The sequence below is a fragment of the Conger conger genome, chromosome 8 (genome assembly GCF_963514075.1).
Source record: "Conger conger chromosome 8, fConCon1.1, whole genome shotgun sequence".
Classification (NCBI taxonomy): domain Eukaryota; kingdom Metazoa; phylum Chordata; class Actinopteri; order Anguilliformes; family Congridae; genus Conger; species Conger conger.
In genome coordinates this window covers 38740153-38812241 of record NC_083767.1, presented here as the reverse complement: position 1 = coordinate 38812241, position 72089 = coordinate 38740153, and the positions used below count along the sequence as shown (strand labels likewise).

The following is a 72089-nucleotide window of genomic DNA, read 5'->3' as shown; positions in this document are numbered from 1 at the left end:
TTTTAGTCTGAATGCGTCCCACTGAAGCAGTTTTCCAGCCGTAAAACTACGGTTCATTGATCAAGTGTGTCAGTTATTTCTCCCTGTTCATTATGCATGACATAAAAATAGCATCTTTACAGTAGCGGGGGAAATAAAATATTAATTTCTGTCCCAAAATACTGTAAAAACATAAAAAGAACATGCATAACTGAGCAGGGTATTTGCATATGTGATGAAGAAAAGGCATTCAGTGATTTTATTTACAAAATATAATACTTCTAATTAAAAGTGTTATTCATCAGCTGTGAAGAGTGGGCAGGTATATTTGATTTCAAAATGGAGGGCAATAGTGGACAGAAATTATGAAAATAATACTAGGATATTTGTAGGTTTATATGGCAGCAATTGGTCTATGGCAGGGATCATGAACTCTAATCTTCAAATACAGTCCTGGTTTTCTCCCAGGTAATTACTGCAGTGCTACTGACTGTCTAAACAGCTGACTCCCAGGTAAAGGGAGGGCGGAAAACCAGTTGTTCTCAGCCATCGAGGACCATGAGTTGCTGATCCCTGGTCTATTGAATGAACAAGACCTCACTTGGACATTTTTAGTAATGTATAAATCCCGTCTGGATGGCTATTTTCACTCTCAAAAGAGAGGACATCTGGTCAGCCTAATTAAGGCAGTGAAATGAGTGAAATTAGAAATTAGCCTTGCCAATGCACCTGAAAGTGTAACTGTAGTGGCAAAGTCCTTTACCTGCCGCTACTGGCTGCTAACAGGCGTACTTTGTTGAAGACGTGCACTCAAACATAATACTCAAATCACTTGAGGGGCGGCATGGCTCAGACAGTAAGAGCAGTCGTCCGGCAGTCGGAGGGTTGCCGGTTTGATCCCCCGCCCGGGCTGTGTCGAAGTGTCCCTGAGCAAGACACCTTACCCCCAAATGCTCCCGACGAGCTAGTCAGGGCCTTGCATGGCAGCCAATCGCCGTCGGTGTGTGAGTGTGTGTATGAATGGGTGAATGGAGAAGCATCAATTGTACAGCGCTTTGGATAAAGGCGCTATATAAATGCCTGCCATTTACCATTTACTTGATGTTAATTGGCGTTTATTCTCACCATGTCCATATTCGTCCATTTCATCCGTTACTCCAATAGTAACAGGCAACCAATAAAACATAATAAACAGCCACAGATTTATTCTGGCGTAATTGAGCACAAATGAGTACAGTCAAAAACTGTTTGCTTCCCTCTATTAGCAACAGCTGGGCATTGCCTGACAATTACCTATATAAACTTGCATGACCCCACATGACCTGTAGTCAGCCTGGTCATTGACATGCACCCCCTGGTGGCATGGATGACTAAAATGCATATGGCTCTTACAGTAACTAAACACAAAAACGGAAATAATAATAATAATAATAATAATAATAATAATAATAATAATAATAATAATAATACCACTACTACTAATATTACTGCTACCACTACTACTACAACTACTACTGCTACTACTACTACTGCTACTGCTACTGCTACTGCTACTACTGCTACTGCTACTGCTACTGTTACTGCTACTGCTACTGCTAGAGCAAGTGCACTATGGCTTTGTGAGGACCCAGGGGACAGTTTGGCTTCTAAAGGCCACAAGCTACAAATAGCCATGTACCATGAATAAATGCCCCATATTCTCACACCAGAGCTGTTAAATTTAGAAACACCAATGCTGTAATGTATTGTATGGAAACAAGCTCCTTCAGTCTGCTGCTTCTTCATAAAAAAAGTAACTTATTAACACCTTTTAAACCCTTTTTCCATTTTAAACATTTCACAAACAACATTTGAAGAGAAATCAAGTCCATTGTGACATTTTAGGCTGTCCTAAATACGTATTTAAAAAATAGAACGTCAATAACAGTGACTCATGAAAAAGCATGTGAAATGTAGTCTTATCAAACTAATAGTTAAAATGTACAGTTTCATGGAGTGTCTTCCAAAGGGAGCAATACGGACATAATACAATATGCTAGACCAGCACTAAATGACTCATTCTTGGTAATTACTGGAAATGTTGTCAAAGACAGACATCTCAAAGCAGAATCCGGGCTCATTCTTCCCACCTCACCCACCTCATCTCTGTCTGGAATCTAATGTGGGAGGAAGAAAACCGCAAGAAAAACAGCAAAAAATATTTCATCAATGACATCAATTGATTTTTTTAATAACCAGCTGCTCAAACTTCATCACACACCATCCTCCGTTTCTCCGACAGGCTTGCATCAGGAGGTGCCGTTTTCCCCAAAAACTCCTGTGCTCATTCTGAGAAAAAGTACATCCCAAAACAGGAATATGTTTGAACTGAATGTGGCAGTACTTTAAAAACTTTCAAAATAAGATTTTGGATTAATGTATCCACCCAAACATTGTTTTACCTTCCTTTTCACAGTTGCAGTCAGGTGTTAGTACATGCTAACCTGTTTTCAACATGGTGCATTTTGAGACACAAGTGCACACACATGCACACCCACGCGCGTATGCACACAAACACGCACGCGCGCACACACACACACGCGCGCACACACAAACACACATACCTACAAAATAAAATGTGCTCTACAATGTTTAAACCTCTTTAATAACATATTTATTAACGCTTTAAAATGTGCTCGACAACGTTTAAACCTCTTTCAGGGAGACATTTATTACCATGTTTAAAACTTGTGTCCTGCTCCCTGAAACAAGCATCATATTCTGCTTCACTGTATGTACACTGTACGACAAGCCCAAGGCAAACAGAGCCTCATTTGCTGAGAAGTATAAAATAAAAGCCAATGTAGCCACAATTAAATGATGGAAATTGAGGCTGTGTTCAGCGACAGCAGGGTGAACTATGCAGTAACATTAGTGTCAGTGGGTCGAATATGTAATTGTTTTGGATTGAAATACTTTTCTGTCCTCGATTGATCTTGCCGGGTGCATTTGAGCCAACCAAGAGGACCAGAAGGCTGGATCTGCACTTTGAGAGTATCCCATAGGTTCCAATACCCCAGATATGCTCAGTAAGGCGTATTTGAATCTGAAACAATTACGTATTTGAGCAAACTCAGAATATATTATTCTTAATATTCTTAATTAGCTGCAAACTCTTCTATCACACTTCAGGCACTGATAAACACCTTAGAATGTTAGTCACACAGATCAACAATAAGGCAGCACTACAGTCATATTTGCTAACAAACTTAAAAGCAGAAGTAAAATTTAAAAAACATGCGTGGTTGTGCTACTCAGTAACAGATGTGCACTGCCTACACTATGCAATGATGGGCTGGCTGATTAAAAATACATATGAAAAATCAAACAAGATAAGCCAAAGAGTAATACAGCTACTGCCCTTTTGAGGCTATTTACATATTTCTGCCTTTGGTATCATTATGAGGAGGTAATTGTACCAGGGACAGTTATTTACCATACAATTGATCAATTGGATTCTACAACATGACCAGGGGAGCTGAAAATAAGATTATTGCTTGTTGAAGGAATAGTGAGGGATCATCCTGCTTTACCAAACAGCACTGACAGCGTCCACACATCCACGCGTGTCAGCGCAGCGTTGAGTTTGAGTTTCATCATGGCCGCGGTCCCTGGGCCCTTCCTCCCACTCCGTCGTTCATTCTCATTCTGACAGGGCTGTCTCCGCTCATGTCTTCACTTGCTATCAATGCTACCGATGAAGCTGCTAGCAATGCTATCGATGAAGCTGCTAGCAATGCTATTGATGAAGCTGCTATCAATGCTATCTATGAAACTGCTAGCAATGCTATTGATGAAGCTGCTATCAATGCTATCTATGAAGCTGCTATCAATGCCATCGATGAAGCCGCTATCAATGCCATCGATGAAGCTGCTATCAATGCTATCAATGAAGCTGCTATCAATGCTATCGATGAAGCTGCTATCAATGCTAACGATGAAGCCGCTATCAATGCTATTGATGAAGCTGCCATCAATGCTATCGATGAATAACAACATAGGCAGAAGTGCCGCCGAAGACTACTGTGCCTGCAAGCCTTTTTCATAAGACCAATATTTACTGAAACCTAATAAACAATATGAAGAATGAAATGGTTTATCTATATAATACCCTTCACATGGTTCCTTGAGAGAATATTTGGGGTCTTACACCATCTGTCTTTGCAGGAACAACAACAGTTGCGATGATGTGACTCACTACTTTACGATCCTCTGTAACAAAGTGTGAAACTACAATGCTCTTTGGTAGAAAATGCTCCACACACACACAGACAGTGCTACAGTCTTTTTGTTATAGCGCTAGAAAAATCTGAAGAAACACATCAACACAGTCCTATGCTATTGGCTTTCATTAATGTGACTCTTCAGTCCAAAGACCTTTGTCAAGCCAATTAAATATTGACTTAAGAGCAGAGCTAGTAAATGATGCATGTGGGAATGAGGTGCTTCTTGAGTATGTGCTTTTGTAGCCATGAGTCCATGTATGCCTACAGACTGATAAAGTTTCTGTGGTAGCATTGAGAACAGCTTGATTGGGGGCTGGACAGCTTCCAGTAAGGATTATTTAAATTCTCTCACATTGCTGCCTGCAGTATGGTAGATGAAAGTAACACCTTCAACACACAACATTCTCTCATGCCACCCGTGCCATCTCCGCTGACAGCAACAACAACCCTGAAGTAACACAGTAATAAGCCACCAATAATCTTGGTTTTGATGGAAGAGAGACGTACAGTCCTCTGTCAAAAAACCTTTATTATAGAAAGACTTCCACATCAGCCTCAGATATGACATGTTCTTTCAAGTCCCTCTGTTTCAGCCTTTTGATTGGTTCTGCCACACACTGCCTATGGGAAACATCATCAATATGGGGCAACATGGCTCAGGCAGTAAGAGCAGTTGTCTGGCAGTCGGAGGGTTGCTGGTTCGATCCCCCGCCTGGGCTGTGTCGAAGTGTCCCTGAGCAAGACATCTAACCCCTAAATGCTCCCGATGGTCGGTGCCTTGCATGGCAGCCAATCGCTGTTGGTGTGTGAGTGTGTGTATGAATGGGTGAATGAGAAGCATCAATTGTACAGCGCTTTGGATAAAGGTGCTATATAAATGCCAACCATTTACCAATCAAACTTGGGTCAAATACATTAAAATACTTTCCTGTGCTCAATTAATCTTGTCTGGTGCAACTGAGCCAACCAAAGGGGCCTGGAAGGCAGCGTTTGGACTTTTTGAGAATGTTTCATTGGTTCCAATAAACCAGACAAACTCCATAAAGCGTAGAAAATATTTGAATCCAAAACAATCACGTATTTTATTCAGATCTGCATCCAATTTAGGCCTTGGAAACAAGATGTGCAGACTTGTTAGCCAATCGCTGGCTTAAATGAAGCAGGAAAACATTTTTTTAAACCTGCAAACACAGCGACCCTCCCCCCCCAGGATGCGAGTTTGAGATCCCTGTTCTAAGGGGCGAGAGAAGGATCCGGTATCGATTGCAGCAGAAAAGTCAAGCGGGGTGAGGATGGAGGAGAGTAACTAATTGAGTGAAGATACTCTGAAACTGAGGACAACAAAGGAGAGGCCAGGCCTGAAATTGCATTGGCTGGGGTCGAGGAGGTCCTTTTGGAGATGGTGATTGCAGACTGTGTGCTGGGGTTTCACGAGCAGTGAAACTGGTCGGTAACGGCGTACGCCTGCTGGGTTCACAGAGGGGAGGAGAGTGAAACAGAGCAGTTTGGGCCGAGCGCTGGATAACAGAGGAGATGAAAGGAATGATGTCCTTGGAAAGGGATTGAAGGGGTGTGTGGAACGGAGCCTAGGGAACGGGTGGTACGGTAGTGGGATGTCGGGAGTTGGAGAGTTTATAGTTAGAGGCGGGTGCGGGGTGGGGGAGGTTTGGCGGTTAGGGGAGGGGGTGGGGAGAATGAGCAGGAGATGACATTGACCTTTTCACAAATACAAAAGAGACAAAATCACGGTTTGAGAGGAGAGGGGGGGGGGGATGAGGTGGGAAGAGGTGAACATTGAGAAGAGCTTGTGTCGGTAAGGAGTAGCAGACTCAATTCTGGAGCGACTTAGCCGAGGCAATCATTAGTGCAGAAGAATAGGAGAAAGGGGGAAGATCGGTAGAGACTCGATACTTTAATTTAATGTATGAACTGGAACAAATTGTGGTTTTGTGCTGAAACTAGACTAATTACATTAGCTTGGGCCATATTACAAACAGTGCCATTTGGTTTTGTTTATTGTGCATACTTGACTGATACTGTTTCAGCCACTCTAGGACAAATAACTTCATTTAAAATGTCATAAACAGAACACAAATCTGATTTCACCACTGCTGTTTTTTGCCAAACTTTTTGGCGTGAAGTTACCTGTCAAACGAACATATAATATAAATGGTTGGTTTCATGCGCATATTTTTTTAAATTGAGCAAATGTAGATTCAAATACATTAATTGGAATCTGGCAAGTGATTCTACAAGAGATGAGTTTTAATTTGATGTACACACACTGGAGCATAAATATTGACTAAAAGGCAACCACTGAGCCAAAAGCAAGATTGGTCTAACGACCAGCAAATGAATCCCTTCAACATTTCTTTGAATGACTTCCCTGGAATTACTTAAAGATTAATAATGTGTGTCTTTGTTAACCCAAAGTGTTATGCCCAGAATATTCTGTTTCTTGCACAGCTAATATGTTTGCCATGTCTTCCATCTGGCAACTGTGACAGCTGTCATAGTTATTGGCAAGTTTACACATTTCCTGACTAAATAGACTGCAGCTAATTACCACCAGGTTTCAGATAATCATGAAAAAAAAACATTCTATTTGCAAGTGGTAATTTACTGTCATCTCCGGGAATTGCACACATGGTGCATTGTGCTATATTTGTATAAAATGAATACTTTTGCTGCAGAACCTTTTGTCAATAGCAGAGTTGAGATGTGGATGACCTCAGCAGCACAATGTGGGAGCGCAGTGCTATGAAGTTCCTCCCAGTGCGGGGGTTTTGGGAGGTGTAAGTCAACGCTTACTGGTACCTGCTAAGGTTTAACAGGCAGTCCTTTTGTGGATTCCCCCAAATCCTCATTCTTGCATCTGCATAGCTAATACTTTCTTTATCATCTTTAACAAGCCTGGCCCTGCCCTCTCTTCCAAATGTTCATTTTTGTATGTGTCTTGTACTTGAGATGCGTTTTACCTATTTTTCACTTCTGGGCTGTAAGCTTTTGTTTTTGTGATTTATTTTCATATGTTTGCATTCTGTACTGCAGGTTTTGTTTGTGTGGTTTCCTTTTTGTTGTTTTTGGGTTTTGAAATTCAGAGCCACCGTAGATTTACTGTCAGCTAGTTTTCCTTTGTGCAGAACCCACCCAGGCTGTTGGACTGGCATATATGATCCCAGCAAATCATGAAGTGTAGTCTACACATCGTAGCAATGCAAGCCATTTCTGTATGTACACCCCGGAAAACATATTTCACATTTTTTTAAATGACTAAGCAGCATTTCATGCTCACCTATAGCCAGGCATGTGATTTAGCTAGAACAAATACATTTTCCAGGGTGAGCGAGATACAATAGTACCTCCCAATACAGAATATAATGTGTGGTTAAGCAGAAGGTGAACCTGAACACCTGTTTAGACGTCTTGTTTAAGTTCTACTCCGTAAAAAATACTTCCACAGGTGTGTAAATGTCTGAACTGGCCCCGTTGTTTGTTGTTGTTGTTTATTTGTCAGAGTGAACAGCATCAATATTCTATAAATGTACACAAAGGGATGTCCCTTTTCCCCTTCACAAACCGCTAAAATAAACACACTCCTGCCATCCTGCAACTGATGAGCACTTCAAGTGAACTGAAGTTGTCGCCATCAAAACATCCTTCGTGGAGCCTCTGGGTCACCCTTGGGAGCTTATACTCAGCACAGCTGGTTTCACCCAGGCCTTCCATAACAAACACAGAGAGGGAAAACTTTTAAAATAGGAAAACAAACAAACCTTTGTCCTCCTGAGACAGGCTAGATGGTGGAAGATGTCAGCACTTGACTTCTCCTCCTCTTCAAGGTTCTCATTTGCTCCTGGGCCCTATCCTATGGGAAATATCAGGAAAGAAAGGAACTCTGGCTTCTTTCCACACCCTGTGGCACCGGCCCATCTGGATAGAGGAAAGAGGATGAAGAACTGCAATGGAGAGGTGCCGCTTTCTCTGACACAGACAATAGATCCCTGCAGACTGCCTTAAGTCAATTGCCACGTACGCCCCTGTTCCGGTTTTTCCAGCACAGAGTTATTCTAGAGTTATTGGCCACTGATGCTCAGAAAAAATATAAACACAGAAACAATACAAACATCGCCGAGGTGCAGATATTAGCGAGCTCAAGCTAGCTGAAGACACTTTGCTAAAAATAATTACAGATGACGACGTTCTACGATCGGCCTGACGTGTCAACAGAGCAGCGATGGGGTCAAAGGTCGATGGAGTTAAAGTCTCAGCGATGGGCACGATGACGGCGATGACATTAAATCGTCTGTCGCTCTGGTATAAATGAAACGTCCTTGTGACTGACCATCAGAGGTGATAATCGCCGGTGGCAACGATCGTACATCACCTCCTGGCCTTTACTTTCATAGAAGGACATTCCATGTCAGCCAGGGGAAGTGGGAGCAATACATTATCCCTGTAACCGCATCTGTTAAACGTGTTCAAAATGCCACCTGCATCTGCAGCACAAACGTGGATAGGTAGAGCTGTGATGGGGATGATTATGTTTATGATTATGTCCTTAAGACCCAGCAGGGATGAACAGGGCTAACTAATGCCTCATAACTATCGCCAATGCAAACAGATGAGCATTTGTCACTAATGCATCGATCTGTAATCTGGGACAGAGCAGAAATGGACTGAATCTTTAACTGGTTATAAATAAGACTGATATTCTGAAGCTAAGAATTACGTCTGTCTCAAATTCATTGAATGAACTTCTAGGTTACATTGTATCTCCATTATCCAGTACAAGAGAGAGAGAAAAAATGCATTTAAAGAGAATACTGGCACTATTACATCTTTCACTCAATAGATATCCACAGATACAAGCTTTTTATTCCCATGGTCCTGGTCCATGCCTGGTGGCCAAATAGAGGTGTAACACAATTCTATAACATGTAGGCCAATTCATTAATTCCTCACTTACTGTATTTGGCATATTTATCAAGTCTGTTAATACCATCAATGCCAAATATGTCAAATGCAGTTACACTTTTTTAATATTAAAGTTAAAGGGACATTCAGCTATTCAGTTACCCTTATGTTTGCTTTGCAACCTGTGTTTTTTTTTTGTTCTTTCAAAAGGAAAAATAAATGGAGAAAAAGAATGGAGAGATGGAGGAGTATACAGGAAAAGAGAAAAGGGAAGATGCAGGAGAGAGACCGAGTGAAATCCGGAGATGGCGTTTAACTCTCCGAGTATGATTTTCTTTAAGAGAGGGATGTTTAGCATTCTCCCCGGTGAGCGTACATTTCCCAGCACAGTCCTCAGCTGACACCAGCCCGCCACCGTGTTCCCTCTGGCCTCCATCCCAAATCAATCCTGGATATGTAAATGCCTCATTAACATCGCTCGCCTGCCTGCCAACAAGTTTCAGGCAGCTTGGGCGGAAGTATCTACTGCCTCTGCAAAGGTCAACAGCGAAACAATGCCAGGGTGATCTTGAGAATGAACTCTGAATTATAAGCTGATTTTGGACAAATTTACTCTTGAGATCTGTGTCCTTTTTGTGCCAGACTCCAGTTCTCTCACAGTTCTGTAGTTCTGAGTTCTGTAAATGGATGCACAATATCGTGTACATTCCGAATCTTTCATTAAGACTGTACACAGTGTATCCAAAGCAAATGAAAACTAATGTATTGGATGTTTTTCTTATCGACGTCAACCAAAGATATTCTGATGATTTTCCCTTTTTAACTTTGTTGATTCACATGAATAATTGAACATTAAATGGAAATGAATTGCACTGTACTTTACTGTACTGTACCTTGGGACAATGCAAAAATCTGACACAAACACACTGTGTGAGAAAGGAAAAAAGAGGGAAAGAAAACAAGCAATGGCATTTTTGTAAGCACAATAAAGAGACTTGTTTTACTGCATCTGTGAACACACTTGCATGTATTAATGTTAGGCATTTAAAGTGGGGGGGCACTATCTCTCCCCACCTGTCTCTAAGCTTCCCTTGGGCTGCAGGAAGATGAGCACTGGGCCAGCCGAGAGATGGTTTTGGCACACACACATCGCAAGTTATCACCTGCACTCATTCGCTTTGACATGCAAAAACAACACCCCTACCTATACATATTCCATAGAAATCATTGAAATGCATACCGTATCTGTTTTGGGGACTGCGGTATTGTCATATTCTGACAATAGAGATCAGTAACTGAATCTTTGAAACACTGAGCAAACAGAAGCTGAGAGAATTTAGACCACCCTGCTGCCGCGACCTGTTGCTGGGTGCAGGATGAAGACAGACTGCAACATCTTTGCTTGCCAATGCCAAGCCAGATGTAAACCTGTCCTGTCAACAAATGGAGCTACTTAGCCCTGGAACGGCACAAATGTATCACCCTGTCTTAACATTATTGTATTAATTCTGCCAACAGAAGCTGCCAAATAGGAATATGGTGACCTTCCAAAAGCCACCCAGTGGGTTTCGTATTAACTTTCTGTGGAAGGATATTGAGGGCACAGTAATACACACTTTAGAGCATTGTCTATGTAAACGGTAAATGGCTGGCATTTATATAGCGCCTTTATCCAAAGAGCTGGTCTATTGATGCTTCTCATTCACTCATTCATACACAAACTCACATACCAATGGCGATTGGCTGTCATGAAAGGCACCAACCAGCTTGTCAGGAGCAATTGGGGGTTAAGTGTCTTGCCCGGGGACACATCGACACACCCAGGGCAGGATCGAATCGGCAGCCCTCCGACTGCCAGACGAGTGCTCTTACCACCTGAGCCTGAGCCAGCCAATTGTCTACAGTTTCCATCGGAGCCTGAGCTCTGACTGCTGTGTCAAAATGGCGGACAGGAGTAGCACTGTTGAGCACTGCTTTTTGAAAGCTCTTTCACCCCAGCTACACAGTTACATCTGCCACTGTGCGTGCGTGTGTGTGTGTGCTGTACAAGATCCAGCTATAATGGCACCCAAAAGCACTGTACAAAATTCCCTAGAGTCCATTATGAGTATGTGTACAGAACGATTATCATTTAAAGTGTTGACATAATACAAGCTTGTAACTAGATTGAAGTTTTTTAGAAACTTGCAGACGTATACCCAGTGAACCTAGTATTGTACATGCAACAACATGCTTTAACTTGGCTTCTTTTTTTCATAGAACCAATGTACAGTGCATTTATGGACCCTTGTCCAACACTGCCCTCCAATATCTCCTCCGACATATTTATCTTTTTTTTCTGTTCATAAGATTACAGTAACAGTCATTCATCTTTGCAATTGGATTTTCGTTTTTCATTATAAAAACAATAATCTAAAGCCGGGACCTATTGCAAGGGGTAGGTCACCACAATGCCCTTATTATAAACCAGTCATGGCTCATTAACCCGGTTTCTCTTCTCCGTTACAAAATGGAGGCCAAATGCTCAGATGAAACATGTGACCTGGATCCATACTTATCTTTCGCCAATATCAACGGTAAGAGTGGGTGGGGTCAGACTTTTTATAAATGAAAAACAAGCTAACTAACCTCCAATAGAACATTACCCGTGTGATAAAGTAGGTGTCAGATAATGCTTTAGGAGGATGGTCAGGCAAGCCGCAAAGCCACAGCAAAGGTTCTTCTGAGTAGCAGTTTGCTGGATAAATGCACTGAGTAAAACCCAGCAATTAGTTAGTGGACATGTTGTGCATGACACTGGAAGAGTAATACTGTTTGATATTACATTTAATTTAAAATGATTATTATTTCAGACTCCACAAAATCACCCTTTCAAGGCAGAGATATGTTTGCACATTAACATGCTTTATCTGAAGCGCTATCTGTTCCGATTCGAGGTTGACTCATGAAGGTTACAATTAAAACTTATGCCCAACAGTGGAGGTGAATCAAGATAAAAAGAGCCTACATATCTTGACGCACCGGGAATTCACAGAACAAGGAAATCCATTCTGATGACAGCAGAATGTCTTCGGACAGCAATGCGAAACCCTGGGGCTGGCAGCAATTTTAAGCTCCCTGCTTGAAACAAGGTGGCTGCAAGTACGTACATGAATCTATGTTAGAAATGCCCATTAAAACACCAATTAAGTTTAGTACAATGGTCTTCATTTCTCATTTATATTTAGTTTTTTCCATTTGAACATATTCAATGTTTTATATAAGAACGAGGAAGGTACAATGTTAGCCAGTGCTGGTGTCGTGTGAGGGAAGGGGTCTAGGATGGTTTGAACGTCATTTCACTGAGAATGAGTGCTGGAATAATCACCCAACAGTTATTGACATTTTCCTTTTTTTGAAGTCATTTTTGAAAGCTAACATTGAACGTCATCCAATTCAGTTTACTTCCAATAAAGTCAAGCTCAAAGATACAATTAAAAGAGAATGAGCAGACAGGAAAGCTCTCTCTAAACCTGTATTGATAAGAAACCATTTGAAACCAAACTCCAAACACTCAGAGAAATTGTCTTCAAAACTCATTAAATAAAATCTTGCTCACATTATACACTAAATTATCTTCACAAAAAAAGACACAATTTTCAGACGAGACAAGAAATATAACAGTACCTTTTTATCATTACACAGCTTAACTCTGTTAAACCCTGTGCAGCACATACACAGCTGTGAGAGCTGTTTACATTTGCATTCCACGTCTGCGCCTCTCCAGACCTGTGGAACAGTAGTCCATTAAGCTTCGAGAGCTCTCCTCATACCATTAACACTCTCAAACCTCAGCCCTGAACCAGGCTGGTTCAGAGAGGGCCATAATGAGCTGAATCAGGTGGTTAAGTGCGCTGTGGAGTGAGCGCGGGCAGACACCGGGGCCCCCCCAGGGTCGCTCAGCGTGATTTATTAGACCTGAGCCCCGCTAATGCGCCCATATTACCAGCGCTTTCGGGGGATAATATGCAGCTCGTTGAAGTCTATTTCGGACTGCAGCGGATCCCCAATCGGGTAAGTTATAACTCTGGGACTCGAGAAATGGTTTGAAATATTGACTGCCGTCGTCAAATTTCCCCCGGAAATTGAAAGTGATTAACAGTGTAGGAGGGAGAACAGACACACACCAGTTTGACAGTGGCGCCTACTTTGGCTGTGTTCGCTCCTCTCCCTGGTCTTGGGAACAGTGTGAGTAAAACTGTGGCATTGAGGGCCCTCTTTATTGCACCACGGAGGGGCCACAGTAATGCCGGGGCTGGTCACTCTCATTAGTCTTACTGTGCTGAGCACAGAATCAATGAGGGACAGGATCCCTGCCCCACACACAGCCCAGGCTAATTGCTGCTAATCACTTATCCAACTGCATAAAGGCGAAGTGCGCTTCTCAGCACAAAAAGGTTCCAATTAAATTTATTTATTTATTTATTTAATTTTGTGGTGCCAAGAAGGGGTGGTCAGAGTTGCACTTCACTCAGAAAAGAGGGGGAAAACCTGTTTTCTTTTAAACCTGGCCATCATATTAAAGAATTGGTATACTTTGATCGTTTGACCTAAAACAGAAATTTCCCCGGGAAAAGTTTACAATGACCTAGTCCGCGACCGAGCATCTGGAAACCTTTTGTGGCATAGGTTTTTTGGCATGCATTCTGATTGGTGGCAGCAGATTTTGTCCACCTGATTGGCTGGGGTGGTTTATCATATAAAGCACCAGCTACAGAGATGACATGGCCATTTCTCTGACAGACTTACATGACACAAGTTTTGTTCAGACTGGGACCAAATCGTAAGTGGTCTTCATGTCGCTACTTGTACTTGTAGGAGAACCAATTGGAATGGTTTACGACTTGAATTCATCAGGGGTGAGTGATCTTGCGAGTGGGTTCTGTGTTTCGATTCCCGTTGACCAATCAGGAGCAGGTTCCGTGACATTTTTCAGATCTGGTCAGGAGCCTGTATAGTCTACTATTATCCACTCAGTTGTCACAGTCTGACCTTATAAGTGTGAGAGGGCATCCAAGCACCCAACGTCGAGAAAATTGTAAAATGGATGCCCACCCTTAATCATCCCTATCAGCGCATGTTCCTTTGGTGGATTACAAAGAACTAATCGCAGTATGGATTTCCACATTAGATGAAACCCTTCACAGTGGCTACAACAGATCACAATTAATTTAAAATACAAACTCCTTGTGTCGCTGATAGGCAGTCCACCGTAGCCACTGTGTCCTGTACTACCTGCTATCAAACCCTTTTATCTTCAGTGGCACTAAGAAGGTAGAGTGAGCTTTAAAACTCAGAGCTGTGCCTCATTGGTGTCCTTTACCTGACAAATCGGATGACGTCACTGAGATTTACACAAAGGTCAGTTATGTAAACTCCTCAGTGGGAGACGAGCGATGAGCAAGGCAACACAGGGAAGAGCAAGGCAACACAAGGAAGCACAAGGCAACACAGGGAAGAGCAAGGCAACACAGGGAAGCGCAAGGTAACACAGGGAAGCGCAAGGCAACACAGGGAAGTGCAAGGCAAGACAGGGAAGCGCAAGGCAACACAGGGAAGTGCAAGGTAACACAGGGAAGTGCAAGGCAACACAGAGAAGTGCAAGGCAAGACAGGGAAGCACAAGGCAACACAGGGAAGCGCAAGGCAACACAGGGAAGCGCAAGGCAACACGGAGAAGCGCAAGGCAACACAGGGAAGCGCAAGGCAACACGGAGAAGCGCAAGGCAACACAGGGAAGCGCAAGGCAACACGGAGAAGCGCAAGGCAACACAGGGAAGCGCAAGGCAACACAGAGAAGTGCAAGGCAATACAAGGAAGTGCAAGGCAATACAGGGAAGTGCAAGGCAACACAGACAAGCGCAAGGTAACAAAGGGAAGCACGAGGTAACACAGGGAAGAGCAAGGCAACACAGGGAAGTGAGACATTACCAGATCTCCTATTATACCCCAGATAAATCCCAGGACCCACCCGTTAAGATTTATCCCACCCAAGCCTTCATCCTGCTTTCATTACAGGAGCCACAGATAAGAGGTTTAATAACTGCTGTAACTTTAATAACTGCTGTATGTTTTCTGACTCGACAGGACTGTAAGGCATTTGGGGGGCACATAAGAAATTATTTTGGTATGTTGGTGTCATAAAACAAAGCAGGAACCATTTTACAAAATGTCATTGCACTCAGCGTGCAACATCCCGTATCCAAAATGGTGCCATTGTCCAATGATAGTTCAATGGTAATAAAGACAAGAGGGCTGCCTCCATACAATTTGTGCAATCACAAATATGTATAAAGACACAGAAATGCATGTATATACACAGGTGGCTGTGGGAGGAAGACTAAAGGGTGTTTAGGTAACAAATAAAAAAAAGAGAGAAAGTTGTGCAATATTGTGTAGAAAAAATAAAAATCAATTGCAGAATTTGAAAAGTATACATTTAACTTCGGTAACATTCATATTCACCAATGAATGCTTATGAAAACTAAATCTGTTTATATTAGAGGCTAGTAGACAAGAAAACTAGTCCATTTGAAATGGCAGTACCCGTCACACTTTGTCACAGAATACAGACATACTGTATGAAACATGGCATTTTTATCACAAGGCCATTTCTCCTCTGTTATCATAGCTGTGGCCTGTGTTTATGTGGGATTGTTATGAATATTGTGCCAAAAAACATGGAGTTTACACAGTTTTCCTCTCCATCCCGGGGGGGGAGATGTTATTGATGTAATACGAGGCGAGATCAGCTGCCGGAGAGATTTGTTTAATCTCGCGGGCAAGCCGAGAGCTGAGAAGCACAGATTTTTCTGGAAATTCTTCCAGATATTTCAAACTCGCTTGCGCCATCTGCATACACAAGGTCCCAGCCTTACGTCAGACACCAGGGGTCACGGACATATCCGTGAGGGATTTCTCTGTGACCGCCCAGACATTGCTTTCCATGAGTGTGTAGATGTAATGTGTTCTATCTAATGTGCACTATGATTTTACACAATGTATAGTGAATAGAAGCATCATCAGGCCTCTATGCATGCAATGGAATTGTATATGGAATATAACCACACACACACACACACACACACACACACACACACACACATACACACACACACACACTGGAGCTGTATATCAATGGCATGTCAATGTAGTCAGTTAACCTCAAAATCCTCCTGAGCTGGTTGGTGCCTTGCGTGGCAGCCAATTGCCGTTGGTGCATGAGTGTGTGTATGAATGGGTCAATGAGAAGCATCAATTGTACAGCACTTTAGATAAAGGTGCTATATAAATGGCAACCATTTACCATTTACAAAAATATCCCAACAGTATTGATGTTTACATACAATCATATAGCATGTAGCTGAGCTACATAAGACATGCTGCAATAAAATGTGTACTCGTTATGCAAATACTTTCACCCTAAACCATGTTAAGACACAAATACCGGTTTTATTATTCTGTTCGAAACCTTGGGTGAAGCATCCAGCCATACTTCAGTCATCAGTCACACACTGTAATTAAAAAGTGTAGTGGTCATAGATGGAAAAAAATATGAAATAGTTCTCAGATATAAGAGGGGTCTGTAATTGGCTTTAGATTTCTGGCACTGCCCATGCCAGCTGGCATGGTAACAGCCATATTAATTAAAAGAAGGCTGTATGGTGCCCTCTAATGGAGAAAGAGGGTATTACACAACCTGCCTCTTGTCTAAAGTAGCCCCTCATTACTGATGACTAAGCTACTCAACCCGAGTTTTTCTCGTCACTGCCGAGAGTACAAACGATCTAAAGAACTAAAAACTGTAAAACTTTCTGAATTGGAGCCCTCCAGTCCCAGGATGCTGTCACCTTGTCTAAAGGGTCAACTTTTATATCTAACAATGAGCAACTTCGGTTAATTTTTAAATCATCAAACCTGATGAAGTCTGTAGATACTGGTGGGGACCACCGATCCTCAGTGTAGCACCTCCTGCTGTCTGTAGCAGACCTGGGTCAAAATCGTAATGGTTTTGGATTCAAATACTTTTCTGTGCTTGATTGATCTTGCCTGGTGCAGTTGAGCATGTGAAGAGGACCAGAGGCTTGCACTTTCTGTATTTCATAGGTTCCAAAACAATGATGTATTGACCCAGGTCTGGTCTGTAGCACCTACATGCTGGGAAGATTCTCACAGAAAGAAGAGAAGAGAGAAGGGGAGGAGGGGCCGAGACAGCTTGTTGACAATAGAAATGTCTTGGTGTCTTCCTTAATTTTCTTTTGCTGCAAAGTATTATGTAACATGTTATATTTTTCAACATCACCCATATAACTAAGTTGTCCGGGTAAGGAGTCCTTAGCTTTATTGTCCTGGCTGTTGAGCACCTTAGTCCTCTTAAAGCAAAGCACCTTGGGGTTCTCCCTTTTTCTAACCTGCCCAGTAAATACCTAATGTTCGGGAAATGGCGTAAGGTTCCGTGACTCAACCGGCCTGGCCTTTCCTGCTCTTTTCCGAGAGAGGTACGTAGAGACGCGCCTGATTACGCAGGGGACCGCCGGAGATTGATTACGGCCTGTTGATTTTATACAGAGCAAGGAAATTGGAGCAATTACTCTCTCCCCGGCATCAATTATCCATCAGCTCCGCGATCTCCTCCAAACGTCCGACAGAGGACAGCGGCGCTTTGTAATTCCAGTCAGACGCAACCGCTCCGTTTGTCTCACCGTGCACCGATTTGTTGAGAATAAATAACCTCGCGGCATGGCCCTTGTTATGGAAAAGTAAAGCATCCCAGTTTGAAATCCAAAGCATAAGGCCCACAAACGTAACTGTAATTTATTTCATTTATAATTAGGATCATCGTTTTGTCTCGGGCTGCTTTTATCACGTCACGTGTCAAACGAGTATCCCAAACCTAATTTCAGCATTTATTTAGTTAAATAAATGCATAGTATCAATAATAATGTATTTTACACCATTGATGGGAAATTTGAAAATGGTCAGTTGTTTTAATTCCATCGTTGCATGGTGAAAACATGTCCCCATAATGACATGGGTCTACCTGCATCAATAGGGGGTGGTTACAACAGATATATATCATTTTAACTTGTTAGGATGATTTGGAAATATTTCTTAAGCTTTATACCAGAATTCAGCCACTGGCGTTGTACTGAAGCATAGGACTGGTGAAGCAGCTCAAAGTTGATCATTCTCTTTCCATAAAGTGAAAACATCGGGACCTAATTAATGTGTTTGCAATCGCATTATTTCACAGCTCTCCAGTTCAGCTAAAGTCACATCTGCTTTAGAGACTGCAACACAGGAGTGATGTCTTGGGAAAGGCACACAATGAGTTCCACAATCATGGTGTTTGAGGAACTGCAGTCAAGTACTTTGCTTATGTTATACTTTATGGAGTGGGGTAATTCCTCTACCATCCTAGTTACTTAGGAGCAGTGGGCAGCCACAGTGCAGCACCCAGGGACCATCTCCAGTTCTGAGGCCAGTGCCTTGGTAGCACACCTCACCTGACATCCATGTCTGAGGGTGGGAGGAAACCAGAGTACCCGGAGTAAATCCATGCAAACACATGGAGAACACGCAAATTCCACACAGACACGGGGAGAACACGCAAACTCCACACAGGCACAGGGAGAACACGCAAACTCCACACAGACACGGGGAGGACAGGCAAACTCCACACAGACACGGGGAGAACACGCAAACTCCACACAGACACGGGGAGAACACGCAAACTCAGTGAGGATCTGGCCGGCCTGGACTCAGAACCTCCGTCTTGTAAAAAGTGCTAACCACTACACCACCGTGCTGCAATTAATATATAATTGCTGGATACTTCTTTTTTTTTAAGTACCCCAAACAATAAATTAACCTAGGCATTGTACCAATGCATCTAATGCATATCCTAAACAAATGCACACAGGATAAAAACTGCAACGGTATCAACTAGGTACACCGCACACACACACAGATTTATTTATTTTGTGCAACTTGCAATTCAACAATAAATCAAGCAAAGCAGCCAGAGACTGGCAATTAAAACAAACAAACATCAATCAAGACCTCAGCTCAACGTGGAGGGGAGCCATCAGACAGCAGGGAGAAGACAGCCTTCAGCCAGATTCAAGATTTAAGATGCAAAAGTGCAAATTAATGAGCTACTTCAGTGGGAAAGTACTAAATACAATGGCCTTCAAAAGTACGGTAATGCCACTGAAGCAAGTTATTTTTGCTATATACTTTGGACATTTGGATGTGGGACCACAATATGAATGTGAGAAAGACATGCATGGAGATTTTATGTTGTGATTTTTACATGCATGCATGCTTTACTATTTTAGAAAGAGTCCTAACGTTTCTGGATGAGCAAGAGTAAGTTAACAGATGAACTTAAAAGTAAGTCGGAGCAATAAAGTAAAATATTTGGTTGCATAGCCCATAATTGTAATGTATCTTTCATGTATAGGACCCATCGGCATCAGCAATCAGTTTCCTCTTCAGTGAGGGAAATACATGCTGGGATTGAAATCAGGCTCACAAAATCTACAAAAGTATGGGTTATTTATTTATTAAAATAAATAAAACATTTGTATTCCATTCAACTCACACTGAGCCAATCGGTACTGATTGCCTGGTTGGATGAGGGTTGGTGGGTTTGTGTGAGCCAGCTTTGAGTTCTGCAGCTCCAGATCTTGGAAAAGCCATGCCCTGTCCTTGCGAGGAACACTTCATTGTAAGACTTTGTCCAGTAGGAATCAGCCTTCGCAATGAGGCAAGCCTTTATTCATATCGCAAAAGGAAAGATTCTGCTTGAACCTGAGGTCAAGGTGTTGGTTTCCGTGGAAAAACCTGAAACAAAAACGTGATCTCCATTATGTTCTTGTGAATTAACATTTTGTCTTTTCTGAAATTATCCTACAAACGATTAAGTGAGTTTAGTCGTCACTTCAGCATCAGACCAATAAGAGATGGTTTGTTCTGCAGCAGGGGAGGTCTGATTAAGAGTCCTTTGTTAAACATGTTATTTATGTCTTCCCACAGGGGGACAGCAAAGCAAATTTTTCACACCCTGAAGTGAAATTTTTTTTCTGCTCATGAATCATTCATAACCTCTTTCACCGTCGTTGCGTATGAGAATTACCCTGCGGTTCTCACCAACAACGTATGCCTTGTGTAGTTTTTAAAATCATAACCATCGAGAGCATCTCACATTTAATGCTGGTCTCTTTTGAAATTCTCGGGTGGAAACACTCAGGCTACACACGTAGTCTCAGACCATGGTCAGAGGGAGTCACACACTACACGAGCCATGCCTGCCAACCTGTGATTAAATCAGATCAGCTTGATATTCTCAGAGTCAGAGACTATCTTAGACCGGATCGAGAGAGCTGAGATGGAGTTTCTGACCGTTTCACATTAAACAACCATCAGGCAGATGCATGCATCGTGCAAAGATTCAGAATTGCCTTCAGATTGAAAACTGCAAAACCAAAAGTAGCAGTATACACCAGGCATTACTCCCACAAATGCACTTTGTTTTCTAAGATACTGTAATCGGTATGTCAGAAACTCATCCCATGGTTTAAATGAGTATCAGTCAGACATGTCCTGCTTGAAGATAAAACCAATAGGAAGATACTGTCAGCCTCATAAAAGTCATTGACTCACATCTGTGCTACAAACAAACACTTAAGCCCTCAGCAAGTCTAACCAACTACAATTACCACTGCTGAATCTTCCCAAATGATGGCCATTTGTTTCCTTACAAGACTCATAAGAGCACACTAACCTGTCAAGATCTTTACTGAGATCTTTACAAGATCTACCACTGCAGTTACACCAAGAATTCTGAATACTTCCTATAATTACTACAGTATAAAAAATTCAACAGGATGAATTGCAATTAATATTATTCATCGTATACTCGCCATATTTGCATTGAAATCTTCCAGTTTTATTGTGTTTGAACTTATCAAATCAACCATCCTGGTTTACTGCCAAAATGTAATCCTAGGTCAGAATAATCTCAGTCCAGTCATTCATGCAATCCAAATGGAAAATCTGGGGAGATAACTTTTGATTAAAAAAAAAATAAAAAAAATATGCCCAGTTACTGCTGTGATATGGTGTAGGAGCACCATCTAGTGGAAGCCCATTTTGGGCCTTTATTAAACAGCGGCTGACTGTTCAAGTGGTTGATCCATTAATCTGTATCAGTTATGCATGTCTGTTTTGTGTGGTGATCACTTATAATGAAATTTGTATGACAGGATTGTCTATTGAAAATTGTGTCCATCTCTCTGACCATTGTGCAAATATTCTATTATAAACCTGACATTTAAAAAAAGATATTGTGTTTTATGTTATAAACTTATTTATCCTAAAATAGTCTTAAATCTAATGCAGAACAATGGTGATTTCACACTGCAATTATTCCCTTCCTTCACTATGCATTTGGTAGTTTTTATTTGTTTGTTTTTACAAAAGAAAAATGAATGTATTTGCTGAAATAAAAATATCCAGATCAAGGACAGATGAAGAAATAAAACATAAAATAATGAAACCCTGAAATTCACACCAGCTTTTAGCATAATGAAGTGGAATGACGTTAGCCTTCTGGACCAGAATTGTTTCCGTACATCATGATTGAGACAGGGCGCTCTTGTGCAGACCAGGCAACTTCAGTTACTTTAGCTGACACTTACATCCAAAACAACATGCAGTTGATTAGAGCCAGGGTAACTGGTGGCAGCAAAATCCTGCAAACACTGCTGCCCTCCAGGACTGAAGTTAAGCCTGCAAACACTACCGCGGCCCAGGACTAGAGTTAAACCTGCAGACACTGTGGCCCTCCACAACTGGAGTTAAACTGCAGACACTGCAGCCCCTGTCTGGTCCCCTAGCTGTGGAGGAGCCAAAGATCACCACAGGTCCCTGCTGAGAGGAGCAAACAGGAATGGGGAACACGTTGGCTGTTTGTGGTCATTCTGTATGACTGAAAACCCCATTCTATCTGGGTGGCAGCCTCAAAACGCAAGCAGGGGTCACGGCGCGAAAAGTACAGTACTGGCACCAATTACGGAAACTGCTGCGTAAAGTCTGTGCCTTTACTTCTGTAGTCATTTCTCAGAGCCATTTTGCCATGTACTGTAGCCATGAACTTTCTTGAAAACTAAAGATCCAGAGCTCATGCAAAGATGATGCAGAACCCAAATATGTAGGTTCAGTTAATAATACCCACTCCTCACCTTTCACTGGGCAAGTTCTGCCAACCAGGGACTGTGAGGAGGTTTGCAAAAGGATCACGCTCACCTCTGATCCTTTCATGAATGGTCTGACCCAGAGGTCATGAAGACGTATCAACCTTTGACATCTAGGAACAGTAGCAGTAGAAAATGCTCTTGGGAGAAAACCAGTAATATAATAGAGCGTCCCAACGCAGTTCCTGGAGATCTACCACACTTCATTTCAACCCTAATTTGGCACAAGTGATTATACGAAGTGGCAGCTCAATGAGCTCAAATAGAGGTTTGTTACTTTATCTCCTGGAAACGGGTTGGGGCAGCCCTGATAGGTCTTAATTGTAAATAATCAATTCAGTTTGAGACTCGGCTATTGCTTTCGATAGAGAATTCAGGATGTTGCCAGCACTTTCGTTAACCCTTTCAATCCCAAGCCCAATATAAAGTGGCTGCACCAAAATCCCAAAGGGGTTCTGACTTTGGTTGAGAAAATTTAGTAGGGTTTTAATAGGGGCCAAAACAATAGTATAGCAGTCATTTTGATTGGTTGAAAAGGTCGAGAGTGCCATATGGTACTCTTGGAACTGAAAGGGTTAAGGTACATGGATTTATTTCTGGATTCAATTGTTGAAATGCAAGTATGTGCTTTTGCGGAGATCAACAGAAGCCTTTGGTGGCCTCGATTTACAGAACATTCCACTCACATGCAGGTGCACATCCAACCACAGCCAGGTGCTTCCAAGCTTCCGTGTCCTTCCAAGTGTACGATGCAGATCATCTCCAGTGAGAACGCAATCTGGGCTACCAAAAATATTTTGTTGATGTTTATATGCTCTGGCTACCACAAATTAATGGTCCAAGGCAGAGCTAGCTAGCTCTCTTGCTAGCTAAAAGGAAAGCTGCTTGATATCTTAACATTTAGTGGTCATAAATATGCCACAGAACTATTAAGAGCATTTCAAAAAGTCAGATTAAACCATTCTCATCTTGTGGAAGACGAATGGGTAGACGCATAGTGTAAAGATGTAGTAATTTTAGGGTATTTGGTTTTAATGCTGAACATATATTATTTCAGTCCAGCTTATCATCAGAACATAAATGAGCAGTCATCTTCAGAGCAAGAAGCCCACTGAGCATGGGAGACGCATCAGAGCGTGTTCTCGTCTAGAACGACTGATAGCACTGCATATACAAGGAGTACTGAAGCGTAACGCAATACATTGGTTTCTCACCATCTTGTATTGCAGTTTGCCGAAATAATGTTAACTGTTAAGAATAGCATATCAACATGATCAGCTACAACAAAAGCATAACGGAGCAAAATTAGAAATGGCTGTTTTGTTAAGGTTCTGTTCTACTGAAAAAATAAAATTGTCAGTCAAATTGACCTTTTTCTGTTTACTGCTGAAAATCATCCCTCAACTATTCAACGTGCAGGATAATACCACCTGTTGAATGTTTAGGCCTTGTGTATGGTGTAATTATTACCATATTAATTATTTATCATTTCTATCTTTGGAGTCGATTTTCTGAAAACTTGATTTTGGACGATATTACAGGACTCTATGTGCATAGTCATCCTATCATCATGAAACTTTGCCAACCTTACTCCAATCTGTCCAAGTTCCCTTCTCAAAATCTCATTTAGTTTCAATTCTTCCTTGTTCATTTGAAGGGGATTAGTCTACCTGAAGTACCAGATTTCATGGTGAGTTAGAACAATAAAACGGTTTTAAATCTATTGACTTTCTGTGCTGGATTGAGACAGTAAATTCTAAATTTTAAGGAAAAGCAAAAATGCTATTGACACCTATGCATAGTAAATAATTATAATTGTTCAATTACAAAACACGTATGGTACTAGCAGTTTAAAAAAAATTACAATTCCAAAAAGTGTGCTTTCACCGAGAACTGTTATTTTCATTTTACAATCATCAACAAGACTAATGTACACTTCTCTACACCTGCGTATATTCCCCAAAGCTGATAAAATATCCAGTAAGTACTGTACAATGTTTTCTTTTTTTGTTTGTTTTTTTTGCATTTTGTTTTTTGCTGTGGTTTTGATTTATATACCGACTTGGCAAACAGGGTAAAGTACAGTAGGCCAAAAGCATCATTTGTATTAATGGGCCAGTGCAAAAAAAAAAAAAAACAATAAAATAAAAAAAAACCTGCAAAAATATTATATCTGCCAAATTTAAAACAGAAGCTGGAGCTTGAAGAGCTTTCACAATTTCCCCAGGATACAAAGGACTGCTCATTTCCACAGAACATATACATAAGTTATTAAATAATAAAGATTTGTTTTTTTCTTTTTTTTTTTTTCTTTTTTTTAAGTAAAACAAAAATCAGGCCTTTTCTAGAATTCAGTACAACATGTGCATTACCCAAGTCAAGAATAAAATTAAAAAAAAACAAGTGGGGTTTTTTTTATGAGGTGGTAGGCACTCGCTCACTACGTTTAGCCGAGCAATACCGAACCGCTGTTCTTTCCGCCAGTCGCCTCAGTCCTCGCGTTCCGCACTCGTCTCAGAAGTCTCTTCCGTGTTGCAAATGGGTTTAACTCAGGAATGCCGTTGAGTGCATTATTCCATGGAGTGGGATGTGATAATTGGGGGGTGGGGGGGGGGGGGGGGGGTAATGGCAGTCTCAAGATTCCACAGTCCTGACGGGGGTGGGGGGGGGGTCCTAGGCAGAAGAGCAGCACCCCCCCGCAACCGTGGCAGCCTGGGGCTCGTCGTCTACGATCTGCACCCCCCGTCTCGACATCCCCGCTTGGCTCGCCCCGTTTCCCTTCGCCCTCTCGTCCACCTGCGCAGTCTCCATCATTCCTGAGGGTTCACAACGCACACGCACACGCACACGCACACGCACACGCACACGCACACGCACACGCACACGCACACGCACACGCACACGCACACGCACACACACACACACACACACACACGGCAGTTATAAACGGTTTGGCAGTTTGAAAATGCTGTTGAGTCAAGGGCTCCAAAATCATCATCACAGAATCATAGCAGCACTAACAGCAGCTGCTGCCCAGCAGGTAGACCATGGCCATTGCCGGAGCCTTGACGGCGCCCCACAAGCCCATCGGTACTTCAATGAAATGGGCTCAACAATCGGAACTGGCATTTCACCCTTCAATTCAAGTTGGATTGATCTTCCAATGCTTCTCAAGGGAGGCAAACAAAATGATGGCATTCTGGATGCATAGCAGAGTGCCTGGCCTTCATCTTTGGTCTGCTTCAGTAATTCCACCAGCTCACTGTACATACGCAGCCCAAACTCTCAAAACTCATGAGTAAAGATGTCCACCTACTTTTACAAAGGTCCAGAAATAGCTCTTCGATGCCTTTGTTTAATTTGGCTGAAGTGTGGTAGTGTTTGGCCCCAACGGACTCTGCATACCTGTGGGGAAGAAACCCTCAGTCACTGAACTGTGATACATTCCAGACACAACGCAGAATAATTAACCAAAGAGCGACAAAGTCCTCGTTGTGCTGTCGACTCAACACCTCTGCGGGAACACTAGAACCATTTCTAGTAAAAATAGAAAAGCACACTATAGCAAATATACAATATACAAACAATGTAGGTGTGTGCTGATGTTCAAAGTGAGTTTCAAAGTACTTTATACTAATCTGCCGTATCAAAAGAACTAAAGGCTCGTACTTACTGTTCTGCTTCTTGCACCGAAACATTTCTATCCTTCTCCAGGTCTATTTTGTTACCTGTATCAAATAAAAGTTATCAGTAATACGAACACATATGTTCACTCTGTGGTCATGTCTCATTGGCTCATTCGGGTTGTGTCCCATTTCATTTTCATCTGTAGTGCCTAACCGGCATGTCTTTTGGAAACCCATGCAGACACGGGGACTTCACACAAACTCCACACAGAAAGGCCCAGGCGGGGTTTCGAACCCAGGACCTTCTTGCTGTGAGGAGACAGTGCTACCCACTGTGCCACCGTGCTGCCCTAATGGGGCCGCTAAATGGCCTGGAGAAACAAGTCTCAGGAAATTACACAGATATAGGGAGGAGAGAAGTTAATCAAACCTAAAAATCATATTCCAAGCATGACCAAAATAATCAATGAAACCTCATACATCAATAAAATGCAGATTCAAAGGCAAACTCTAGACTGCTCGATACAACGCTTTCAGATAATCCTGCACTGCTGCCAACTCATGTGACGAGACCTTATTTATCAGTCTCTCCCGAGAAAGCCAAATCACAGATGCCATCTCTCAATCTTTCCTCTTAAAACACAGGGCGTAGTGGTTAAGGTACCTGACTGGGACACGCAAGGTCGGTGGTTCGATCCCCAGTGCAGCCACTATCCGTACAGCTGTTGGGCCCTTGAGCAAGGCCCTTAACCCTTAACCCATTGCTCCAGGGGAGGATTGTCTCCTGCTTAGTCTAATCAACTGTACGTCGCTCTGGATAAGAGCGTCTGCTAAATGCCATTAATGTAATGTAACAACTCCATGACTGATCTGCTCCACGTTCTGAAAAATGAGCTGTCACTTGACTGTAGCACTCACAGAACCAGCGTTCCCATCATATGACCACCTGTGAGTCGATGCGAGACAGTGGGGAAAACAAACTGCCACGCATGCCTTGTTTTGTTAAAGATAGGTTTCAGTACTTCATTATTTCACTGTCAGTATTTCAATAACCGATGCATTTGGGTAGAAAGAGGGACTTACCTACTATACATAAACAGATCTCATTTCCCAACATTTTTCGCAATTCTTTCACCCAGTTCTTCACCTAAAAGGCAAAAACATGCATACATTAATGCCCTAAACTGTTGTAAAAAATAAAAATAAAAAACAAGGAAAAATCCAAGAAGCTCAAACTAGGTTGAAAAAAAGACCATCATTTTTGCATACCTCAAAACCAACTATGAAATGGCTAAATTACCACAAAAATGACTGCTGAACAATAGCAAACTCAGTCTCTAGATTTGAACCAGACCGGTTTTAATAGAAGATGGCAGACCACCAGCACAGAATAAAGAACCTGAAGGACACTAAATATGAAACACTCTCCGTTATTGGAAATAAGCATACTATTTAAGAAAATATAGCATTTTGGTTAAATCCATAGAATATTATAAAAGATGAACACATAAAATTAAAATAATTTTATTTTAGTCATTTTGTTCATCTATACAAGGTTTCTATCATTTGATGGCACTGTATATATATATAATACTAATAATATTGGCACTAATCTCATTCCATAGTGTTGTTCCGCCTTTTCCCCTCATACAGTCGTACAGTCACAGACGCATAGGTGGCTCCTGAAAATGTAACCTGTTTCTGGAGGGTTTTGTTCTCTTTCCCCACCTTCTGGAAGGAGTCCTCGTCGGTGACGTCGTACACTAAAATGGCTCCGTTCGAGTCTCTGTAGTAGATGGGGCCGAGTGCGTGGAATCTCTCCTGGCCTGCCGTGTCCTGCATTAGCACAGGGGAAGCAGGGAGACATTGAACAAAACCGTTTACATGACCGGTGCCAGTCCGCTACACAGAGGAAGCAGGGAGACACTGAACAGCAGCATTTACAAGACCGGTGCCCGTCCGTTTTACAGACTGTAAAAAACGATGACCGAACATAGGAAATAACCCTTTCTTTCTGCAGTTATATTGAATGCAATCGTTTTTGGGGTTAAGGAGGGCACATTCTCTTCTAGCATATTCCTATAGATCAGTGTCCCATATGCCCTGAGACAGACAGACAGACAGAGATGGGACTTGACTGGTCATCCAACTTAGGAGGAAAAAGTTATTTAAGAAATACTAAAATCTGTCCAATTCCATTGTCAGGAGAATATAATCCTACAAAAAAACACATCTAACAACTCAACCAGTTATCTACAGCCTGATGCAGGATGGGAAAAGATGGATAAACAAAGAAATGAATCAATAAAGACACTATGTTGGCTTCAGATTAAATGTGAAGCAGTTGCTCAGCAGATGCTCAGACTGCACTGATGACTAAACTCATGACAAATCCTTACGGCTCTTTAATTAAAAGAATTGCCTCCACAACGTTATTGTGGAGAGATTTGGGAGGAGGCTACGGTTCCTGAGCCAGTCACAAGACCTCCGGAGCCCCTTCCCAAAATCCCACAGGGCGGCCCCATTCCGAATAATAACTATGGAATAGCTATGGAAAGCGGAGGGACGGGGAGGAGACAGGCAGCAGGAGGGGGCTCACCCATATTGCCAGGTTCACTCTTTTGCCTGCAATGTTTAACTTCTTTGTAAGGAAGGATGCCTGCAAGGGACAAAAAGCACAGATTACAACACATTTCATGTCACTTGGCTGACATTTTTTATCCAAAGTGACTTACAGTTGATTAGAGTAAGCAGGAGACAATGGCTCGCCTGGAGCAATACAGCGTTAAGGGCCTTACTCAAGGCTGTGCGGATCTTATTGTGGCAACACCGGGGATCGAAACCGGCAACCTTGCGGGTCCCAGTCAAGTACCTTAACCACTAAGCTACAACTTGTTCTTAATTCTTCAAATAAGTCGTTCATTACTGACAAAATGCACAATCTAATAATGTTAAGTAATTATTACTTTAATAATGTAATTTTCCTTTTTTCGCCTGTCCTCCTAGCCCCCTATCTTGAGGCCTAGCACTAAATGATTGGGTAAACACGGTCATTTGAAGCGGGTGGGGGTTTTGCAGCACGGCAGTGAAAAGAAAGGTCCTTTCTGCTGAGGAACAATGCTGCCTGCGTCAAGTGGACGACAGTCTCAAAATCAAGGGCGAAGCTTCATAAGAGCCGGTATTTACAGCAGACCGTTTTTACTGAGAGCACCACTGCTCCGCGTCAGCAGCCAAATCACAAAATGATCTGAGTGAAACCGTTTTAATTTGCATGTCAAAGGTTCAGCTGGCAGCAATGGCACAACTGGCCACACATTCAGAACACAACCTCAAGAAGAGTTTCGGGTTTCAGTCAAGCGGCCAGTACTGGCCTATGGCTTATCCGTTTAATCTAAGTTCGGATGCGGTGGTTTAAGAACTAGAAATTCTTTCTTGAAAAGAATCTGCCTTTTAAACAAGCATGACTCTTCACTTCATAAGGAGGAAATGTCATTTGTCCTATCTTGATGAGTGTAATTAATGTGATTATTGTACCTTGTGTGTGCGTGTGTGTATGGTTTCAGTGCTTCCGTTTTCCAACAATTGCCCCAATCTACCCCTGAGGACGCACTCAGTTGTCTCCACATTTTACGCTGTCTGCGCACCACTCCCCCGGCCCATAACCGCATTAGCAGGAAACCAGTTGGTTAGGCTAATAAACCCAACAATCCGCTGCCCTATCCGGTGGCTAGATGGAGGAATATGATTGAGACAGGCTAGCTGGGCCATCCATGGGGTCAGTTTGGGAGACATTCTTCACCCGAGACCACCTACTCTCTACCGCAGTCTCTGTGCCCGCATACTGCAGTTTCAAATCGCTTTTCACAAGCCCATAGGAAGTCAGTGAGGGCACGTCACAGACAACTGGTCCGTATGTTTTCAACGGTCTATTGTCTTTTAACTCCAAGCAATGGGGCAGTCAGTAACCTCATGGCTAAGGTGCTTCACTGGGACCCTGAAGGTTGGTCACTCAAGCCCGGTGTAGCCACAATAAGATCAGTGCAAGGCCTTTAACCCCTTAACCCCGCATTTAACCAGATGGGATCGGGGAGTGCCACACAAGGCCCCTATCATTCTGCGCTGCGTGCAAATCGCTTACAGCACGGAAACATTTCCGAGCCGCGATGTCATTCTGAGCTCGTGCTACATCAGTGAACGGCTGTGTGTGATGCAGTAACTGATGGGGGTCCCCGTTTTCAGGCTCGGTCTGAGCTTGGCCAAACGGCTTCGCTTTCTATACGCACTTAGCATCGCAACTCACAAGCTTACACTGTTGCTCGACGACACACACCAAAGCGGAGGCACGTTTGGGATCTCTTCAGCAACAATGTGTACATCACCCATTTGAAAATGTAGAATTGCAATAAAGAAGCTGCAATTCTACATTTACACATTCGACCCGCTGCCAGACACCCTTTGTGGCCGTTATCGCATGTCATGGGAAGTGCATAAAATGGATATAACTTCATGTTTCACTGTGGTGACATTATCGGAAAGCACAAGACAGAAGTCCAATTAGGTGTTTGCCACCACTTCAAAAAATTTCTGAATTCAATTAAGACACTAAGTGAAGAAAAGTGTTCTTGCGCATTTATTGGCTATTCTCTGCAAGGCTCTTCCGGTCATGGTTGTGGCTTGGCAGTTTGATTCGGTGGCAAGGACTGCTTTCTCTCTCATAACCCCCACTGATGATTCTTCTCACCAGTGTTGCCATAACTGAGTGATCGACAACCCCGAACACAAAATGAAAAGCATGTAGGTTACATTATGGGAGTTTGGAAAAAGTTGCCAATTTCAACATGTAGTGTGTAGAGTAGAATCGACTTGTGTAGTCGTTCCAAATGGACTTCATATGCAGAATAAACCTGGTGTAACCTTTCTGCTACACAAACACAAGATGCAGGGCAGGCAAGACTGTTCCTTCCCACGGCGAATGCGTCTGCTGAATTCTCACCAAATTTTTATTTAATTTATTATTTTCCTTGTTTTTGAGGTACTTTCATTTTGACACAAAAGGTAGATTTACCCATCCAGAAAAGGCTGAAAACGATGACTTTTCAAAGTAAAGCTGACCAAGATAAGTTAGAGGGCACTATGCGTCTGCCTGCATTTGAATGTGTGAAAGGGCCCAAAGACAGAAGTCAGGCAATTAAGAGACTCATTTGCCTAGACCAGGGGTCGGCAACCCTGGTCCTGGAGAGCCGCAGGGTGTGCTGGCTTTCGTCTCCACCTTAAAATAAGCAACCGATTCAGACCCAAGAAACCAGGTGAGGTGAGTTAACTGTGCACTCAACGGCTTTCATTGATCAATTAATGCCAAGTAACAACGAAAGCCAGCACACCCTGCGGCTCTCCAGGACCAGGGTTGCCGACCCCTGGCCTAGACCATGGAAAACGCAGCACACGGACAGGCCCCGGAAAGCCGAGAGCGCAGGCCCCGGAACGCCGAGAGCGCGGGCCCCGGAACGCCGAGAGCGCAGGCCCCGGAACAGAGAGAGCGCAGGCCCCGGAACAGAGAGAGCGCAGGCCCCGGAACAGAGAGAGCGCAGGCCCCGGAACAGAGAGAGCGCAGGCCCCGGAACAGAGAGAGCGCAGGCCCCGGAACAGAGAGAGCGCAGGCCCCGGAACAGAGAGAGCGCAGGCCCCGGAACACAGAGAGCGCAGGCCCCGGAACAGAGAGAGCGCAGGCCCCGGAACAGAGAGAGCGCAGGCCCCGGAACAGAGAGAGCGCAGGCCCCGGAACAGAGAGAGCTTCCCCAAAGGAAGAGCTGTACTGGGGGAAAACTGAAAAGTATATTGTGTTGAAAGTGTGAGGGGTCACATTAATACAAACTCAGTAAGTTACAGGAATTTACTAGCTTGTACTTTCAGTAACTGCAACCACAATAAATGGTGTAGGAACCAAAAACGACACTTTTTTTTGTAAGCCATTGTTAACTGCAACAAAGGTTTGTTTGTCACGTTCGGTCGCCTCTGTCTAATGTGACAGATTACAAATCTATGGAGTTTCCCTTCCACTTGTAGCTACAGACTGAATCACAGTGAAACCACACAAATGCCCATTATGTGCAGGACATAAATCCTCTTCCCTCTATGGGAGCAGTCTGAATTAATAGCCTGGCAGCACTTTCCACACAGGCTGAACCGCAGACCTTGGGAGCAGAAACACTGCATTGAACAGAAATGAACAGGCGTGTGATTTAGTGAAGAGGCTCGATAGATATTGAACGTTACATAATGTAACCCCTTTGATTAAGAACGATCAATACACACACAGATGCTGGACTAAAGTTAGATCCGAATCTCCTATAAAATCCGTGCCAATTCAGCTGCCACTTTAAAATAAATGCTATCCTCGAATGTGCACCTGACACCTGCATATATTTTTACATAACCAAAGTTCTTTAGAACGAACCTCTCAGCTGCATCCACAGCTCTCAGACGTTAACTGAAAACTCTTTGTTGCACATTCTAAGAGTCACGTGGGTCTGTTTTCTTAAAAACAGGCTTTAAAATCTTTCACTGACCTCAAGGTTTTAGGTCAAATCCTCACAACATGGTGAATGGTAAACATCGAAATGTGACACCAATTCCCGTCTCAAAGTCATATGGGTAAGATATCTGAAAATAATTTAAAGCAGACTGAGTCTAAGGGACAATGTTAACATCAATCTAAGTCAATATCAATGTAAATATTACAAGTTCTGTCCTTGAGAGAACTTCAGCAGAACAATAATATCACTGAATATCAAAACAGCCAGTCAAAAAACGTAGCTCAATCTACAGCTACTGAATCTTTGCTTGTACAGTAGTTGTTAACTGACTGACTCGGCAGTTCCATTGTAATGTCAACTACAAACAGTTCTCATCAAGAATGTACTAACTAACTAGTTATTTGATATTGATACATATACTTCTGTACTCCAAAACAGACAGAACATGCCTGCTGCACTTAACAAAACTAGGCCTACATGTTATGTTATTGCCATTACTGCCACTTTAAGAAATTGTCACAAAACTTGTTTTCCCTGTTTATTTATATTTACATTTTACATTTTACTCATTTGGCAGAGGCTTTGAATCCGAAGCGACTTACAAGTGCATCTTCCACAAGTTAAAGCATCATATTTTATTTTATTTTATTTTTTATTTTTTTACAAAGCTAACCAAGCTATGCAGCAATATGAACTGCATTCAACAGTTTGGCTATTTTATAATTCTAGAGTACAATGGTCAGTTTAAAGGTCGGCTAAATTACAAATTATTATTATTAGTAGTGGTAGTAGTGGTAGTAGTAGTAGTAGTAGTAGTAGTAGTAGTAGTAGCAAGATTTCTGCTCTCTTTTTATATCCCACGAACTAGACTGGTATTTTTTCTTACATTTTTTCACAAGCATCGTTGGCTGGATTCAGTCACACCTTTTTAAAAACAATTGAATTATGCAAACTACGTTTTTGCACTGCCATAGGACAAGCCAACCCAGGGACCGCATATGCCCCCAAGTCTTCAAAAAAACAGGCGAGTCATTCTACAGGAAATGGACTAGGGCTGTCAAGCCTGTTCGCCAGAATCGCTTCATTTTAAATATACATATTCCTATCCTATCTGTAAAGACTAAAACTGAAGCTACAGTTCCACATATCAAATAATTAGAGAATGAATGATCATCCAAAATGGCTTTTTACTGAGAATAGGGATAAGAATCTCATTCATTTGTAAGATTACACGAGCCACCAAAATAAGTTATTAATACCTTAAAGCAGCACACATGGCGAAATAACGGTTTTAAATGTATACTGGTGGTAAATCTTCAACAAGAAATTAAAGTAGAGATTTAAAAACAAGCGGACTGCGGACAGCGTTAATCTGGCGCTATTAAATATTCAATTATATTCAAAACATTCTCTTTTTCAGGAATGTGCACCATGTGTTCGTCTAGTCCACAAAGGATGGGACACACACGACTCCAGCTAGATTCACTAACGACCATACCTTTTTTCATATTTAAGCAATTGCTTTTACGTTAAAACATTGGGATTTTGGGAAAGACTCTGGTTTAAATGAACACCGGCCTGTCCCAAAGGTTCAGTAATTAACATCAACCATTTCCTGAAATAATCACCTGGACAGCTCGTTTTACGCAGTCGAATGGGTTGGCCAAGTGCCAAACAGCGCAAACGTGTCATATCCTGGGTAATTTATCAGCTGTTAACTTGGCTACCTTGGTTTTGTTCGGAAAATAAAGTCAGCGTTGACACAATGCGATCTTTAACTTTTGTTCTATCTGGCACATTCGGCTGTCGCCAGATAACGTTACCAATATGTTAATACAAAGATGCTACTTGTGAGTAGCTAACGTTAGATGCGTAGGCCTTTAAGATTTACGATATTTAATCTTAACGTTACAGGTTAAGATTAAATATCGAACAAACACGATTACGTTAGATGCTACACATGTGCGATAACATTCGCAATCAACGCAGGCCTGTCCAACTTCCGCAGGTCGAAGAGAAGGCTGATGAGTGTAAACTAACCTAATTAACCGGTTGCACCTGGAAGCAGACGGTAACGAGCTAAGTTACATATGACAGACGGTGGAGGAAATATTACAGGATAAGATGAACGGTGTCCAATAGTCTAAAGTTACATTGTCTTCCGCTGGAGATGCAACTAAGGCATTACTAAGGCCATTATTTCAGAAAAAAAATATTGGTTTAGTCTGAAAGGAAAATAGCTAACGTGTGACACGGGGAATAATCCATTGATTCCCACTGAAACTAGAATACTACACAGAGAACTACGCATTTCGTTCGCTTGTTGGCCTCAACAGAAACTCCTGCTGCTTGCATCTCTAGTTGTCCCTTGCCTGTCAGATCTAGCGTTCCTATCTAGCTTGCTAGCTACACCCAAATGAGCCGTGCACGCTGACTCAGCACAGACTCGCTAGCTAGCCTAAGTTATTTAAAACTGTAGCTATCTTAAAACTACAATACGCTGTGGGCAATCTAGCTAGAGCTAACCGTAACAGCAAGTACAAAAATGCACTCTACTGTAGAGAGCTGCATACACTGCAGTGCTTAGCTTGCTACCGTTTCTCAGACATGTAACTAGCTAGGTATCCAATCTCTATTGTAACACAGGGCTAGTCAGTGTTATAAACAACTTGTTTAACCCTCTATTCCCCGTGATAAGGACAAACGCAGCAGTACAAACCTGCAGTGTGGTGATGTGTTTGTCGTTGAATTTGTTTTCGCAATATCGCAGGACAAGTGACGTTTTCCCAACACAACCCTCGCCCAACAAAACCACCTTGAAAGAATAGGTTTTGCTACTGCCGCCCGCTCCACTGGCCGCCATCGCGAAATCCTTCCTTAAGAACAGACGTAGCCCACTTAGAACCGAATCATGCAGGTCACATAAGTTAACACAACTAATACAATTGATTAATGAATATACAATTGGGGAAAGTAATCCCTCTGGACAACGTTAATAGTACGACTTGAACAGCTGGCTAACAGTATTGTCCACTAACTCTCTCGCCGTCTAATGGCGTCTCCTCTTCAACGTCATGCTCCTACACTGATCATGTGAACTGAGCTGATTTAGAAAGTGTTGTTTTTCTCCTTGCCCAAATTCGTACTCGTATCCGATTGGTGTAGCTACCGCAACACAAGCGTGAGGTGGATGCATTTCAGTGACAGAAGCGTCGGTAATAGGTATAAAAAATCCACATCAAATTAAATATTCATCCTGTATAATCAACGAGCCAGTCAGTAATAATAATCATATTGTTTACCTTCCTGTACCTCTCCCTGCACAAAAGTAGGTTGTCAGAAATAGATGATGGAGGGAAATCATTGTCATCCCTGCTGAAAAAAACAGCTCAAGCTAGGTTTGGAAACAGCTGGTAGCTGTTAGGTAGGTATTTCAAGTTGGTTATAGTTGGCTATTACACCAGGGATAACGCCTTAAAACTTTATTATGCATCAATATATCAAATGACACAGAATTTAAGCAAAGTTAATGCCAGTGATATGTGAAATAATCACTCACTCCATATGTCTTTTCGCAATGCTAACACCGTTAGGTCATTTCTGTATTGCATTTAAACTATGGGTAAGGTAAGGTTTTCAAGGTCAGGTCATGATTTGTGAAGACAAACAGCATTCTTCAGGGTAATGTCCATATCATGAACAGTATCACAAAGAAAACCAAAAAAACATAAACAAAAGAAGGTTCTTGGAACTATGTGAGAAACTAAAGTGAGAAACATTTTAATAAGGCAAAAATAAACAGGAATAAACAAGGTATTTTGAAGTATAATCTGCAGATTATAATAAAAACACCCAGAGGTGTTCTACTTAGGTTTACTGCTGTTACAAAAAGTACCCAAAACAATTAGTCATTAAGGGGCCAAGCACCAGGAGGGCATAGGCCACCTACTGTTTCATCTTATGCCTCTTGCTGCGTTTCCACCCCTTTCCCATGCTCAAAAATGAAATTTGACAGTGCATTATATATGACGGAAATGCAACTAACACTCTAGGTGGTGCTACATTGCTACCTGAAAAATTGCATTTGATTCCCCACAGTAGCCTGCTATAACATCTATCAAGTTATAAAGGGGTACATAGATGGAAAACAATTACAAACATTTTTAGTTATGTAGAGAGAATGTGCAAAAGGAGAAACATAGCTAATATATTAGCAGCAAGTTCACTTGGAAGCAAATATATACACTCAGTGAGCAGTTTATTTATTAGATTTATTGGTCTTCTGCTGCTGTAGCCTATCCATGGAGAAAAAAGTTGATCTAAGTGGCTTTGACCGTGAAATGATTGTTGTGATTGTTGATCTCAGAAACTGCTGGGATGTTCACACACACTAGTCTCTAAAGTTTGAAAAGAATGGTGCAATAAAACCCAAAGAAACAGTGAACAGCAGTTCTGCAGGCAGAAATGCCTTGTTAATGAGAGACGCCAGATGAGAATGTCCAAACTGGTCAAAGCTGACAGGAAGGTGAGAGTAACAAATAACCACACATTATAATAGTGGTATGCAGAAGAGCATCTCTGAACACACAATGCATCATAACTCTAAGTGGATAGGCTACAACAGTAGAAGTCTACAAGATAAGTCTAATAAATATCTAATAAAGTGCTCACTGAGTGTGTATATATACATGGAATTCAGTTTGACACATCATGTACAGTAAATCATGTTTCATAATAATCTTCAAATACTGTGGCCTGTATCAATCAACATTTGTCCTTAACGTTAACTCAAGAGTAAATGCAAGCTTACACTCTTTCTTGGATTCAGTTTTAAAAAATAGTTCAGTGATCATTGGACTAGCCAAACTGCACGAAGAAAGAAATATTGCTTTATTATGATTTTTAGTTAAGGTTAGGGACAGATTCTACTGTAATCCCAGCCTATGTGTGACATCGATAGCACACCAAGATACCAACACTAAACCAGTCAGGAATGAATATCTTTCATCCTTGTAGAAACTTTATACACGTACTGTATGTAAGTATGCAGCATCTAATGAAATCTGGTAGCTTTTCTTATTCTGAGGGACCAGAGATCAGTTACGACCACACAAGAATATGAATTATATTATACAATAGCGCTCTATAACCCAGACACGGCCGTCTCCCACACCACAAGTCCAGCCAAGACGGTGCAGGAAACTGTAGGCTGCTGAAGCCTTCTGCTTTCCGCCTTCAGATTCACTGTGGTAATGAGGGAGCATTTTCCTTCTCTTCTGGCACCTGAAAGTCCGACTGCCTGTAATGAAGCACAACGGATCAGATCAGTATCCTGCCAACTGTACACGTGAATACACCTGGACGGGGAGAAAGCCCATGAGGAGCCCATAAGGGTGATGAAGATGAACTAAGCCTCTTGGAGCAGAGGTGTTAATGTGGTGTTTCAGAACAAGACCATTATCATCCATGGCTGCTAGGTAGCTCATCCTATTGAAGATAAGCTGAAACTGAAGTTAGAGTAGCACTAGCTTTCGTGATTTGACATGTACACGAGCGAAACGGATCTTTCAGGCAAATATTTGAAGGGTGGGGAGTCGATAGTCAAAGTATAAATACATTCTTTCACATGCGCCTAAGGAAAATGTATTTCCTCGTACTTCTGTAATCTATCTTTGCTCTCACTTCACTACATTTTTCAATAAATGACATGCCTTTTACTCCAAAATATTTTATATCCAGAGAGCCATCAACAAACAAATCACAATTACAGTAAGTCATCATACTATGGCATTCAGTGAATTTTAGCCAATTTTTATTTTATTTTTTTTTAAAGAAAGAAAAGGAAAACCGTTATGCCAAACAAGAGCACAATCAACCTGAGCTTTTGTCTTGGTCTTGTCTTTGTCTCAGATATTGGTTTTGAATTTCTCAAATTTGAAGGCTATCCAGTAAAAATTCAGCAAAATAAAAAAAAACGGTCTTGGTCTCGTCTTGGTCTCAACAGGGGTGGTCTTGACTACAACTCCGCAATCAACCCTCAAGTCTTGTCAAAGGTATCTTTGTTACTGTGGAGTTTCTCTCAGGGAATTCCCCAAGCTGAATTCCTCAAGCTGAATTCCTCAACATAATTGGGTGGGCACAATTCCTCCCCTATTGTGTAATATGTAAACTGATAAAACAGACACATGTAAATCATTTGAATCTGCAAAAAACAAAGGAAAGTTGCTCTATCTTGGACAGTATATTGAAATACTATCTTGCTACATAGTAAAATAAATATCAGATCACTTCATGCCAAGCAGAGGACTATGCCGAAAGGCAATATTCTAGCCAATTCCACACTTTAACTGTTTGGTTACAAGCCTAATTTCCAAACTACAATATTCTACCAGCAATATGTGGTACATTGTTCTGCCATCCTGCATTTATATGTGGGTAAATGTATACACATTTAGTTGTAGGGTTAGGGGAATGCATCCATAAGTATGACTGTAACTCACACATCTTTGGTAGCTCTCTTCCTGAGCCTTTGTGAGCATGGGGACACCAGGCTGTCTGTTGGGCTTCTGATGTTTGTCCTACAAATAAAGGACCACACTTTTTGTCAACAATAAATAATAAACTTGATGTACCATGATGACTGCTCAATTAAAAAAAAATGGGGGTTATAACTTTTGGTTGAGGACATTATTCTGATGTTACATTAAGATATTCTGTATGACTTGAATTTGTAAATTTAATAGCAGTAATAGAGTCTGTTAGCCAGACAAACAAAGGTAAGACTTGTTTTCAAGCCTATACTGTACCATTCATTTCCACTCGACCCAACTTACTTTTCTTTCATATTTTTTGTCTTTGTTAAGCTTGGAGTTGTTGGAGGTTGGTTGACCTGAGTAGTGTTCCGCAGTGTTTTTCCAGAACTCATATTCTGTACATGGCAGAAAAGATCGATAATTTCTAAGCATTGTTGAATCAATGTTGAAATAATAGCTGCAGTCATGCAGGTTATGGGCTCATCATAACATCATGATACTGTCCATGGCTACATTTAAACAGCAGAACAACCTCACAAATGTAGGTTAACATCATAGAGCTAGTTAGGCACAGTTGTGTGGAACATTGACAAGCAAGTAACTCCAAGCAACGAGTGGCACAATAGCAGAAACAAAACGTAAGGTTTGAAATATGGTGTCATACCTTAATTTGGTTGCCAAATCGAACTCTGTCCCGTTGAGATCTGTGTACAGTACTGCGCAGAAAGAACTGTCCCAGTACAAATAGTGTCAGTAGGTGGTGCCAGCCAGGTGACGTTTTTCAAATATGAATTTTGGGTTCGTTGTTTTCACTGCGCAGCTGTGCCTGAGTTGACTGCATTTTCTAGATTCCTTTAGAAAGCATGTTATTCCAGTAACCGCGCAGGGCAAATTCCTTTGTTCTTTCAAATGTAAATAGTCTTTTAAATAACGCATTTTAATTTAGACGCCACATAAAACGAATCACGGCTGTTATATATAGCATACGTTATGTTGCATACGATCTCAAATAGTTTAATTACCCTCAGTTTAATGAACTAAGCAACAACTGCAGTAGTCTCTTGTCGTTCAGTTACATAAACAATAAAAAATGTTATATATATAATGTGTGTGTATAATGTGTGTGTGTGTGTGCGTATATATATAGCACGCACACACACGCGTAGTTCAGCAGATCTAAATTCAGTTCTTTTTTTGTGGACCTCTTTTCAAATGGACCTGGAGCTCAGAGTAAAACTGTAACTCATTTTCTGTTAATATTCTACCATTCATAATTTGTGTCCTTTGCACAGGAGCTGTTACTGTTTCCCAAGATTTCAAGTTTCAATGTCAAGCCTCAGGTAATTGACAAAATAAAAGAAACTGCCACCGTCCAATCGTGTGTCTTAATAGGATGCTAGGCCACCAGGGGCTGCGAACTGTAAACCTCGCAGCTCTAGAATCCCCCGTAAGTGCTAAAGGAGATCTGGTGACTGAGATGGGCATGGTACTGTATGTCTTTTTCATGCTCATCAAGTCATTCAGTGACCACTTGTGCCCAGTGGATGATGTCATTGCCACCCTGGAAGAGACCACTTCCATCAAGATAGAAATGCTTCACCGTGGCATTACAGTCCATGTCCTTTGCACCACTTTAGTCAAAACATTTTTTTGGTGTAATAAGAAGTATATGCAGAGTAACCCGGACATGTGTCCCTCTGTGAAGCTCTTGGACGTTCGTAAGACTGCTTGTGTACACCATTTGCAAACAATGCAAAGCTCCTCATCTGTTTTGTCTTGCATGTGAAACCAATTCATGGCAATGGAAACCATTCAATAATAGAGGAAATCCGAAAGGGTGCAAATACTTTATCACAGCACTGTATACTAATATCTTCAAATGCCATACTGTTGGTACTCCTACATGCTACGTTTCTTAACATTTATACAACTTAGATGCTAGAGATTCTATTACCTTATGTCTCAACGCTTATTTACCATCTGGATAGATTCCCTCACCTTAACTAAGGTGCCAAGGCACTCCATTAACCTCAGTACCATCGATGTGGGGTTCTGCAGAAGGGACTGGCGCTCATACACATATGTGATGTTCAGCATGAATCACCCAAGGCCGTTGTCTAACTGGTACATCAAACTAACTGAATACTTACCCTGGGATATAATACAACATTTATTTGCTTTTTACAGATATGATCATATCAGATTTTACATACAGGTGATTAGGATGTTGGATGGTCAAAAAAGGTAACTTATTTATTTTTTAAAGAAAGGAGCAGTGGATTGTGGAGAATGGGCCACACATTACCAGGGCTGTCGCCAGTGGGGTGAAAAGTGGTTACAATTCTAGGGGCCCAAAAAGAGGGGGGGCCACAGTTCGAGGACCCACAAAAATTCCAGTAGTATTACAAAACAGGGCCCAGAGCTATATGCTTTCAGGGGGCCCAGAATTCCTAGCAATGCCCTTGCACATTACCAGCTGCAGAAGGCGTATCACTCAGACGTATCCGTACAAGGTGTGACACTCACTGACAGAAACTAGCACAGAGGACAACGGATGCGTCGTTAAGAGGAACAGTGGGAGGCGCTGCTGGTTGTCGTAGTAACCCAAGGAACATTGGCCGACTTCTCCCTCATGCCTGGTGGGACGAAACCAATTATTGTCCATCGCTGCAGACTTCCAGTCTTAGTCAGCGGACACGAGCAAGGCAGTGTCTCAGGCCCGAGACCTTCAGTTCATGCCCACGTTCACTGCATAGGCCAGAGGCCCCAAGCCAGTCCAGGTAGCACCAACGCGATTAAAATGGAGGTGAACAGGTTGACAGCGTTGTTGTCCAGGATCGGTTTCCCAGAAATCCACTTTGCCGTCTTTGACTGACTGTTCACCACCTTTCCGATGCTTTCATCATAACCTGGACAGAAAATGGACAAATGCTCAATACACATAAAACAGGTTGAATACACAAAAGAAAACAGCAGGTCCCTCTTGCAAATTTAAACTATAAATGGTGAATGGTTGGCATTTGTATAGCGCCTTTATCCAAAGCGCTGTACAATTGATGCTTCTCATTCACCCATTCATACACACACTCACACACTGACGGCGATTGGCTGCCATGCAAGGCGCCGACCAGCTCGTCAGGAGCATTTGGGGGTTGGGTGTCTTGCTCAGGGACACTTCGACACAGCCCGGGCGGGGGATCGAACCGGCAACCCTCCGACTGCCAGATGACTGCTCTTACTGCCTGAGCTGTACAAATGTTACAGCATATAGAAACAATTCATTGATATTCCCCGATATAAATAATTAAATAATGAACATTATTCGTAGTTAGTAGTAATATTGTTTATAGATGGGCTGTGTGAAGAACCGTTACTCTACTGGATTTATAAACACAGCAGAATGCGGCCTCAGTCAATCAGCATCCAGTATCAAAACAAAATACATTTTAATAGAAAACATTGGCATTGATGCATTATAATAATAATAATAATAATAATAATAATAATAATAATAATAATAATAATCCATAGTTTGACATGTTTATTGTTTCTATAGTTTCCAAAACTCCAAACTCCTATCCCCATCATGGAGGGGGCACTGTGTCTGCAGGTTTTTGGCTTTTCAGTACTTCAGAGCATATTTTTAGTAAATGGTTTGGCTAAAGAGTACACACACCTTGTTTGCAAGGGCTAAATGGGCTGCTGAAAGGAAAACACAAAAACCAGTAGAGACCTGAGCTTCAGGAGGTAAACAGCCCTGTACAGCTATCAGGCACGCTCTGAAACTACTCCTACTCTTTAAAAGTTCTGTTAAAAAATTTGCCTAATTGAGAAAGCAAACATGTTATATAAAGCTGTGAAGCTCTTTATACAAGTTCTTTTATTATAACTACTTGTTTAAAAAACATTGATTGAGGTAAGATTTAATGTGCAATTGCATCAGTTACTTGGGTTGACAAACCTCTGGTCTCAGCAGGGTCGGATATGCAAGATTACACTGTACATATACAATGGATAAATGCTCTATTCTGTTTGGCTGGCAGCCATGCATTATATATGTTATATATAGAGCACTTAAAGGTACAATAGGTAAGATTTTATTTTATTTTTTTCTTTTGACAGCCCGACACTCTGTACCAAAACATGGTATAACTACAATAATTCAAGCTCATTGGTTGAAAATTGGTTCTAACTGCCACAGTCAATGGCGTTTCAACATCTTACAGAGAAAAGGGAGGGCTAAACAGTGCTGTGGCTTGAAGAGGTTTGTTGCTGCTATACCTGAATACTGCATGATGGCTCCAAGAACAGAGTCTAGCATTGACCCCAGGAGGCCTGCCGCACCCCCGTACACCACAATTGGCCACTGGGGAGCCGCCAGGTCCAGGTCCTTAACCAATAAGAGCTGGGTGATGAAGTAAGCCACACCCACAGTCATCCCACCCAGCCAACTGGCTACAAGACCCACTGGTGTGACCCCTCCATTTGTGCCTGTGAAAAAAAAATAATAATAATAATTATAAACGCACACACACACAGAAACGGGGTTACACTGCACTTAAACTTTTAAGAAGTAGTAGCATACTTACTGAGCGTGGTTCCACACACCAATGCTACGTATGCGTGCTCAGGAGATTTTTTGATTTAACAGCCCAAAGTGTAAATCATTTAGCTAAAATTTAGCCAAGTTAATGAATTTGAAAGCTTAGATTTCCTGCCATTATGTCTCCAATTAAACGTGCACCAAAGCAGGCCCCATATTGGTAGTAACCCAGTTTCTACAAGAACGCTAGCTTGCTTACCTTGACCTCGCTAACAGTCATCGAACAGCCATGTCCATTGAAGGGCAGGGGCTGAGGTAACATGATATTTATGCACTACCATGGACACTAAGACCAATGGGGAAACCTCTCGTCAGTTGGTGACAAAGAACAGGGCCTACGGATTGCTATTTGGTGTTTTAATAATTGTACATTAAGCCTTGGTATTGTGTTTTTTATGGTGTTATTTCTGTTATTGTTTACTGCAGTAAATCACTTTGCTGTATGCTTGAAATAAAGGTGTTGTTATTATTATTATTCTTATTATTACCGGTTGGGACCACCTGCCAGGTGGTGATGAGGCGAGGGGGGGTACGGCTGAGGACGGGGCCCACCTCCGAAGCCCAGGTGTCCCCTGCACTGCAGGCCAGAGCCCCCAGCAGGGCCAGGCACATCCAGGTGGCGGTGTACTGCTTCCCGAAATCCACCGGGATCTCCCCGGGGCCCGCCTCGATCATGTAGAGCAGGGCCAGTTCGGTTGGAACACCACCGTTACAGAACACCTGGATCCAGTTTCTCTGACCCCCTGGAAGGCCGGAGCCAAGCAGACTCAGTCAGACATGCAGAGAGCTTCAATGGTACCTATGGTAATAACTTAGCTGACACATTTATCCAAAGCGACTTACAGTTGATTAGACTAAGCAGAGAACAAACCCCCCTGGAGCAACGCGAGATTAAGGTAACACCTGTGCGGATCTTATCGTGGCTACACCGGGGCTTGAACCACCAACCTTCCGGGTCCCAGTTATGTACCTTAGCCACTAGGCTACAGGATGCCCCACGACCTACACACAGTTGTTACTAGAAGGCTAATCTAGAACGGACTAAATCCCCATAGGCATAGGAATCTTACTGGCCCAAATGTTCCCTCGAGTCACCACAATAATACATGGAAATACTTAGGGAGCTGGGGTCCGCTTAACTCTAATGATACTCAAGACGAATCCAGGTAAGGATTCAATGACTTTCAATGAAAATGAAAAAGACCACCCAATGACACCAATCCGGCTACAAACGTGACCAGTGAGAATGTAGCATTGGTGATCCACTCTGCCATTTCTTATGTGAATGAATGGGTGGACAACTAAAGGTGACCTGTAGCCTACAAAGAAAAAAAACGAACACAATACCGTCTTTATATTCTGCATCGATCTTCTTCTTCACTTCACCCCTCCATTTTGTGAGTTTGGAGGAGGTCAGAAAAAATGTCATCAGGGTCGAGAAGAAGCTGGTGTTGGCCATTGTAAGAACGAATCCAACCAACATTCCTGCAATGAAGATACATATGCATATGCAATTAATAAAGACTACTGGCAATTCTAGCAATGACTTTAAATAGCACTTTAAATATGAAGGACAATTGAATTACATCTAGCTGTGCTTTTCTGTCATACCGAATTGTTGGTTAACATTTTAAAAGGTGTATTTATTTCTGAATACATATATAAAGCATTGAATAAATCAGATAGCTAGGTGGCTAACATCGTTATTTAAGAGGCTAGCTTGCTGACTGTCAAAATCCTGACGAAGTGAATCAACAAAAAAAAAAGGTTTAATTTTATTTCTCCCCATTGAAGTCATTGGAACTGTGACTCCCTTGTCTGTACCTGACACCTGATATATGGAAAACAAACAATACGGGGTGTCCAGGCCGGCCTTAATGATCCGGCGCATAGTTCCTTCAACATGCAACCCCACCAGACTAGTCATTAGCTAAATAATACTACTTTCATTACAAACCCAGTTGTTCACAAAACAGCTCACACTACTGTAACAACTGTCCATTTATACAAACTTACTTGAGGGTACTGGCAGAGCCTCACCTGGACCAGTAAACCCGTAATCTTCTGGCTACAAACCCGTACTGGCTGCGCAGACTAGCGCTGTGTTTTTGTGCATTACTGTGCTTACCCGCCAACGCTCCACTGTGGTCGAGACTTTTGCGCTTCATCCCATGTGAAGCAAGACATAAAGGGACTAGAATTGAAAACAGCCAACGCAATGGGGATACCGGCTGTAAAGTACCTGGAATGTAAAACGGCACATTAAACAGAAACGCACAGAATTTAGATCAATTATATCTAACAATACACCAGGCTTGATACGGCACTAGATACTATTTAGCTTTTAGGCAAACTAAGCAGTAGGTACACTTTCTGGTAGGAAAAGGCGAGCATTGCTGGGCTCAATGGCCTGTTCTCGCCATTATGTTATTAAGCTGATTATGTTTTTGTTTTTTTGATCAATGAATCGCTGATTAACAATAAAACACAAAAACCTATACCAGGGTTGTATATTAACCATGGAGTAAGTTACCATCATCAAACTCATCAAAACGGTATGACAGCTAAATTATCACAAATGGCACCCAAGAGAGGTAGACGTAAAATAATCCCTCATCATTAGTCGTCATTTCACATACATGTCATATTGCATTACGTTAATACAAACGTAACTAGTTACCTAGCTAACGTTAGCAATACATTAGTAGCAGTCTTTTCAAGGCAATGTAACTCACCGTAGTAAGTGCTGGCTGTCATAGAAATGATCCAGAATGAAAGAGATATGGCCAAAGTCGCACACAGCACGATCATGTCAGTCATCATTTTGAAATATTCTTTCATAACGATGTGTTCTTCATATTGCATCACAAACTAAGCGAAGAACCTGTAACATTCCACAGTCCTCTGTTAGGCCTGGTGTATCTCAACGTTACTGTGACAATACAATAAATTCTAGCAAGGTAAAGTTCGCCATCTTACAAAAAATACTTCGATTAAAAAAATACACCTGCACAGACCAAAGCGATTAGGCAATGTAACATTACTTTACCCAGGTCTTTCCCTCATGTTGTCGTGTTCAAGGCACGCCATTTTAATCGAGCATAGTTGACAGCACCAACAAAGATGAGTAGCTAGCTAGCTCGCTACACGGCAACACAAAAAAAAAACATTCATCGTTATTAGTTCTGCTGTGTGGATTAGAGTCCACAGAACAGTTCTGTTTTGAGCTAGCGATGGGTCTTTCGCGAACGAGTCGGTTCTTTGAGCCGGCTCATTAGGTCAACGTTGAGACTTGGGAGCCGGTTCGCAGTTCTGAAGAGCCGAGTCTTTTTTCTTTTTTTTTTGAGACGACGTCTGACTTCGATAATAACCATTAAAAACTAGAATGGCCTTATAGACTGAATAAACTGCATTGAAGTGTTGTTCTATGGAAAATATTCTCATCTCTGCCGACTGACTGTACGATAACAAAAAAAAAAAAACGGATAAATGCGTTCAATGACTAATTTAGCCAATCGGTGCGCACATTTTCATTCTGAATAGAGACGCGTGGTGTGCTGAACAAATAACATTTTCGAACCGAGCATCAAATCAGGCTAACGAATATGCCTATTTATTGAAGATTAGTCTAGCCAGATCCAAATTGTAACCACCAAATTGACCATATTGGTATATTTTTATATATTACTGATAAATAATGTGTTTAGCCTGAAATACTTCTTAAAACAAAATTATTAGGCTACAAAGTATATTTTAGCCTAGCATTATGGTGACCATGTAACTTCATACATGAAAATGCCCTACTTTCTATGGCATCTTTCTGTTTTTACATTAGTTTAAATATTTGTATTAATCACAAACGTAATGCAAAATAATGTTATTTTGGAAATTAGATTTCATACAACAATTTCAATTATATATGAGCACAAACAACGATCATATGTCAAATCACCACTAGCTTATTTTTGAGAAACTGGAGACGAAGAGCCATTTAGGAGCCGAAAGAGCCGGCTCTTATAGGTGAGCTGAGCCAAAGGATCCGACTCACCGTTAAATGGACTCACTGAAAAGAGTCGGAATGCCCACTACTAGCTTGAGCCCCCGATGATTCAAGTAAGCAGATCACAGTTACATCCGTTGACGAGAATGACATCAGCCAATGACGCGCTGTTCAGTGTTTATATCGTCCGGATGGGCTGACAGTAATGACTGTACAGCTCCGCATAATATATAAATCTGCACTGCGTTTATCGTGACTTGTGAACGGACACCCGTGAACTTGACATATTGAAATACAGTCTACGCACTTCCGTTTTTGGGTTGTATAAAACGATACAATCTAGTTATCATATGCAAAATAAAATGTTTTAGTTTTAGTTTTTAGAATATACAGTATACGACTGTCTACTTAAGGCCAAATGAGGACACTTTCCTCCTCCTATGATCACTATTAGGGCAAATACAGCGACATCACACTAAACACAAAGGATTACAACAAATGTTCGTTATAATCTTAAACTGTGCCTCACTCAGCAGCGCATACCTACGAAATAACTGGTATTTGAAATTAGCATGCAAAGAAAAGGGGGGTACACAACCTACCTATTATACCAGCTGTTAAATCAAACTGAACGTATCTTAAGATCCCAGAAGTAAAAAAAAAAGAAGATTGCATAATAGGGTGCAGAAGTGAGGAGTCATGTCATGAGGCACTAACTAGGGGGATTTTAGAGAGGGCTGCAGCGCGCATCAACTGTATGTATATTGTGGTAACCCGCTGGTAGAGAGAGAGAGAGAGAGAGAGAGAGAGAGAGAGAGAGAGAGAGAGAGAGAGTAGAATTGGTGGAAAAAAAATTAATTTATTATAATTTTTTCCTTCTTTTTTTTTTCAGTGCTGGTGCCTTCAGGGCACTTCTTTAGTGTCCCGGACAAACGAAAAACATTCCCTTCTCACACACGGGAATCGGATCACAAAAAAAGGAAAAAAAAAGCAAACTAGAAAATAAGTCCGTGCTCAAAAAATTAGGGATTTCAAAAAACGGTAACCGGTAAATTAGGGCGGACTTCAGGCGGCGGGGTTCACTCGCTCGTGTCCGCTGTGGGGCCGTTATCTCTCCGTGGTGTCCCGGCCTCGGGAGTCCGCTTCCCCCGCCTAGGCGTCTAGGAATTAAATGCACAGGTTAGTTGGCTTCTAGCCGGATTGATGTGCTCACGTGACGTTCACTCGTTTGCACTGGCTCCGCGGGTCTCCTCTCGTGCGCCCCTGAGCCCCGCTCTGCTCCCGAGTTAGCCCTTTTGTAGGGTGTTGCTCTCCCCTCCAATTCGGTGCAGCTGTGCCTGGTTAATTGCGAGATGTTAGTGGCGTGCATTCCGCATGCCACTAACCTTGGTGCCGATTCCTTTTCCGGCGCGGCTCTCTCCAAGGTGCTGGTCCCTTAAATAAGTCCACGGGAAATATTCCCCGCGAATTACTTTCCCCAGCTCCTGGCGCCGTCGCACAGCCCGCCCCCCTTCAGTGGTGTACTGATCCTTGATCGGGCCACCACATTTCCCCCCCCCCTCAGCTCCCAGCCCTCGGTGGGAGCGTTACTATAGAGGCCCTCGTTCATCCTGGACAGGGCATCCGCGTTCCCCTGGAGTCTCCCGGCTCGGTGCTCGACCGTGAACTTAAAGCCCTGCAATTCCAGGAACCACCGGGTCACCCGGGCGTTAGTGTCTTTGCATCGATACATCCACTTCAGGGGGGCGTGGTCAGTTATTAAGAGGAATTCCCTTCCTAGCAGGTAATATTTTAGCTTACCCACCTGATGGCCAGGCACTCCTTTTCCACCGTGCTGTAATTCCTCTTGTGCTTCAGGAGCTTCCTGCTAATGTAGGTGACGGGGTGTTTGGTGTCATCGTAGACTTGGGACAGGACTGCTCCCAGGCCGGTCTCCGAAGCATCAGTCTGTAACACGAACGGCTTGGTAAAGTTAGGAGTGGTCAACACCGGTGCCTGACCCAGGGCCGCTCTCAGGTCTAGGAAGGCGCGCTCGGTGTCTTCCGACCACTTCACAGTGTGCGGTTGGTCTTTCTTGGTGACCTCGTGTAGGGGGGCTGCTCGAGTGGCAAAGTCGGAGATAAACTGCCGGTAGTACCCCACTAACCCCAGGAAGGTGCGGACTTGCCTTTTGGTGTTGGGTCGGGGCCAGTGCGTGATCCCGTCTACCTTCTGGCTCTGGGGTCGAACGCACCCCCGTCCGACGGTGTGTCCTAAGTAGTCGGCCTCCTCCAGGCCCAGGCGGCATTTAGTGGGGTTAGCTGTGAGCCCGGCCTCCCGGAGTGCCCCCAGCACAGCCTCCAGCCTCTTCAGGTGGCTCTCCCAGTCAGCACTGTGAATCACAATGTCATCTAAATAGGCGGTGGCATACTCCCTGTGGGGCCTCAGTATTTTGTCCATGAGGCGTTGGAAGGTGGCGGGGGCTCCATGGACTCCGAAGGGGAGGACCCGATACTGGAAGAGGCCGTCCGGGGTGGAAAAGGCCGTCTTCTCCCTCGCCTGTGGTGTCAGGGGTACCTGCCAGTATCCGCGGGTGAGGTCCAGGGTGCTGATGTAGCGGGCTGGGCCCAGCCGCTCAATCAGCTCATCTATACGGGGCATGGGGTAGGCATCGTACCTGGATATTTCGTTCAGTCGCCGAAAGTCATTGCAAAAACGCCAACTTCCATCAGGTTTTGGCACGAGCACCACCGGGCTGGACCAGGCGCTTTGTGATTCCTCAATCACCCCCAGCTCCAGCATCCTCGCCACCTCCTCCCGGATGGCCTGTCTTCTAGCCTCCGGGATCCGGTATGGTCGCAGCCTCACCTTCTGCCCCGGCTTGGTGATGATGTCATGCTGGATGAGCGTGGTCCGGCCGGGGAGAGGGGAAAACACGTTCTCCTTCTCTCCGGGTCGGAACTCGCGCACCTGGGCATTTCTGTTGTAGAGCCGGGCTTGCTCTGCCTGGGCCTTACTCATGTGCTCCCTCACCATCGGCCAGATTTTCGCCATTCTTTGGTCCATGTTCGCCACATGTTCCACCAGGGAGCGCTGTCGGGACGGCTGTTGTTCCCAGGCTTCATTGGCCAGGTCCAGCAGGCCCCGGGGCCGCCACCCGTAGAGTAACTCAAAGGGAGCGTATCCTGTAGACGCCTGCGGAACCTCACGGATGGAGAACAGCAAGTACGGCAGTAAATGATCCCAGTCCTTACCATCGGTGGCCACCATCTTCCTCAACATGGACTTCAGGGTCTTATTGAAGCGATCCACCAGGCCGTCAGTCTGGGGGTGGTAGACCGACGTCCGCAGTTGTTTCACTCACAGCAGCCAACACATTTCTTTCATTACCCCGGACATGAAGCAGGACCCCTGGTCAGTTAGTACCTCCTCGGCAATCCCAACCCTGCTGAACAGTAAAAACAGTTCTTTTGCCACATTTTTCCCTGTTGCGGCCCGCAATGGTACGGCCTCAGGGTAGCGGGTGGCATAATCTAAAATTACCAGAATATAGCGGTGACCCCTGCTAGACTTGGGTAGGGGCCCCACGATGTTCAGGGCTATCCTGCGGAAAGGTACATCGATGATGGGTAGCGGGATTAGCGGGTTACGGTATGTTACCTTTGGGCTATGTAGTTGACAAACCGAGCAATGCTGGCAATAGTCCTCCACAGTTTGTTTTATGCCCGGCCAGTAAAACCGGGTTAAAATCCGCTCCATCGTCTTCTCGCGCCCCAGGTGCGCCCCCAACAGGTGGGTGTGGGCAAGGTACAGGACTTTGGAAGTGTGGGTCTGGGGGACAAGTAGCTGTTCCACGTCGTCCTCCTTAACCCTACTCACACGATACAGTAAGCCATTTTGTACTTTAAAATAGGGTATGGTCAGCCTACTCACCCCGCCTTGGGGAACGCCCTCGATAGAGGCTGCAGTTTTCCAGGCCTGGGCGAGGAGGGGGTCTTGCAGCTGGGCAGAGCCGAACTCTGTTGGCGCCCCTGGGGTCACTCGTGGGAACCCCGAAAATTCCCCTGTGCTGCTGTGTTCGGCCACCAGGGGTTGCTGTGGGGTCGATCCCTCCGGGGCGGTATCAGTGGTCCCGGTAGGGGGTTGTGATGTTGGTCTTCTCCCGGCGGGGGTCGAGGCCTCCTCGCTGTCACTCTCTGTGGACGGGGCTGCCCAGACCGGGTGGGGCCCCCGGGGTCCTCGGCGGCAGGGTCTTGGGGTGGCAGCCGGTCTCCCGGGGGTGGGTCTCTCCTCCCAGTAAGTGAGGAACAGTGGACAGTCCCGGCCCAACAGCACCTCCACTGGCAAGTTTTCAACCACGCCCACCTACCCAGTGAATTGCCCCCGCGGGGTGGTGATGGTTACCTGGGTGGTGGGGTAGTGTCTCACGTCGCCATTGATGCAGGTGACCGTGATTGTGTCACCTCGCCCCTCTCCTGCTAGGCCAGGCCTCACCAGGGTAATTGCACTTCCGGAGTCCAGCAGGGCCTCTGCGTCGTGGCCCCCAATCCGGACGGGCAGCCGTGGGGCAGCCGTGCCCTTGTGAGCCCAGCACGTGGTGAGGTAGTGGCAGGGTCCGCCCATCTCGGGGGCAGTGGCTATGGACTCTTCCCTCCCCGGGCAGTCCCGGCTCAGATGGCCCTCCCGGCCATAGGCGAAGCAGTGTCTCGTCTCCCTCTTTCGGGCCGCCTCGACCCTGTCCTGCTCCGTCCACTTAGGTCTGGTCCGGGGCTCTGGTCGGACCGCAGCGGGGGGTCTTCGGGGGCTATCGGGTCGCGTCGTTCGGATCATCTCCTGCGCCACCTGGTGGTTCTCCAGGAGATTGACCAGGGCGTCGATGGTCCGGGGCCCTTGTTGGGCCATGTACTTCCTTACGTCCAGTGCCAGGCCCCGGACACAGCGGTCCAACACCACCCTGTCAAGGAGGGGCGGTCCGTCGCCCTCCACCAGCCAGCTCCGGGTCAGACGCCCCAGGTCCATCACTTGGGCTTGCGCGGGGAGGGTGGGGTCATACGTCCACCGGTGGAACCGCTGGGCCCGGGCCGGCAGGCTGTAGCCGTACTGTGCGAGGATAGTGGCCTTCAGGGTTGGGTAGTCATGGGCTTCAGCTGGGGGCAGGCTCCGGTACGCTTTCTGGGCCTGAGGAATGGGGCGAGGATGGAGCCCCAGGCATCGTGGGGCCATTTCTCCAAATGTGCCGTCCACTAAAACGTTTCCAGGTACGCCTCGACCTCATCGTCTGGTGTCTGCTTGAGTAACAGATCCTTTGGCGCTCGGGGGGGGCGCCGCCGGTCCACTCTTCTGGCAAAGTTCCGCCACTGCCTTCTGCAGGGCGCCTTGGGAGCGCAATAGCGCGTTGATGGCTTCCTCCATGTTAGGGGGCGGGGCTGAATCTTATCCTGGGTCTCCTACTCACGGTAGCTGGGTCCACGTGCCCGCATTCTCCACCATATGTGGTAACCCGCTGGTAGAGAGAGAGCGAGAGAGAGAGAGAGTAGAATTGGTGGAAAAAAAATTAATTTATTATAATTTTTTTCATTTTTTTTTTTTCAGTGCTGGTGCCTTCAGGGCACTTCTTTAGTGTCCCGGACAAACGAAAAACATTCCCTTCTCACACACGGGAATCGGATCACAAAAAAAGGAAAAAAAAAGCAAACTAGAAAATAAGTCCGTGCTCAAAAAATTTGGGATTTCAAAAAACGGTAACCGGTAAATTAGGGTGGACTTCAGGCGGCGGGGTTCACTCGCTCGTGTCCGCTGTGGGGCCGTTATCTCTCCATGGTGTCCCGGCCTCGGGCGTCTAGGAATTAAATGCACAGGTTAGTTGGCTTTTAGCCGGATTGATGTGCTCACGTGACGTTCACTCGTTTGCTCTGGCTCCGCGGGTCTCCTCTCGTTCGCCCCTGAGCCCCGCTCTGCTCCCGAGTTCGCCCTTTTGTAGGGTGTTGCTCTCCCCTCCAACTCGGTGCAGCTGTGCCTGGTTAATTGCGAGAGGTTAGTGGCGTGCATTCCGCACGCGTTTCGGTGGTGCTAACCTTGGTGCTGATTCCTTTTCCGGCGCGGCTCTCTCCAAGGTGCCGGTCCCTTAAATACATCCACGGGAAATATTCCCCGCGAATTACTTTCCCCAGCTCCTGGCGCCGTTGCACAGCCCGCCCCCCTTCAGTGGTGTACTGATCCTTGATCGGGCCACCACAATATCCAAGAATCTTTTGCTAAGTAGTTCAGAAATCTTTTCCTGTTTTGTAATTGTTTATATATATATATATATATATATATATATATATATATATATATATATATATATATATATATATACAGTGGGAGCAATAATTATTTGATCCCTTGCTGATTTTGTAGGTTTGCCCACTTACAAAGAATGGAACTGTGTAGAATTTTAATCATAGGTACATTTTAACATTGAGAGACAGAATATCACAAAATAATCCACAATAACAACATCATATAAATTTTATAAATTTATTATCGTATTTTTGCATGAAATAAGTATTTGATCCCCTACCAATCAGCAATAATTCTGGCTCCCACAGACCAGTTAGTTTTCCATTAAGAAGCACTCCTAATCTCAACTCATTACCCAAAACACCTGTGTCAACTCGTTACATCGTTATGTAGCTGTATAAAAGACACCTGTCCACGCAATCAATCAGATTCCAATGTTTCCACCTTGGGCAAGACAAAGGAGCTGTCTAAGGAAATCAGGGACAAAATTGTAGACCTGCCCAAGGCTGGGATGGGCTACAAGAAAATAAGCAAGCAGCTTGGTGAGAAGTTAACAACTGTTGGAGCTGTAAGCCAGTCAGAAGTAACATTTGACTGTAAACCAGTCAGAAGTAACATTTCCCCCTCCCGGAGCATGCATTGTTAGCCCCCACCTTTTGGCACACATGCCTGTGGGGAAGAGCTAGAGAAGGATTCCTGGAGTCCCCTTCTCTCACATTCCTGACAGGTTTGAGTACAGGAATACTGGAGATGGCATAAAGATGTTTCATGATAATCCCAGGTCAGAATATAGTAATGTTTGGTGTTATTCTGATTGGTTCAGTGCGACTGGTGTAATGGTCTAGTTTTTGTAACAGTCTACCTTTGATATCATAACCGTTCAGGAGCCGAGGGGAAACTGGGCAAAAGCTGACTCTGTAGAAGCCATTTGTTTTAGCTCCCTGACCAGTTTGGGAGTTTGGCTGTAAATTATAGATGGATGACCCGTTTTTTAGGGTCAAGAACTAAGGCCTAGATTTTGGAGATAAGGAGAAGAAACCAAGCAATCTGGGGTGTCTCCTTTCCTTTAATTCACCCAAATCAGGCTTATCCAAAAGGTATATTACCATGAGAGGCACAAATACATGTTTACAGCATAATGCAGTTTTCATGAACTCCCAACTACAGCATTCATAGATATGATGGGGCGGCCTGTAGCGTAGTGGTTAAGGTCAGGAAGGACTGCCATTTGTGAGGGGCCTGAGCGCTGGGGTTTCTGGTCAATGTTGTTTAGACTACCTTTTGGGGAGTGTCAGGCCAAAGGAGATAAGGGGAAGCTGTTTTAGTTGAGGGGTCAATAAGTCATGGGAATCATGACCGACTACCAGGGCACCTCCAAGGGGGAAGACTCCGGACAATGCCACAGTGCCCTCATTTGGGCACTGCTGTCATTACACCGGTGACTGCTCTCCTAGATTAAATATTCAAAACTGCTGTTTGATCCTTGTATTATTGCATTAAGTCTTATGTAATGGTACCAGGAATTGCATGTAAAATGGATAATCAGGAGGGAAGTTTCATGATAACTGCAACATAATAAAACGGATGAGATACATTTCATACCAAATGGAGTTTAATAAACCATAGTTTCAGTAACTCAAGGGAAAACCTACACGTCCTCTCTGGTAATCATCTCATTTTCCCTACTTAACAACCCCCAAGGGTGGGGGTCTAAATTCCAGATTTGACCACCCCTCCAGGTTGATTTATGGCACTGCCGCCTGGTTTCAAACGTATGATTTGGCATAAAAGCAAGGGAGACAGACCAATCTGAGAGATCGTATTCAACTTCCCACACAGCATATTGTACATATATGTAAGTATCAGGAAGATCGTATTCGACTTCCCACACACAACATGTCCTGGGTATGTATGTATGTATGTGTAGCAGGGGAAGACTGTAACCGGCTTCCCGCACAGCACGTTCTATGCATGTGTAGCAACGGAAGATCGTAATCGGCTTCCCATACACGGCATATTCTGTACTCTTTGTTTGTGTGTAGCCAACGCAGGCTAGGTATGATGATTTACTCTATCTCCATTCTCAATTTGTGTATCTGTAATTGACTCTTGGCATTCTAAAGCTAACAACCTACCTGTCTGCGAATAAACTATTTTGTTTGTAACTTTCGTGATCTCCATGACTCTAATTCATCTTGTACCTTTTCAGCCTAAATTACAACTGAATACTCAGGGGGAAATGGGGGCTAAAGACCGACCGATCGGCAGCTTGGTACATTTGTGGTAGTTCTAAGCTGTGAGGCCATCAAATTTCTGCCCATTAAAGGATCGGTGACGCACGGCTCTTGTAATTTGGTGCGAAGGGAACCCATGGGCGTTGCGGTGCTGGTTCCTGTCAAATTAGCTCTAAGGAGCCCAGATAATGCTACGCCGACCTGGGCTCGCAACTATCATGGCAGTTTTGCATGTATTGTGTTGGCTGGACCCTCAGCCTCTGCGTTCTCCACCGAACTGAGATTTCAGCAATAATGCTAATATATTGAGCATATATTGAGTAATGGTGGCGCAGGTACGAGTCGAGTGTAATCACTCCCGAGGTTCGCGTAAGTTTCAAACCCAAATTTCTAAATTCTAATCTTAAATGGCGTCAGATAAACGAGTAAAACTATAGTAACCACTAAGCTTACAATATGGCCCCGTTTGAGAATGGAGAATATTAAGAATTGTACTGATCTGTTTCAGGCCAGCCGTAAGCGGGATATGGGGCAGGTCAATCCATATCCGACCCGTGGCAACGGACCCAGTATATTTTTAAACGTAATTGTGCTCTGTTCTTGGACGGAGGATAGTAATAACCCTACTAATGTTCACCCAGCAATGCCAGAAGGACAAGCACGCAAAACCCCCTTCGGCCCTCGCTAAATTCCGTCATTGGGTTAGTGTGGGGTTTTACAGAGCAATTATTAGAAAATAGAAGAAACACAAAGTCACCGCCAATCTCCCTCGGTCTGGGGCTCCACGTAAGATCTTGCCTCGTGGGATATCAATGATCATGAGAAAGGTCATGGATCAGCGCAGTACTACACAGGAGGTGCTTGTTAATGACCTGAAGGCAGTTGGGACCACAGTCACGAAGAGAACCATCAGTAACACACTATACCGTGAAGGATTAAAATCCTGCTGCGTGCAGAAGGTTCCTCTGCTGAAGAAGGCACATGTACAGGCCCCTCTGAAGTTTGCCAAAGAACACCTGGATGATCCAGAGGAGGCTTGGGAGAAGGTGATGTGGTCAGATGAGACCAAAATAGAGCTATTTGGCATCAACTCGACTCGCCGTGTTTGGAGGAAGAGAAATGCTGAGTACAACCCCAAGAACACCATCCCCACTGTGAAGCATGGAGGTAGAAACTTTATGCTTTGGGGGTGTTTCTCAGCTAAGGGGACAGGACGACTTCACCGTATCGAGGGGAGGATGAATGGGGCCATGTACCAGGAAATTTTGGGCGACAACTTCCTTCCCTCAGCGAGAGTACTGAAAATGGGTCGTGGCTGGGTCTTCCAACATGACAATGACACAAAACATACAGCCAAGGCAACAAAGGAGTGGCCCAAAAAGAAGCATATTAAGGTCCTGGAGTGGCCTAGCCAGTCTCCAGACCTAAATCCCATCGAAAAGCTGTGGAGGGAGCTGAAGCTTAGAGTTGCCAAGCGACAGCCTCGGAAACTTAAGCATTTGGAGAGGATCTGCAAAGAGGAGTGGACCAAAATCCCTCCCAAGATCTGTGCAAAGCTGCAACAAACGTCTGACCTCTGTGCTTGCCAACAAAGGTTTCTCCACCAAGTATTAAGTCCTATTGTTCTATGGATCAAATACTTATTTCATGTGAAAATATATAAAATTTATAGAAATTTATATGATGTTGTTATTGTGGATTATTTTGCGATATTCTGTCTCTCAATGTTAAAATGTACCTATGATTAAAATTGTACCATTCTTCTTCCATTCTTTGTAAGTGGGCAAACCTACAAAATCAGCAAGGGATCAAATAATTATTGCTCCCACTGTGTGTGTGTATATATATTTGTTTGTTTGTTTGTTTGTTTGTTTATTTTTAAATCCACATGACTGATGTCTCGTATAGAATGCGCCGCAGCAGAATCTTCTACAACAGTGAAACCAGCATATGAATAAGAGCGACCAAGCTGCAACCGGTGATGTGTGATTACATTCTATCGTCAGTAGAGGGCGGTGTTCTCGCGACATTTTCAAATAAAACTTGAGCTAATCTAACATTCTCTCGGTCAGAAAAGAAAGGCAGCTCAGTCGATATTCCACTTGTGAGATGGTTGCTAGAGATAAGCGATTAGAGATAATCCGCTTTCTGGGTTTTTCAAGTTTTGTCGTATGTTTTTCATGCTTGGTCTGAACTGGTCAACCAGCTACCAACTGTTTCAAATCCTAGCTTGCGCTGTTTTTTTGTTTTTTTCAGCAGGGTTGCTATCTGGTTAGTTTGTGTCCTGGTGCTTCTTCAGAGAGGTGCCAAAGTCATGGAGATAACCAGGACACCAAAATAATGTCGTCTTTATTAAAGTTTTTTACAATCGTTTTCACACTTGTCTCAATACCATGTCCTCTTTTTCAAAACTCTTCACACACTGTGCTTTTGAAACACACACCTCAGCACATCAGTTAACCTTTGGTGCAAAATGCACTTCAACAACCAAAACATTTTATATTTCACCCAAATGCTGCCATAACTATAGCATATGCTTTCTCCCATAAGACTACTTTGTCACTCAATGTTCAATGAACTACAAAACACATTGAGCATTGCTAAATACATATATTATGTGTTTCCCTTTCCTCTATTTTTGCATCCACAAATATTTCAAGCCAAGCAGCTAAAGAAACGTTTGATCTGTTGGTTTGCCTCTCACAATAGATGTCATGACTGAGTGTGGTAAATTTACAGTAAACTGTAAATGAATGAATGTTTTACTATATTGGAAACCCAGAATAACAATTTTTACTGTGTAATGTAAAACAATATATGATAAAGAAACGAATCACAAAAGCAACAGTATTCTTCAGAGGGTTTACAGTATTTTGACGTTTGTTCTCACAGTGCAATATACTGTAATTCAGAAAATAAAAATACAATACAATCAATTACTCAAAATACATTACAATCAAAAACAAATACATACCAAAAAGTAATATTTTCACTATATACAGTGATTCGCACATATATTCTCTGCCTATCAGTATCAGAAGTCTACTGTTGGCCTGGCCCATCCATGTCCTCTGCATTTGGCCATAGATTTTCATCAACATCCCTCCGAAAACATCTATTTGCGTATCCAGCCCTGGATGTGTGCCACTGTTATGTCCATACACCCAGCAGCCATTGCATCTAGAAGTGACATCTGCTCATGTGGGTGGTGGTCCTAAACCTTCACATATACCTTCATAAACTTCATATTGGTATCTGAGTTCCTTGACACCCTCAGAGTTCCTGTCAAAGGGGACAGTGTACAACTGTTTCATCCTGATCTGATGTTTCTGTAGCACTCTTGAAATGGTTGTAGTGCTTACACTGTCAATGTTTGGAAATATGTTGTCTGCGATTATGTTGTTGCATATTTCTCTTAGCCTGATGCTGTTGTTGACAATGACCATCCCAACTATTGTATCCTCCTGTTGAGGTGTAAACATTCTTCCCCTTCCCCCTGTGTGACTGTGTGAGGTAACCACTGGGTCCTGTAGTGAGTCAAAGACAAATGTGCACTGATACATCTGCTTTTTCTGGAGACTTCTCAAATCACAGTACTGCTGTAATATACACATCAATTGAACTCCTTCAGTCAGAATTCTGTAAATACTATATAGTACCTGTTGGTTTGCCTGAACATCCTCACTATTGAAGCCACTGTGGATCTAGGCAAGTTTGGTTGAACCCTCAACCTGCTTCCCTCAGGGACAGACCATGATTTACCACATAATCAATGACTGTGGCTCTGATTTCAACACAACTGTTCTTGCTCTTCCGCAACATCTTCTTCCTCTGCCTCTGGCTGCATCCATTTTCCCCACCAAGGCTAAAGAATGCAAATGCCAATCCAAAGGTGGCCCCTTTTGTATATGTGGTAACGGGGCACAAACAACAAACACCTGGGTAGGTTGTTCACTGAAATGACAGCCAGGTGTTTCAACAGTACATATACAGCAGTAATAGTGGAAAAATCTCTTCAGTGACAACTACATCTATATTTACCCTATATACATGCACATTTCAATGCAAGTATGATCACTTTTGTATAGATGGTAACAAGGCTGCAAACAAAAAAATTGAATAAACTGAATAAACTTTCTGCTCAAATCAGAATTATCTGTCTTACGTATTTCAAGCATATAGTTTCATTTTTCTGCCAAAATGCAGCATATTTCCTTCCACAATGATCAGAAATTTATTGGGTTTTGAACTGAAAGTGAACTGTTTTGAACAGAGTATCTAAATGTCTGCAAAATGTGCTTTATTTGTACAAACTTTTGCTGGTAGTGAACACTGACTGGGAGAGGCATTCATGAATTTTGGAAGAAGTGGTGATTGAATGCCTTTAGTATGAAAGCAATGCAAAAATATCCACAGTTTAGTTCACATAGTCTAATGATATGGTGAATGTGTTAAGTGTTTTGAAAAAGTGGACATGGTATTGAGACAAGTGTGAAAACGATTGTAAAAAAAAGTAGGACCTCAATGTGTTTTAATTGTGAAAGAAACAGATGTTTGTGCAGTTCAGATGGAGAAACAGATATAGGCCAGACCGGTGAACGGGTGCTCATGCACCGCATACGACCCTGCAATATGTCTGAGTTTGTGGTCATGGCCTAGATTACTCCCCCCCACTTGTTCCAGTGAAGTGCAAAAGTGCAACAAGTGGTTGCCTGTTTGTGAGTAAACCACTGAACTGGAATCATACCTAGCACAGTTTGTGCAATCAATCAAAACAAACACAGCCATTTGCTAACTGTCTCTGAGCAGAATGCAAGATGCCAGCACCAGAACTGCTGGGAAAACAACATTCCATTCAAAGTTAGAATGCCTTCATTGTTGACCATTGCGTCGGCAGGAAAAGGCAATCTCTGCCTTGATGCTTGCTTACATTTTTCTATTTGTGTCCAACTCATCGCCTCCACAGGCTGTCTGTTTGATGTGGCAAATGCAAGCTCTCCTACTTGGAGGTGAAGATATGAAGATACGGATGCAGCATTAGAAAGATTGACTGCATTTGCTTGCATGGGCACATTAGTGGTGAAGCATTGTCCAAGCAGTGCCATAGAACTTTTACATTATATTACATAACATGTTAGTTGGCTTAAGCTTTTAAAGAAACAGAAAAAGAAACAAAGAAGGATGTTAGGCACTGTAGAGTTCATCAGTACATGGAATAAGATGTCATGTCTGTCCTAAAGCTCTATCTCAGTTTCAGTCTAAATAGTCTTGAAAAATTACAAGTTTTTCCTTTCTCTCTATTACGTGGCTCCGCCTTCACTCCCTATTTGGACTTCCTTCCTGTCGTTCCTCTCACCTGATCCTCATTTGCTGCTTCCCAGCTCCCACACCTGTTGTTCATTTTTGTTCATTTCTGAATGTATTTAACCATGCCCGTTTGGTCTTTCCGTGGCTAGTTCGTCAGTTATTATTCCTTGTGTTAACAAATCAGCTGTTCTGTTCTAGCCTATGTCCCCTGCCCCGCTACCTGTGTGGTATTCTGTTATGTGTTTTTGGATTTGTTTGCTATCAACGTCTGCCTGACTATTCAGACTAGTCTTTAATTTCTGTACCTCTGCCTGACTATTCAGACTGATTTTGATTTTCTGTATTTCTGCCTGACTATTCCGACCGATTTTGATTTTCTGTACCTCTGTCTGGCTATTCAGACTGATTTTTCATTTCTGTACCTCTGCCCAGTTTGGATTGACCACCTGGTTTTTGTACTTGGCCCCTTTTTTGGACTACACTCTTGATCTGCCTGTTATATTAAAGCCTGCTATTTTAGTATGGTTTTCTCTGCCCGATCCATGACAAAAAGTGTATATTGTTTGTATAGTTGTCTTTTCACAGTACAATCAATAACAAATACATACCAAAAAGCTATATTTTCACTGAACATCCTCACTATTGGAGCCACTGTGGATCTAGGCAAGTTTGGTTGAACCCTCAACCTGCTTCCCTCAGGGACAGACCATGATTTACCACATAATCAATGACTGTGGCTCTGATTTCATCAGACACAACTGTTCTTGCTCTTCCGCAACGTCTTCTTCCTCTGCCTCTGGCTGCATCCATTTTCCCCACCAAGTCTAAAGAATGCAAATGCCAATCCAAAGGGGGCCCCTTTTGTATATGTGGTGATGGGGCACAAACAACAAACACCTGGGTAGGTTGTTCACTGAAATGACAGCCAGGTGTTTCAACAGTACATATATAGCAGTAATAGTGGAAAAATCTCTTCAGTGACAACTACATCTATATTTACCCTATATACATGCACATTTCAATGCAAGTATGATCACTTTTGAACAGATGGTAACAAGGCTGCAAACAAAAAAATTGAATAAACTGAATAAACTTTCTGCTCAAATCAGAATGATCTGTCTTACGTATTTCAAGCATATAGTTTCATTTTTCTGCCAAAATGCAGCATATTTCCTTCCACAATGATCAGAATTTTATTGGGTTTTGAACTGAAAGTTTACTGTTTTGAACAGAGTATATAGATAAAATTTGCTGTATTTGTACAAACTTTTGCTGGTAGTGAACACTGACTGAGAGAGGTATTCATGAATTTTGGAAGAAGTGGTGATTGAATGCCTTTAGTATGAAAGCAATGCAAAAATATCCACAGTTTAGTTCACATAGTCTAATGATATGGTGAATGTGTTAAGTGTTTTGAAAAAGTGGACATGGTATTGAAACAAGTGTGAAAACGATTGTAAAAAAAAGTAGGACCTCAATGTGTTTTAATTGTGAAAGAAACAGATGTTTGTGCAGTTCAGATGGAGAAACAGATATAGGCCAGACCGGTGAACGGGTGCTCATGCACCGCATACGACCCTGCAATATGTCTGAGTTTGTGGTCATGGCCTAGATTACTCCCCCCCACTTGTTCCAGTGAAGTGCAAAAGTTCAACAAGTGGTTGCCTGTTTGTGAGTAAACCACTGAACTGGAATCATACCTAGCACAGTTTGTGCAATCAATCAAAACAAACACAGCCATTTGCTAACTGTCTCTGAGCAGAATGCAAGATGCCAGCACCAGAACTGCTGGGAAAACAACATTCCATTCAAAGTTAGAATGCCTTCATTGTTGACCATTGCGTCGGCAGGAAAAGGCAATCTCTGCCTTGATGCTTGCTTACATTTTTCTATTTGTGTCCAACTCATCGCCTCCACAGGCTGTCTGTTTGATGTGGCAAATGCAAGCTCTCCTACTTGGAGGTGAAGATATGAAGATACGGATGCAGCATTAGAAAGATTGACTGCATTTGCTTGCATGGGCACATTAGTGGTGAAGCATTGTCCAAGCAGTGCCATAGAACTTTTACATTATATTACATAACATGTTAGTTGGCTTAAGCTTTTAAAGAAACAGAAAAAGAAACAAAGAAGGATGTTAGGCACTGTAGAGTTCATCAGTACATGGAATAAGATGTCATGTCTGTCCTAAAGCTCTATCTCAGTTTCAGTCTAAATAGTCTTGAAAAATTACAAGTTTTTCCTTTCTCTCTATTACGTGGCTCCGCCTTCACTCCCTATTTGGACTTCCTTCCTGTCGTTCCTCTCACCTGATCCTCATTTGCTGCTTCCCAGCTCCCACACCTGTTGTTCATTTTTGTTCATTTCTGAATGTATTTAACCATGCCCGTTTGGTCTTTCCGTGGCTAGTTCGTCAGTTATTATTCCTTGTGTTAACAAATCAGCTGTTCTGTTCTAGCCTATGTCCCCTGCCCCGCTACCTGTGTGGTATTCTGTTATGTGTTTTTGGATTTGTTTGCTATCAACGTCTGCCTGACTATTCAGACTAGTCTTTAATTTCTGTACCTCTGCCTGACTATTCAGACTGATTTTGATTTTCTGTATTTCTGCCTGACTATTCCGACCGATTTTGATTTTCTGTACCTCTGTCTGGCTATTCAGACTGATTTTTCATTTCTGTACCTCTGCCCAGTTTGGATTGACCACCTGGTTTTTGTACTTGGCCCCTTTTTTGGACTACACTCTTGATCTGCCTGTTATATTAAAGCCTGCTATTTTAGTATGGTTTTCTCTGCCCGATCCATGACAAAAAGTGTATATTGTTTGTATAGTTGTCTTTTCACAGTACAATCAATAACAAATACATACCAAAAAGCTATATTTTCACTGAACATCCTCACTATTGGAGCCACTGTGGATCTAGGCAAGTTTGGTTGAACCCTCAACCTGCTTCCCTCAGGGACAGACCATGATTTACCACATAATCAATGACTGTGGCTCTGATTTCATCAGACACAACTGTTCTTGCTCTTCCGCAACGTCTTCTTCCTCTGCCTCTGGCTGCATCCATTTTCCCCACCAAGTCTAAAGAATGCAAATGCCAATCCAAAGGGGGCCCCTTTTGTATATGTGGTGATGGGGCACAAACAACAAACACCTGGGTAGGTTGTTCACTGAAATGACAGCCAGGTGTTTCAACAGTACATATATAGCAGTAATAGTGGAAAAATCTCTTCAGTGACAACTACATCTATATTTACCCTATATACATGCACATTTCAATGCAAGTATGATCACTTTTGAACAGATGGTAACAAGGCTGCAAACAAAAAAATTGAATAAACTGAATAAACTTTCTGCTCAAATCAGAATGATCTGTCTTACGTATTTCAAGCATATAGTTTCATTTTTCTGCCAAAATGCAGCATATTTCCTTCCACAATGATCAGAATTTTATTGGGTTTTGAACTGAAAGTTTACTGTTTTGAACAGAGTATATAGATAAAATTTGCTGTATTTGTACAAACTTTTGCTGGTAGTGAACACTGACTGAGAGAGGTATTCATGAATTTTGGAAGAAGTGGTGATTGAATGCCTTTAGTATGAAAGCAATGCAAAAATATCCACAGTTTAGTTCACATAGTCTAATGATATGGTGAATGTGTTAAGTGTTTTGAAAAAGTGGACATGGTATTGAAACAAGTGTGAAAACGATTGTAAAAAACTGTAATTAGTGACTTCAGTGTGCTAATAATGTTTTAAATTATGAAATAGTACAATTAAATGCTACTACCTTTGAGGCAAAATTTACTCAAATGTAAGAATGAACATGAATAAGGAGAAACATGTTTTATAGCGTAATCTGGTTTTATTTATGGGCACGTGAGTTCAATATTTGGGAAAGTAGGATACCTGCTCTACTTGCTCAAAGGTTAAGAACTTTCAAACCCTTAGTGCAACCCCTGAAAGTGATTAGCTGGTAAAATGGTGCAAAAGTGATGATAAAACTGACCAGTCCATAAGAACAAATACATTTATACATTTTTTGAGGGAGGGCAGGGGCTGCTCTTCCTGTTTCCTGGATGGTTATAAAGGTGGAAACATCGCTTTTCAGTTCTTTTGATGTTCTCACAGAATCTCACCTTGCAGCACACTGTCTTTTAGACCATGGCACAAGAGAACAGCAGTCTGAAGCGGCTATGCATCACTTTCACTGTCCTATATGGGGTAAGTTTTTATACAAATGAGACAATATAAACAGCCACCTGGCAGCTGGTACTACAATGCTGGATCATTGATAAGGAAGCTCGAAGGTGTCGTGAAAATCATGTTATTCATTATTTAGTGACCAGTTTTTAATGCAATTCAATGCAAATAAATATGGCAGGCAGATCGTAGTACAGAAATACGCATATGTATGTGCCTGTGATTCATATTGTTCAATCAGCAACGTCTTGAGGAATTATTATTAGGTTATGAAATCTTTAAATTAAATCTCTTACTGGAGTCAGTACTTTGTGCAGCTCACGTATTATTTCATTGTTATGATGGTTGTTACAGTTTTTTACAATCATTTTCACACTTGTCTCAATACTATGTCCACTTTTTCAACACATTCACCATATCATTAGACTTTGTGAACTAAACTGTGGATATTTTTGCATTGCTTTCATACTAAAGGCATTCAATCACCACTTCTTCCAAAATTCATGAATACCTCTCTCAGTCAGTGTTCACTACCAGCAAGACATTTGCTGACATTTAGATACTCTGTTCAAAACAGTAAACTTTCAGTTCAAAACCCAATAAAATTCGAATCACTGTGGATGGAAATATGTTGCATTTTGACAGAAAAAATGAAACTAAATGCTTGAAATACGTAAGACAGATAATTCTGATTTTAGCAGAAAGTTTATTCAGTTTATTCAATTTTTTTGTTTGCAGTCTTGTTACCATTGATACAAAAGTGTGGTCATACTTGCATTGAAATGTGCATGTATATAGGGAAAATATAGATATAGTCACTGAAGAGATTTTCACTATTACTGCTGTATATGTACTGTTGAAACACCTGGCCGTCATTTCAGTGAACAACCTACCCAGGTCTTTTTTGTTTGTGCCCCGTCACCACATATCCAAAAGGGGCCATCTTTGGATTGGCATTTGCATTCATTGTATTCTTTTCTGAATTACAGTATATTGCACTGTGAGAACAAACGTCAAAATACTGTAAACCCTCTGAAGAATACAATTGCTTTTGTGATTTGTTTCTTCATCATATATTGTTTTACATTACACAGTAAAAATTGTCATTCTGGGTTTCCAATATAGTAAAAAATTCTTTCATTTACAGTTTACTGTAAATTTACCACACTCAGTCATGACATCTATTGTGAGAGGCAAACCAACAGATCAAAAATGTCTTCAGCTGCTTGGCTTGAAATATTTGTGGATGCAAAAATAGAGGAAAGGGAAACACATAATATATGTATTTAGTAATGCTCCAAGTTGTTTGTGTTTTGTAGTTCATTGAACATTGAGTGACAAAGTCGTCTTATGTGACAAAGCATATGCTTTTATTGCAGCATGAGTCACTTTTGGGTGAAATATTAAGTGTTTTAGTGGTTGAAGTGCATTTTGCACCAAAGGTTAATGTTTCAGGTGCATGTTTCAAAAGCACACTATGTGAAGAGTTTTGAAAAAGTGGACATGGTATTGAGACAAGTGTGAAAATGATTGAAAAAAACTGTTATAATTGAAAATGTGTTTTCTCTCATTTTTTTTAAAGTCATTAAAGTGTCTTATACACAGCAAGTGACATTACATTGGTCACAGTTTTACACATAATTTTTTGGTATAGAAGAAAAGACAACTTTGTAAAAGAAAAATGGATGTCAAATTAATTTTGCTCACAGGCAATCTAAGACATAACATTTTAAGGCTCTTGTAATAACACTGTGATGCTGGAAAATGATCCAGGCTGTGGTTTTTCCAGATTCTAGGATGCATCACCCTGACTATTGGGATCCTGGCAAGTTTGAGTGATGAAGCTAAAGACGTAAGGAAGTGAAAGGAAGTGAAAGGAATGTGAAGATGCTAATCTCATTGCCCCAGTCGCATGATTATAACCCATCGTTCATTTAAGCGAAGCGGCAGGTTTGGCAGTGTTGTATGTGAATGAGGTCACGGCTACAAGCCAGGTGTTCCACACCACGGGAAGAGGCGACTGTACAAATGTTACAGCATATAGAAACAATTCATTGATATTCCCCTATAGTAATAATTACATAATTAACATTATTTGTAGTGAGTAGTAATACTGTTTATAGATGGGCTGTGTGAAGAACAGTTACTGTACTGGATTTATAAACACAGAATGCAGCCTCAGTCAATCAGCATCCAGTATCAAAACAAAATACATTTTAATAGAAAACATTGGCATTGATGCATAATAATAATAATAATAATAATAATAATAATAATAATAATAATGATGCATAGTTTGACATGTTTATTGCTGTGGTCCTGTATACCACCCTATCCAGAGCCAAACTGCATAAGGTGGTACATAGTTTTGCTATTTGAAGGTGTGTAGGAGCAGGATGGTTACAGCTGTTTCTATAACTGTCTCTATAATATGTACGGATTTGCAGTTTGACAACAGTTCTGGAATCGTTTTGTGCTACGTGTTTGGATCCATCATCATTCTAGTTGCCCTTCTCGGGGCCTACGCCACCTGCAAGGAGAAGCTGTGGGCACTGAGGGTGGTGGGTGCTGTGCATTTCTCTTCATTTCATTTAACAGTACATTTACCTATATCTTCAGCCCAAATAAATCTCTGAATATTTGAATTCAGAGGTATGTATTTGGACTTTCAACTCTTTTTCTTAACGCATCAACTGTACACACAATTCCAGAAATTGCTACAGCAAAGGTCAACAACCAAATATAGCATCAAAGATCAATTAGAAAAATTGTATGATCAGAAGTAAATATGACACTGCTTAAAGGAAGTACCAAATAGTAACAACAGATTTTGCAAAACAAGCAATTGTCATTAATAGATGCCTGATAGACAACAACAGGTCAGTACAGTACTTCAACTCTCAAAGCACATTGAAAGCAAAAACTGGAGTTTGACAGTACTAAAATGGAAACTGACTGCCTGGATGTTATTTTTAATTTGATAGAGGCATTTGTGCTAATATTTCTTTGGCAAAAGTTGATAATCCAAAGATGTGAGTATTTCTGAACAGGTATACAATAATAATAATAACATTGAAATTATGAATGTATAAATGTACAAGGTTTACAACATGCACAATAGGACTAAAAACAAACATGACACTTGATCTGTTGTTAAAGAATAATCTGTGTCTGTTATATGGTACTTATCACAATGTTTTGCGTATTTATACTAATTAAACTTATTTTCTGCAGTGCTTTGTGCCTGCGCATTGTTTACCCCTGGAATTGGTGAGATGATTGATGATATTAACTTGTACTTATTTCTGTAGTATAATGTCTTTTTGGTCCTTCACACCATGGGATGTATCCGAGGTCTGATTGTCCTGAATTCTTTCCACAACGAGGTAAAAATGTATTTTTTAAATTTTGCTAAACGGGACTGTTTAGTAAGTGATATTCAACTATTACTAATGAGACATTGTGTGATTATTTGCAAAATGTATGCATGTTTTAACATATTTTCTATTCAGTGATAGTGGGGATTCCTTTTATGGTAACGCTGGGACCAGAGAGCTCTGGTGCACTGCTGAGTTATTGCATTGTGCCAATGGACAGTGTGCCAAACATAGTATCTCATGTAGGGGTGCCAAATCTTATCCAAAAAGGGCTGGTGTGGGTGCAGGTTTTTGTTTTAGGAGGACTCTAAGACACCTGATACGGCTAATCAACTAATCATGGTGTTCAATGAAGACTTTGATATGTAGAATTGTGTGTTGTATTGCTGGGCTAAAATAAAAACCTGTAGCCACAGCTTTTTAGATAAGATGGGGTACCCAGGTAAGATGTGGTACTCAGGGATACCCTTAGGTGAGCTAAGGAATTGGATTTATTCAGGTTGTCCAGTTTTACAGTCGTCCACTTTTACAGTAGAGCATTTGCAGAGCATTGATTTTTTTTTACATTTAATGGGCTAATTTTTCATTTACCAGAGTGCACTTTCTTGACTGTTGTGTAAGCATATTTATAATTCACCAGCAACATATTAGATAAATCCCTTAACCATTTGTTTGTGTTATATTAAGACAAACAACCTAGAGGCTGAATTGAGACAACTGACTCCATTGAATACGGCTGATCACAAGATCCAAAAAGCCCTCAACAAGATGCAGACTGTGGTAAACAATACGTCCTTCAGCGTCATCACTGGCATGATAAGCCTTTTCATAAACATACGTCCACCTGTTCATATTTTGTGGGTAGATTTATCTAATGATCTCTCCACTGACCAACAGCTTGAGTGCTGTGGACTCCTGGGTTATGAAGACTGGGGAGATTCTGTTCCTGAGACATGCCACTGCCCTCCAGACTATGAAGACAGGGCCTCAAAATGCCGCAGTGTAGAACTACCAAGGAACTCTTGGGTAGGTTCAGTACTCCACTGGATATAACTGTGTTGTGACTTTCCATAAAACTTAACTTCCACTTGTTTGTTTGTGGTCTGATTCACAGCTGTCAGTTGCTGCAAGTGTTTTAGCAACCTTGTCGTCTTCCCTCAGTGTAAGACGGAAATTACATTACATGTAATTCGGTTACGCTTTTATACAAAACGACTTACAGTTGATTTAGACTAAGCAGGAGACAATCCTCCCCTGGAGAAATGCAAGGTTAAGGGCCTTGCTCAAGGGCCCAACAGCTGTGCAGATCTTATTGTGTCTACACTGGGGATCAAACCACCAACCTGGTGGGTCCCAGTCCTGTACCTTAACCACTATGCTACACCTGCTGACCTATGAAATGAAATGTACAAAATGTGAGAAGAAGTAATCTCTTACGTCACTCACTTTTCCGCATGTTTTTCCCTCCCTAGACATATTTGGACAGATCAAAGGTGGAGGTGTACAAGGAGGTAACCGTCTTGTTGCCTTGATACAAGCATGTTTTTTCCATGTTCCCTTTATTCTGAGAAAATCTTTATTCTCCATATGTGCAGTGCTGCAAAGAGGGAGGGGCTACTTCATGACTAATAGGCTACGGTTTCAAATGGATCAATTGAAGGACATCCAAATGCAGACTCACTCATGCACTGAAAGTTGTTTCATTGTTGTGTAGTCTTAGGGGAGGCAGAGATACTAGACCTTCAGTGTAATTGGAATTCCAGGGCCATTGTTTCTGTCCACCTGTGCTGTGCTGTAGCCAAAGCCTATTCACATTTTCCAATTTCCACACAAAAGTGCTTCAACATTTGGAATATAAGTGCGTACAACGGGTACTTAGGCACATTTTAAAACATTGTTTCTATTAGTAACAGAACTGGATCAAATACGTAATTGTTTTGGATTCAAATACTTTTCTATGCATTACTTGTGTATTGGAATGCATCAAATACCCTTAAAAAAGTGCAAACCCTGCCTTCTGATCATCATCGTTGGCTCAATTTCACCAGGCAAGCTCAATTGAGCACAGAACAATTAGGTATTTGGTCTGATGAGTAATGTCTGTGTTTAATGTTATGTAACCTTGTTTGTTTTCAGCCCTGCGGACACTTCATTTTGAACTACATTAAGATGGGGGCCAGATTATTGGTTGGACTCTGTGTCACATTTACGATTGTTGTGGTACGTTTTAGTTTATTGGTGTTCTTCAGTAGTGGTTTTATATATCTGTCCGGTGGAATTGTTTGTACGATAAATGAGAACTGAGCCCACCACATAACCTGGGTCAGGAACAGTGTCAGTGTTCTCGGTCAATTTACCTCCTCATAAATTATCATTCAAAATGGCTCCTAAGTGGAGCAGCAGGTTAACAGCACTTATTGATTTTCAGAGGATGCTGCAAATCGGAAAATGCAGCACAACTGGAAAACAACAGCTCACTTTTTTCATTATTACATCTTCTCTTGCAGGTATTTTCAACAATAGTACACCTGATGCTTACCTACCAGATCAAAAATCGACCTGCTACCGCAACCTTCTGCGAAGCTCCAAACCCCCTCCAGAACACCTATCTGCACAAAGGATCTGTGTACTAAGTCCAGGGAATTGCGTACTAAGTCCAGGGATACATATTTGTGCGCATAGTCAGCTTTGCTATGTTTTTGGATAAAATATTTGAATCTATTAACTCACCAAGAAAAAATCTAAATGGAAACATTCCAAATGCTCTACCAAGCAGTCAAGCAGAATCAATAACGAATACAATAATAATTATGGTACCATATTACCAGAAGGGTTAATGATACTTTTTTAAGTGGAATCCCCAATGAGTTTGGACAAAAAAATTGTTGGTTTGTTTTACTTGCATTTCTTTTCTTTTGTGGCTTTGCCAAGGTTGATTTATTTTACTTGCA

At 42.4% G+C, this 72089-nt stretch overlaps 3 protein-coding genes and 1 long non-coding RNA gene across 8 annotated transcripts in view; 1 reads left to right on the top strand and 3 right to left on the bottom strand.

Annotated features, from left to right (window-relative positions):
* Positions 1 to 24255: 24255 nt before the first annotated feature.
* Positions 24256 to 35705, bottom strand: LOC133134425 (ras-related protein Rab-21). The gene is made up of 7 exons (XM_061250604.1): positions 35337 to 35705; positions 28684 to 28743; positions 27813 to 27920; positions 27168 to 27231; positions 26132 to 26186; positions 25775 to 25863; positions 24256 to 25274 (listed from the first exon to the last, which is right to left on the bottom strand). Exons 1-7 carry the CDS (start codon positions 35478 to 35480, stop codon positions 25132 to 25134), a joined length of 663 nt encoding a protein of 220 aa, XP_061106588.1. The 5' UTR covers positions 35481 to 35705; the 3' UTR covers positions 24256 to 25131.
* A 453-nt stretch (positions 35706 to 36158) lies between these two features.
* Positions 36159 to 39913, bottom strand: LOC133135828 (uncharacterized). The gene is made up of 4 exons (XR_009709443.1): positions 39815 to 39913; positions 39451 to 39545; positions 39118 to 39195; positions 36159 to 37916 (listed from the first exon to the last, which is right to left on the bottom strand). It is a non-coding gene; the product is annotated as an uncharacterized LOC133135828 (long non-coding RNA).
* Positions 39914 to 41302: 1389 nt separating this feature from the next.
* tmem19 (transmembrane protein 19) lies at positions 41303 to 53672 on the bottom strand. 5 transcript variants are annotated; one of them, XM_061253063.1, is made up of 7 exons: positions 53625 to 53672; positions 46489 to 46637; positions 45882 to 45995; positions 45101 to 45238; positions 44242 to 44496; positions 43432 to 43641; positions 41303 to 42059 (listed from the first exon to the last, which is right to left on the bottom strand). In XM_061253063.1, exons 2-7 carry the CDS (start codon positions 46616 to 46618, stop codon positions 41896 to 41898), a joined length of 1011 nt encoding a protein of 336 aa, XP_061109047.1. In that variant the 5' UTR covers positions 46619 to 46637; positions 53625 to 53672; the 3' UTR covers positions 41303 to 41895. The 5 variants fall into 5 exon arrangements, with proteins under 5 accessions (XP_061109047.1, XP_061109050.1, XP_061109048.1 ...); XM_061253066.1 differs by lacking the exon at positions 53625 to 53672 and adding an exon at positions 48967 to 48984; XM_061253064.1 differs by lacking the exon at positions 53625 to 53672 and adding an exon at positions 48356 to 48578.
* Positions 53673 to 65624: 11952 nt separating this feature from the next.
* LOC133134613 (tetraspanin-6-like) overlaps positions 65625 to 72089 on the top strand; it is a 6494-nt gene continuing 29 nt past the window's right edge. The window contains exons 1-9 of the mRNA XM_061250832.1: positions 65625 to 65782; positions 67551 to 67613; positions 68209 to 68322; positions 69073 to 69147; positions 69826 to 69918; positions 70036 to 70164; positions 70611 to 70649; positions 71275 to 71358; positions 71646 to 72089. The exon at positions 71646 to 72089 is cut by the window's right edge and continues 29 nt beyond it. Of these exons, the coding sequence (XP_061106816.1) occupies positions 65723 to 65782; positions 67551 to 67613; positions 68209 to 68322; positions 69073 to 69147; positions 69826 to 69918; positions 70036 to 70164; positions 70611 to 70649; positions 71275 to 71358; positions 71646 to 71771 (783 nt within the window). The 5' untranslated portion in view covers positions 65625 to 65722 and the 3' untranslated portion in view covers positions 71772 to 72089. The remainder of the gene's footprint in view (positions 65783 to 67550; positions 67614 to 68208; positions 68323 to 69072; positions 69148 to 69825; positions 69919 to 70035; positions 70165 to 70610; positions 70650 to 71274; positions 71359 to 71645) is intronic.

Excerpts from the sequence above, each read along its gene's own strand:
- tmem19 (XM_061253063.1), bottom strand. The coding sequence starts at position 46,618 with ATGCAATATGAAGAACACATCGTTATGAAAGAATATTTCAAAATGATG. Across the intron at positions 45,996-46,488 it reads GACAGCCAGCACTTACTACG|GTACTTTACAGCCGGTATCC; the intron begins GTGAGTTACATT and ends TTTACATTCCAG. Across the intron at positions 44,497-45,100 it reads CGATGCAGAATATAAAGACG|GGGGTCAGAGAAACTGGATC; the intron begins GTATTGTGTTCG and ends CCGGCCTTCCAG.
- LOC133134425 (XM_061250604.1), bottom strand. The coding sequence starts at position 35,480 with ATGGCGGCCAGTGGAGCGGGCGGCAGTAGCAAAACCTATTCTTTCAAG. Across the intron at positions 27,232-27,812 it reads ACGAGGACTCCTTCCAGAAG|GTGAAGAACTGGGTGAAAGA; the intron begins GTGGGGAAAGAG and ends TTTGCCTTTTAG. Across the intron at positions 25,275-25,774 it reads ATTTCTGGACCTTTGTAAAA|GAATGATGGAGACTGCGCAG; the intron begins GTAGGTGGACAT and ends GTGAACCCTCAG.